Raw genomic sequence first — 71,274 nt, 5'->3', positions numbered from 1 at the left:
GTGGAGCAGTGGTCTAAGGCACTGCATCGCAGTGCTAGAGTCATCACTACAGACCCTGGTTCAATCCTGGGCTGTATCAGAACTGGCCAAGATTGGGAGTCCCATAGGGCAGTGCACAATTGGCATTGTTTCCTCCAACACATTGGTGCAGATGGCTTCCGGGTTAAGCAGGTGGGTGTTAAGAAGCACAGTTTGGTGTGTCATATTTCAGAGGAGGCATGACTCGATCTTCGCCTCCCTAGCACGTTGGGAGAGTTGCACAAAGGAGACAAGATCAAAATTGGGAAGAAAAAGCGGGTAAAAAGATCTTACTCACTGCGGCGAGCGTGATCTGGAACAGCTGGTGCTCTCATCCATGCTTCAGTGTTGCTTGAATAGAAGTAATTTGGTTCATCTGATAGGCTTGTGTCACTGGGCTTCCCTTTGTAGTCTGTAATAGTATGCAAGTCATGCCACATCTGACGAGCGTGGCATGACGCTTGTCAGTTTAGTAGGATTCAATCTTAGTCCTGTATTTACACTTCACCTGTTTGATGGTTCATCTGAGGGCATAGTAGGATTTATTGTGTGTGTGTCGGGTTAGAGTCTGGCTCCTTGAAAGTGGCCTTGCAAGAACACAAACAAATTAAGATGATTCACATTTGATGGACCATTCCTCTGTTCTCTTAGGGACGTGCCATTCTCCATAATCTACTTCCCTGTTTGCCAATCTGAAAAGTCTTGGTGGCCGTGGGGGGCTAATGGGGCTAATGGCCCCACTCCCTTCTATGTGTCCTTTGCATCAGGCTGCTTCGCTGGCAGTACAGTTGCTGTGGGAGTTAATCCTGTGGATGGTAAGGACAGTTGTGTGTTTGTATACAGGTATGAGTGTGTATACAGTTGTATGGTTTTGCCTTGAATCGGCAAGACAGAACAGCTGCCTCCAGTAAGGAGGTCTGTGTCTATTTGTCAAAATCAGCTGGTGATCAAAATCACATTTTTAGGAAGTCCCAAGGTTTTGCTCACCTGAGGTAGAGTGTCTAATGATAAGCTGTAGATCACAATATTTAACAAGAGAGTTTTCATCTATACTTTTTGTAGCTGTCTATTTACCACCACAAACTATTGCTGGCACTAAGACCGCACTCAATGAGCTGTATAAAGTCATACGCAAACAAGAAAATGCTCATCCGGAGGTGGCTCTCCTAGTGGCCGGGGACTTTAATGCAGAGAAACTTAAATCCGTTTTACCTGTTACGTGCAAAAAGAGGTGAAAAAACTCGAGACTACCTTTACTCCAAACACAAAGACACGTACAAAGCTCTCCCTCGCCTTCCATTTGGCAAATCTAACCATAATTCTATCCTCCTGATTCCAAGCAAAAACTAAAGCAGTGCGGATGTTGCCTGCAATTCATGGCTTCTGGTTGGGGTATATACGTACGGTCCCTGTGGGGACAATGTCATTGATGCACTTATTGATGAAGCCGGTGACTGATGTGGTATACTCCTCAATGAAATCAGATAAGTCCCCGAACATATTCCAGTCTTTGCTAGAAAAACAGTCCTCTAGCTTAGCATCTGCGTCATCTGACCACCTCGGTATTGAGCGAGTCACTGGTACTTTCTGCTTTAGTTTTTGCTTGGAAATGTGAATCATCTTAATTTGTTTGTGTTCTTGCAAGGCTTCTATTGTGTCTCTGTGCAGGTTACCTCAGGAGTGTGGCCCCCAGGCCCTTGTAGAGCCCTGCGATGCCCTGGCTCCACAGCAGCTTCCGGGTGAGCTGCATTGCTGTATGGGACCTCAACTCCACTGGGCCCCCAGGGGCCCAACTACAGCCTGGGACATCAGCTTCCTCTGAGCCTCTTCGTGTGTCATAACACACAGAACATCATCATTATCATCAGTGTGACATCATCAACCAGGGACAGAGAAGCAGGAATGCCTCAGGAGGTTGGAAAACAAAAATACATTTGGGGAATCACAGGAAAACAAGGAAGAGTCACAAATGTGGTCAAGCAATAAAATAACAATTTTACATTGATACAATAACAATGCTGGTTGTTACTGGTTCTAACTGATCAGATCCCTGTGATCTGTTTGTGTTTGTTTGGCTGACAAGACATTGGTTAGTCATGAAACAGTGACTGGGAACAGGGGAACATCCAACCTCCTCTCTCCTTCTTCAACCCATCTCTCACCTATCCACACTGCATCCTGTAACTGAATCTTTAGCATCTCCATGGGAGTGGTGATGATGATCTGCACCAAGAGATGGAGAGATGGAGACACAGAGAGATGGAGAGACAAAGATGGAGAGACAAAGACGATGGAGAGACAGAGAGATGGAGAGACAAAGAGATGGAGAGACAAAGAGATAGAGAGATGGCGAGACAAAAAGATGGAGAGACTGTGACTGTGTTTCAGAAGAGTTCTAACACCCAGGCAGACACACAACTAGTGTGCATAATTACTGTTGAACCACAAGATGGTAGTAGAAAGCTGTCTGAGGCTGATACCCCAGCTGAGTTTACCTGACATGTTTTTTATATTGTATTTTTAATTTCACCTTTGTTTAACCAGGTAGGCCAGTTGAGAACAAGTTCTCATTTACAATTGCGACCTGGCCAAGATAAAGCAAAGCAGTGCGACAAAAACAACAACACAGAGTCACACATGGGATAAACAAACGTACAGTCAATAACACAATGGAAAAATCTGTATACAGTGTGTGCAAATGAAGTAAGGAGGTAAGGCAATAAATATGCCAATAGTAGCGAAGTAATTACAATTTAGCAATTACACTGGAGTGCAGATGAAGATGTGCAAGTAGAAATACTGATGTGCAAAATTGCAGAAAAAAAAATATAGATATGCGATGAGGTAGGTAGTTGGTTGGATGGGCTTTTTACAGATGGGCTTTGTACAACTGCAGCGATCAGTAAGCTGCTCCTACAGCTGACTCTTAAAGTTTTTGAGGGAGATAAGTAATTTTGCAATTTGTTCCAGTCATTGACAGCAGAGAACTGTAAGGAAAGGCGGCCACAGAGGGTGTTGACTTTGGGGATGACCAGTGAAATATACCTGCTGGAGCGCGTGCTACGGGTGGGTGTTGCTATGGTGATCAGTGAGCTGAGATAAGGCAGAGCCTTACCTAGCAAAGACTTATAGATGACCTGGAGCCAATGGGTCTGATGACGAATATATAGTGAGGGCCAGCCAACGAGAGCATACAGGTCGCAGTTGTGGTAGTATATGGGGCTTTGGTGACAAAACGGATGGCACTGTGATAGACTGCATCCAATTTGCTGAGTAAAGTGTTGGAGGCTATTTTGTAAATGACATCGCCGAAGTCAAGGATCGGTAGGATGGTCAGTTTTACGAGGGTATGTTTGGCAGCATGAGTGAAGGAGGCTTTGTTGCGAAATAGGAAGCCGATTCTAGATTTAATTTTGGATTGGAGATGCTTAATGTGAGCCAGACACCTAGGTATTTATTGTTGTCCACATATTCTAGTTGTCCACCATTCAGAACCGTTCAGAGTAGTGATGCTAGTCGGGCAGCAATCGATTGAAGAGAATGCTTTTAGTTTTATTAGCATTTAAGAGCAGTTGGTGGTCACAGAAGGAGTGTTGTATGGTGTTGAAGCTCGTTTGGAGGTTTGTTAACACAGTGTCCAAAGAAGGGCCAGATGTATACAGAATGGTGTCGTCTGCGTAGAGGTGGATCAAAGAATCACCAGCAGCAAGAGCAACATCATTGATATATACCGAGAAAAGAGTCGGCCCTAGAATTGAACCCTGTGACACCCCCATAGAGACTGTCAGCGGTCCAGACAACAGTCCCTCCAATTTGACAAACTGAGCTCTATCTGAGAAGTAGTTAGTGAACCAGGCGAGGCAATCATTACAGAAACCAAGGCTGTTGAGTCTGCCGATAAGAATACGGTGATTGACACAGTCAAAAGCCTTGGCCAGGTCGATGAAGACGGCTGCACAGTAGTCTTTTATCGATGGCAGTTATGATATCGTTTTGGACCTTGAGCGTGGCTGAGGTGCACCCGTGACCAGCTCGGAAACCAGATTGCATAGCGGAGAAGGTACGGTGGGATTCTAAATGGTTGTTGATCTGTTTGTTCACTTGGCTTTCAAAGACTAGAAAGGCAGGGCAGGATGGATATAGGTCTGTAACAATTTGGGTCTAGAGTGTATGCCCCTTTTGAAGAGGGGGATGACCACGGCCGCTTTCCAATCTTTAGGAATCTCAGAGAGGTTGAACAGACTAGGAATAGGGGTAACAACAATGGAGGCGGATAATTTTAGGAAGAGAGGGTCCAGATTGTCTAGCCCAGCTGATTTGTAGGGATCCAGATTGTGCAGCTCTTTTAGAACATCAGCTGTCTGGACCAGCACCACAACCCACCAGCATCTCCCTCAGCAGGGTGAGCTTCTGACTGAGAGAGAAAACAAATGTAAAAACAAAATATAATTATTTTAGTTTAATGACTTTGCTAATTTCTCTGGATGGTCTGGTGCTATCTCAAGTGTTTTACATACATTAAACAACATGCATACAACTTAAAACTCCCTGTTTCTACATGCAAAGGACATGACCATAAACATGCATAAAGCAATAAACATACCATTAATGATACACATGAAGAAACATACATAAACACACACACACACACACACACACAGTCTTAGAAACATGTTAATAATTCACTAGCGCTGGTCACTCAATAATTTATCAGCCATGTTCTTGGTCCCCATGGAAATGTTGGGGGACGCTAAAGATAGCCCAGGTATGTCATGCGGATAATGCTGCAGGGGCCTATGGGATCGGTCCTATCATCCATGCTGTATGTTTACAAAATATTTATACCTCTAATGTATTACCACTAGATCCCAGCACATAGTGAAGATATTATTATAATCCTATTTGTGATATGCATATCAAATCCAAACAAGAAGTTAGTTAAAGCTGAAATAGTATACACTACATCTTTCAAGTACATCTATTCAAAGAGATCAGAGTGGGCAAGAGGTTGGTGTACCAGTCCGTTATGACTGGTGTATGATTGTATTTGACAGGCAGGTGTTTGAAAGAGGCCTCTGAGCACTACTCACCCATCCTTGGACAGGTGTTGTCTAAGTCAGTCAATGGCAGCTAGTTTGATGTCCTTCTCTGGAGTGACCAGAGTCAGGTTCACAGCAATACCTAATGGCCAAAGAAATAGAGAGACACAGAGTCAAAAACAAAGAACATGCTCAAACACACACACACACACACACACACACACACACAATTTTGTCCTACCTCTGTACATGCCAAAGTATCACTCTGATCCGATGGTCTTGATAAGGCAATATGACCTGTGTAGTGAACATTAATAAGGATTGCTGTGCAAAGACCTCAGAGAATCAACCAGATTCTACAAGGTAAGCAGATAATACAAGTAAACTACACATTTGTTTTAGAATAAATTCACCCAGCTGGAGGTAAGGCAGGTGGAGCTGCAACAGCAGGTGATTACACTCCAGTCAGCACAGACCCAGACAACAGTCCAGCACAACAACACCCCCTTAACCAGACCTGGAGAGCTGGAGGTGGAGAGAGATATATCTGCACTCTGAGACATCAACAGGAGAAAAAGCAGGAGCAGGAGAAGAACAGAGCACTAGAGGAGAGGATCAGACTACTGGAGGAGAGGGTGAGGGGGATGTCATGTGACAGAGAACAACCCACTAGAGAGGTGGCCACCCCGCAGGGAAGCAGGCAGAACAACCAACCTCAGCTCCCAACAAAAGTCTTGACACCACAGCAGAACAGTCCACCCCAGACCCTGATCACGTCGACATCATAGCGGGACAGACAAATGAAGAACCCCAAGCCTAGGGGATCTTACCCCCTCTGAGCACCCCCAGTGTCAGCCACCCTGATAGCCCTCCTGACAACTCCCCCACACCCACTGAGGTCATACACAAGACATAGATTGTCCTCCTTATGGACTTAAATGGGAAATACTGTATATACAAGAAAACAACTTTTTCCCAAACACAGTGTGTCTAAACCCTGGTGTCCAAACAACCAACGCGCCCTAGACCTTCTGTCTGAGGAGCAACTTGGTTCACCTAGCCACATAATAATACACACAGGCACAAACGACCTGAGAGCACAGCAGGAAAGGGTGGCCACAGCACTCAGGGGAGTGATTGAAAAAGCTTCTTCTACTTTCCCTAATTCACAAGTGGTTATATCCACCCTGCTACCACAAAAATACTTCCACCCTGCTACCATAGATAAAAGCAAGTTTTTCCCGTGACTGTGACTCAAAACCACATTTTTACCTGGCCCACCCTGAACTTGGACTGCCTTTATGACCAGGTCCACCTAGACAAGGCGGCAGTGCCCACCTTCACCCGGACCGTAAAGGACATCGCTCTCAAACGCAGCCCCAACACTTCACACAGGAGCAACAGATCTATAGACACCCCACCCCACCACACCAGCGAGACACTCTCCCAGACCTGCGGAACCCCCTCCCCAAGACCTACACATAGAGGACCCACATCCAGACCACAACACCACCAGCCACATCCACACCCCCACCCCAACCAATCAACACCCCCTCAAGTCAACATGCACACACCCCATTTAGGACCTCTCAGATCAGTCAGCCCACTGTCAGAGAAAAATCACTTCAACAGAGCAGTACTCAATCATGAGGCATCAAAGCCAAAGGTACTGAGTAATATTAAGAAATGCTATCGATGGAAGGAATGTAGTGTGGAAACCTACCAAAAAACAATTAGACAACAACAAATTAAATCCCTTTTAGACAACTTCCTGGACAAAACGTTCCACTGTTATAGTGATGGTGTAAACTTGGCAGTAGAAAATCTTAAGAATATATTTGACCTCTCAGCTTCCCTATCAAATCTAAAAATCTCAAATAGAAAACTGAAGACAATGAACAACAAAGACAAATGGTTTGATGAAGAATGCAAAAACCTAAGAAAGAAATTGAGAAACCTGTCCATCCAAAAACATAGAGACCCAGGAAACCTGAGTCTACGCCTTCCCTATGGTGAATCACTAAAACAATACAGAAATACTCTATGGAAAAAGAAGGAACAGCACATCAGAAATCAGCTCAATGTTATTGAAGAATTCATAGACTCTAACCCCTTCTGGGAAAATTGGAAAACACTAAACAAACAACAACACAAATAATTATCTATCCAAAATGGAGATGTATGGGTAAACCAGAACAAACAGCAAAAATATATGCATGATCAAATACAAATCTTAGAACCCACTGGATTCTCCAATTGCCTTGAATGAAAATAAAAACTCTCCAACCCAAAAAGGCCTGTGGTGTTGATGGTATCCTCAATGAAATGATAAAACATACAGACAACCAATTCCAATTGGTTATACTAAAACTCTTTAACATCAACCTTAGCTCTGGCATCTTCCCCAATATTTGGAACCAAGGACTGATCACCCCAATCCACAAAAGTGGAGACAAATTTGACTGCAATAGCCACTTTGGGAAAATCATCTGCATTATCATTAACAGCAGACACATACATTTCCTCAGTGAAAACAATGTACTGAGCAAATGTCAAATTGGCTTTTTACCAAATCATTGTACGACAGACCACGTATTCACCCTGCACACCCTAATTGACAAACAAACAAAACAAAACATCTCATGCTTTGCTGATTTCAAAAAAGCCTTTTACTCAATTTGGTATGAGAGTCTGCTATACAAACTATAAAATCCATGTACACAAACAACAAGTGTGCGGTTAAAATAGGCAAAAAACACACACATTTCTTCCCACAGGTCCATGGGGTGAGACAGGGATGCAGCCACACCCTCTTAAACATATATATCAATGAATTGGCGAGGGCACTAGAACAGTCTGCTGCACCTGTCCTCACACTACTAGAATCTGAAGTCAAATGTCTACTGTTTGCTGATGATGTGGTGCTTGTCACCAACCAAGGAGGGCCTACAGCAGTACCTAGATCTTCTGCACAGATTCGGCCAGACCTGGGCCCTGACAGTAAATCTCAGTAAGACCAAAATAATGGTGTTCCAAAAAAGGTCCAGTCACCAGGACCACAAATACAAATTCCAGCTAGACACAGCAGTTGCCCTAGAGCACACAAAAAAACTATACATACCTTGGCCTAAACATCAGCGCCACAGGTAACTTCCACAAAGCTGTGAACGATCTGAGAGACAAGGCAAGAAGGGCATTTTATGCCATCAAAAGGAACATAAAAGGACATACCAATTAGCATCTGGCTAAAAATACTTGAATCAGTTATAGAACCCATTGCCCTTTATGGTTGTGAGGTCTGGGGTCCACTCACCAACCAAGAATTCACAAAATGGGACAAACACCAAATTGAGACTCTGCATGCAGAATTCTGCAAAAATATCCCGTGTACAACGTAGAACACCAAATAATGCATGCAGAGCAGAATTAGGCTGATACCCACTAATTATCCAAATCCAGAAAAGAGCCGTTAAATTATACAACCACCTAAAAAGAAGCGATTCCCAAACCTTCCATAACAAATCCATCACCTCCAGAGAGATGAACCTGGAAAAGAGTCCCCTAAGCAAGCTGGTCCTGGGGCTCTGTTCACAAACACAAACAGACCCCACAGAGCCCGCGGAACGCAACACAGTTAGACCCAATCATGAGAAAACAACAAGATAATTATTTGACACATTGGAATGAATTAACCAAAAAACAGAGCAAACTAGAATGCTATTTGACCCTAAACAGAGAGTACACAGTGGCAGAATACCTGACCACTGTGACTGACACAAACTTAAGGAAAGCTTTGACTATGTAGACTCAGTGAGCATAGCCTTGCTATTGAGAAAGGCCACCGTAGGCAGACCTTAACCATTTGCATGTCGTTACAACACCGTATGTATACATAATATGACATTCATAATGTCTTTATTATTTTGGAACTTCTGTGAGTGTAATGTTTACTGTTCATTTTGATTGTTTATTTCACTTTTGTATATTATCTACTTCACTTGCTTTGGCAATTTTAACATATGTTTCCCATGCCAATAAAGCTAATTGAATTGAACTGAATTGAAAGAGAGAAGGGTGAGAAGGTATCAAAAAGGTGACATTGACCAATCAATAACAAAAGAGAAAAACAAGAATGAGAGAGAGGGATAATGGTGGAGGAATTAGTGCAAGATTCAACCTAGAACATCATTTAAAACATTTGATCAAATCCTCTCAAAATCCTGTTTCCATCAATATCCTTATCCGCACCTTCCTGATCTGCTTGTTAGCCATCTATTTTTTTTATTTATTTCACCTTTATTTAACCAGGTAGGCAAGTTGAGAACAAGTTCTTATTTACAACTGTGACCTGGCCAAGATAAAGCAAAGCAGTTCGACACATACAACGACACAGAGTTACACATGGAGTAAAACAAACATACAGTCAATAATACAGTATAAACAAGTCTATATACGATGTGAGCAAATGAGGTGAGATAAGGGAGGTAAAGGCAAAAAGGCCATGGTGGCAAAGTAGATACAATATAGCAAGTAAAACACTGGAATGGTAGATTTGCAATGGGAGAATGTGCAAAGTAGAAATAAAAATAATGGGGGTGCAAAGGAGCAAAATAAATAAATAAATAAAATACAGTAGGGAAAGAGGTAGTTGTTTGGGCTAAATTATAGGTGGGCTATGTACAGGTGCAGTAATCTGTGAGCTTCTCTGACAGTTGGTGCTTAAAGCTAGTGAGGGAGATAAGTGTTTCCAGTTTCAGAGATTTTTGTAGTTCGTTCCAGTCATTGGCAGCAGAGAACTGGAAGGAGAGGCGGCCAAAGAAATAATTGGTTTTGGGGGTGACTAGAGAGATATACCTGCTGGAGCGTGTGCTACAGGTGGGAGATGCAATGGTGACCAGCGAGCTGAGATAAGGGGGGACTTTACCTAGCAGGGTCTTGTAGATGACATGGAGCCAGTGGGTTTGGCAACGAGTATGAAGCGAGGGCCAGCCAACGAGAGCGTACAGGTCGCAATGGTGGGTAGTATATGGGGCTTTGGTGACAAAACGGATTGCACTGTGATAGACTGCATCCAATTTGTTGAGTAGGGTATTGGAGGCTATTTTGTAAATGACATCGCCAAAGTCGAGGATTGGTAGGATGGTCAGTTTTACAAGGGTATGTTTGGCAGCATGAGTGAAGGATGCTTTGTTGCGAAATAGGAAGCCAATTCTAGATTTAACTTTGGATTGGAGATGTTTGATATGGGTCTGGAAGGAGAGTTTACAGTCTAACCAGACACCTAAGTATTTGTAGTTGTCCACGTATTCTAAGTCGGAGCCGTCCAGAGTAGTAATGTTGGACAGGCGGGTAGGTACAGGTAGCAATCGGTTGAAGAGCATGCATTTAGTTTTACTTGTATTTAAGAGCAATTGGAGGCCACGGAAGGAGAGTTGTATGGCATTGAAGCTTGCCTTGAGGGTTGTTAACACAGTATCCAAAGAAGGGCCAGAAGTATACAGAATGGTGTCGTCTGCATAGAGGTGGATCAGAGACTCACCAGCAGCAAGAGCGACCTCATTGATGTATACAGAGAAGAGAGTCGGTCCAAGAATTGAACCCTGTGGCACCCCCACAGAGACTGCCAGAGGTCCGGACAGCAGACCCTCCGATTTGACACACTGAACTCTATCAGAGAAGTAGTTGGTGAACCAGGCGAGGCAATCATTTGAGAAACCAAGGCTGTCGAGTCTGCCGATGAGGATGTGGTAATTGACAGAGTCTAAAGCCTTGGCCAGATCAATGAATACGGCTGCACAGTAATGTTTCTTATCGATGGGGGTTAAGATATCATTTAGGACCTTGAGCGTGGCTGAGGTGCACCCATGACCAGCTCTGAAACCAGATTGCATAGAAGAGAAGGTATGGTGAGATTCGAAATGGTCGGTAATCTGTTTGTTGACTTGGCTTTCGAAGACCTTAGAAAGGCATGGTAGGATAGATATAGGTCTGTAGCAGTTTGGGTCAAGAGTGTCACCCCCTTTGAAGAGGGGGATGACCGCAGCTGCTTTCCAATCTTTGGGAATCTCAGACGACACGAAAGAGAGGTTGAACAGGCTAGTAAGAGGGGTGGCAACAATTTTGGCAGATAATTTTAGAAAGAAAGGGTCCAGATTGTCTAGCCCGGCTGATTTGTAGGGGTCCAGATTTTGCAGCTCATTCAGAACATCAGCTGAGCAGATTTGGGAGAAGGAGAAATGGGGAAGGCTTGGGCGAGTTGTTGTGGGGGGTGCAGTGCTGTTGACCGGGGTAGGAGTAGCCAGGTGGAAAGCATGGCCAGCCGTAGAAAAATGCTTATTGAAATTCTCAATTATGGTGGATTTATCAGTGGTGACAGTGTTTCCTATCTTCAGTGCAGTGGGCAGCTGGGAGGAGGGGTTCTTATTCTCCATGGACTTTACAGTGTCCCAGAACTTTTTTGAGTTAGTGTTGCAGGAAGCAAATTTCTGCTTGAAAAAGCTAGCCTTGGCTTTTCTAACTGCCTGTGTATAATGGTTTCTAGCTTCCCTGAACAGCTGCATATCACGGGGGCTGTTCGATGCTAATGCAGAACGCCATAGGATGTTTTTTTGTTGGTTAAGGGCAGTCAGGTCTGGGGAGAACCAAGGGCTATATCTATTCCTGGTTCTAAATTTCTTGAATGGGGCATGTTTATTTAAGATGGTTAGGAAGGCATTTAAAACAATATCCAGGCATCCTCTACTGACGGGATGAGATCAATATCCTTCCAGGATACCCCGGAAAGGTCGATTAGAAAGGCCTGCTCGCTGAAGTGTTTCAGGGAGCGTTTTACAGTGATGAGTGGAGGTCGTTTGACCGCTGACCCATTACGGATGCAGGCAATGAGGCAGTGATCACTGAGATCTTGGTTGAAAACAGCAGAGGTGTATTTAGAGGGCAAGTTGGTTAGGATGATATCTATGAGGGTGCCCGTGTTTAAGGCTTTGGGGAGGTACCTGGTAGGTTCATTGATAATTTGTGTGAGATTGAGGGCATCAAGTTTAGATTGTAGGATGGCTGGGGTGTTAAGCATGTTCCAATTTAGGTCGCCTAGCAGCACAAGCTCTGAAGATAGATGGGGGGCAATCAGTTCACATATGGTGTCCAGAGCACAGCTGGGGGCAGAGGGTGGTCTATAGCAGGCGGCAACGGTGAGAGACTTGTTTTTAGAGAGGTGGATTTTTAAAAGTAGAAGTTCAAATTGTTTGCGTACAGACCTGGATAGTAGGACAGAACTCTGCATGCTATCTTTGCAGTAGATTGCAACACCTCCCCCTTTGTCAGTTCTATCTTGTCTGAAAATGTTGTAGTTTGGAATTAAAATGTCTGAATTTTTGGTGGTCTTCCTAAGCCAGGATTCAGACACAGCTAGAACATCCGGGTTGGCAGAGTGTGCTAAAGCAGTGAATAGAACAAACTTAGGGAGGAGGCTTCTAATGTTAACATGCATGAAACCAAGGCTATTACGGTTACAGAAGTCGTCAAAAGAGAGCGCCTGGGGAATAGGAGTGGAGCTAGGCACTGCAGGGCCTGATTCACCTCTACATCGCCAGATGAACAGAGTAGTAGTAGAATAAGGGTGCGGCTAAAAGCAATAAGAATTGGTCGTTTAGAACGTCTGGAACAGAGAGTAAAAGGAGGTTTCTGGGGGCGATAAAATAGCATCAAGGTATAATGTACAGACAAAGGTAAGGTAGGATGTGAATACAGTGGAGGTAAACCTAGGTATTGAGTGATGAAGAGAGAGATATTGTCTCTAGAAACATCATTGAAACCAGGAGATGTCATTGCATGTGTGGGTGGTGGAACTAATAGGTTGGATAAGGTATAATGAGCAGGACTAGAGGCTCTACAGTGAAATAAGCCAATAAACACTAACCAGAACAGCAATGGACAAGGCATATTGACATGAAGGAGAGGCATGCTCAGTCGAGTGATCAAAAGGGTCCAGTGAGTGGAGAGGTTGGTTGGGGGTCACGGCGATTTAGACAGCTAAATCGGTAGCAAGCTAGCATAGGAGCAAGCTAGCATAAGATGGAGGTCTGTTATTAGCCAACTCTTGCGTTCCGTCAGTAGATAAGTGGGTTTCCGTGTGGTAGAGGGGATGAATCCAAATCACACAACAACAACAAAAATAAAAACAATAGATATAGTTATAGAGGCCCAAGAAGAAAAATAAATCAATAAATAAAAATAAAATAAAAATTGTCCGATTGTCTATTCAGATAGCAGCCGATAAGATAGCCAATGGCTAGCAGGCCGCAGATGAGCGCCCAGGCAACGTTGCGCCGGAGGAGCCAGCCGGACAGTTCCCTCGGGTAGACAACGTCGGCAGTCTAGCCGTGAAGGCCCGGTGGGGCTCCGCGTAGGCAGCAAAACGGGTCCGGATAGGTGACTGCAGCCCAGGAGTGATTGATGGAACTCTTCAGCTGGCTAGCTCCGGAACAATTGATGTTAGCTCCGGAATCGACGAAAGCCGATAGTCACACGGATAGCAGCTAGCTAGCTGCGAGATCCAGGCATGGACGTCCAGAGCCAGCGGCCGAAATCCAGGGACATGGAGAGAAAAATTGGTCCGATATGTTCCGCTCCGAGCCGCGCTGCGCTGCGCTGCACCGCGCCGTACAAAACTGGCGATAGATTCTCGAGCCAAAGGACAGCCGATGACCACAAAACGTGGTCAGCTGAGTACCAACGATTAGCCAGTAAATAAGCTAACTAGCTTCTGAACTAGCCCCTGAACCAGCTTCAGAGTAGCTTCTGGACCAGCTTCTGGCTAGCTCCCGGCTAGCTTCTGGCTAATTTCTGGCTAGCCTCTCGGAGGATCACAGATCTGAGGTAAATAATACTTTTTTATATAAATATAAATTGGTGAAACGGATTGCAGGAGAGTGTTCTGAAGATGAGTTTTTGGAAAATTAAAAATGTATGTGAAAAAAAAGTTGTAAATATATATATATATACGGGACACGACAGGACGAGGACAAAAATACGTCTGAACTGCTATGCCATCTTGGGAGAAATCTATCTGAGATACAGTTACTCTGGCAGTTTCTCTGTCTGTGTATCTGTAAACGTGATCTGCACCTCCGTGTTTAAGGAAAACAGAGGATTAGTGGAAGATAGATACCTCGGTCAACCAGCCAATGTTCAACCGTCAGTTTCAGTCAGTTAGTCAGTCGGTCAAGTAATTGGCCAGCTATGGAGGAGAACTGGAAAAGAACAGAGTACAAATCCATATCAGAACAGTAATCTGAGACTCAGTTAAAGCTTTGAGAAACATCTGTGCATGGAAAGTACTTGGCTTATCCCTGTGGTATTTACCTCATTGTTATGTTGCCTGGCTACCTGAAATGAAGAGTGTTCATTCATTGAGCCATGCTTTCAGAAGAAGCTGATTGTACAGCCACCCTCCTTCTGGACCAGTCACATCAATCCTTCTCCTCCACCCCTCCCTCAATGCTAATTCTAACCCCCACTCTTTCTATTTCCTCTACTCCTTCCTACTCCTCCCAGACCTCTCCTGATTTGTGTGTGTGCATTGTATTTGAATGGAGCAAGAGAAAGCAGAGAAAGAGAGAGGGAGATGGGACATCCAATACTGTGATTAGAAATATGGGTGTATATCTGTTTGAGGTCTAGTCTGTCAGCTCACAGCACTCCTTCTCTCTTTGCAGGTTTGTAACAACATACCTTTGACCAAATATTTCACTTTGTTGTCCTTATAAAATGATCTTCTGTGCTGTGCTGTGCAAAAACCTTGGTCATAGAATAGTACCTAAGAGAAGCCACAGGAGTGGTCTGTCTACTCAATGTCTGCTTTCATTTATATGTACAGTACGAGCTCATGTATTTTTCACTTCCAGGAATGGATTACATGTGGTAATGGAGAGACTTACCACATCTAGTTTGTTAATACATCATGAATAGATACATCCACGTAACACTATACCCATTCCACCATCTGCCTTGCACATTCAGATTTGAGTGTTATGATTGTCAGGTAAACCTGACTTAACATTGTTCACCCATTAACTACACATCATTGCTCACCCGGTGAACCTTCCACATAAATGTATTGGGGCATCAGGGGATCAAGACATGATGCTTATGTTTTCCTAGCTGCATTTCAGGGCTCATCACATAGATGCTGAGTGCAACTGCTGAGGCTACTTATTTCTACTTGGTGCAGCTGAACCCTGTTGCTACCCATTACACATTTCAGCTGAAGTTTATCATGATATAGCGAAATCTATGATATTGATATTGCAATATATATTGCTATTGACATCACTTTGAGCCCTAAAGTTCATATTTTCAAATTAAGAGTGACAAAAACTGAAAACCTAGGAAAGCCACATACGTGGGTTACAATTCCTCTGTGTTACAATTCCTCTGTGTTACATTTTCGTAGCTCATCTCTTTCTCTCTCTCTCTCTCTCTCTCTCTCTCTCTCTCTCTCTCTCTCTCTCTCTCTCTCACTCAGTCTGTTCAAAGTCTGTTTGAAAGAAAGTGGTACAGTACTTTGGACCATACTCTCATTGGTTGCTTGTGTGGAGGTGTGGTCAGGCTGATCAATACATTGTACGTCTGTGCATATTTTACAGTATGCCTGTAATTCTGCATTCTGTAATACTACTGAATACTAATTTTATGCACATTATCTATCGACGTTAAATTATACATAGTATACTCATCTAATCTCCCGGCCTCAATAGAGTTGCATAGTATGTTGAATTGAATCCTCATTCAAACTGTCATGTTCCATTAACAGCAGGGGCATCCATCCTCTCCCCTTTGGCCTCTCTCCCCATGCTTCTCTTGTGATGTCATAAGGATAGCCTGGCACCAGCTTTGTTCCAGAGCATGTCTCTATTTTCACAATGATTTCATCAGTGACCCTCAATGATTAACAAATATACTGAAATAGACGTGGCAGATAACAATATTATAATTGCAATTTGTGATGAACTGACCTACCATCCTCGTGGACCAGCTGTTCAAGCCTATACGGTACCAGCAGGCCTCCTTACATCCCCTGCCACGCTAATAGCAGGATTCCCTGCTATATCGTTACACTCAACAAATTGGCCTGGTGGATCAGTGGTCAATTAAACCAGCATCTATTGGTTGTAAGTGAGAAGGGGAGGACACAGTGTGTGTTGGGTTGGCGAGAGGGAGGGAGCTTAGTGATGAGCAGAGGCAAATAAATGCACAACCTCTATTGGCTTAGAATTGTTGTTGCACCCTCAAAGTTCACATCACTGCGTCACCTGCAATACTCTCAGCTTCTTCGGTGTATCCTATGTTTTTCTCAGCTTATTCTATGTCTATCCGATGAAAAACATGTACTATGTACGGCTGACCCACTGTCCAAATGTCCCAGTTACTAGTTGTAAAGGGCTGACCCGTTGCCAGTTGAAAGCTGAGAAAATGTCAACCCCAGATCATTTGAGTATACATTTCAGGATTTGAACATTTCTTTCCAACCTTCCCAGTCGTATCATACTGATTACAGAAAGAGATTCAGTCTCTAGTTGCATAATCACTTTATTTTTGAAATACATTGTATACTAAGTTTCAGTACCATGTTCCTGTCTATTTTCACAACATTTGGGCAAAATCATTTTTGAGAATATTACATTTTTTACCAAAAGCAGTAATTAAGTGCAGTATAGTTGTTTGGATTGTGGTCCTTTCAGTTTGGCTAGTAACCACCTTTTTTTAGGTTCAGTATTTCTTGGGGAGTCCTTGAGGTCTGAATCGGTTGGGGTCCCCTCCATTACGTCCCCAGCGGTTAGCCTCCTGGTCAGCTGCTGAGTCCTCATGTCCTCGACCACTGGAACCCTGAACCATCTCCCGGCCATCACTGAGAGAGGAGAAATATTACATAAGTCACACATCAACCACAGTGAACCAATAATGGTAAAATTGTCTTTCTGACCAGACATTTTTTTTTTTTAATTTACAAAATGTGGCATAAAGAACTAAATGGAGAAAGTTTTGATCGGATAATTTGATGAGCAACTGAACCACATTATAAGCGTCTCTCAGATATTTGAGAATCACCCACCTGATGACTGTTGCTGCCCACCTGCCCCCTGGTCCTCTCCTGGCAGCATCATAGTTGCCCCGAGCGTGGAAGTACTTGTCTGAGTTTTTCCAGTTGGCGTCCTTCATGTCGCCGTATGCACGCCACATGTCTCTAGCACCTGCAGGGTCAGGAGGACACGGATGTTGAGTTTGACACTTACAAGGAACTTTACAACATTTCAAACCACTAGCCTCAAGAAACAACAATGACTTTAAAGGAGTCCTCGAATACAGTACATTGTTGCTCTTGAATGATTAGTTACTCTTGAATTATTTGTAACTCTTGAATGATTTGCTACTCTTGATTTGTGTATCTATTTTTGTCAACAATGAAGAAATAATGATTAAAGTGTATAAACGGACCTCGAGCAGCTTCACCAGGGAAGCGGTACCACTGAGCTTGAGCCCCCACAATAAGGGTCAGAACAAGTCCAGCTAGAAGCAGCTTCATACTTGCAGATGTGACAGACTGAAAGAAACATGGAGAGAGAGAACGTAGGCTACTATATGAATTGCTAACATATTTACAGATAATTTATTACATTTAAACTGTGACCGCCTCATATAACAGAGTTATCTTTTACCTTTCAGCTTCTTAGTTAGTTAGTCAGTCAGGCAGTTTGATCTCCCTTGTGTTAGTGTTGGTTTATGGTCCGCAGCTTGTTCTTATATTCCACTCAGACCAAGGAGGAGTTTAGTTTTGCAAAAGCGGGAATTCCCTAACTTCGTCCTCCCAAGTTATTACACTCAGAAGTGTCTGTCCGCTACACAAGATGAGGAGTTTCCAGGTCATTACAAAATTAGATTACCTGCTCTGAAGTCTTGGGCAATAAGGAGGATACTCCTCAATTGTGTAACTCGGCCTACTGCTTTAAAAACTAAGACATCAAAATGGGATGTGTCAACATTAAGAAGACTAATGGGGGCAATGAAGTTTGTTTTTCTGCTTTTAATGTCGTAATTGTCATGATGGATGAGGTTCCAAACGTTTGCCTCTCACCTAATATGAGAGAATGATTCCTTATGGTATGATTCATTATAGACTACAATAGTAGGGTAAAATACAGGTACTTAATAGACATAGACATGAAAAGCACTTTACATGTCCACATCGTACAGATTGCACCTGTATCTTACGGGTTACAGAATCACTGCTCCCCCTCACACCTATGTTGCTGTTCATTGATTATTGATTTCCATTACCATTAGTATCTATCTTTTTATCCTACTACTGGTCACAATTACGCTTGTTTACAAATCAAATCAAATTGTATTTGTCGCATACACATATTTAGCAGATGCTATTGCGGGTGTAGCAAAATGCTTGTGTTCTTAGCTCCAGCAGTGCAGTAATATCTAACAATTTACAGCAATATACACAGATCTAAATGTAAAAGAATGGAATTAAGAAACATATCAATATTACGACAAGCAATGTCGGAGTCCGAAGTATAAATATATATATATATGTGATGGGATAGACATATATGTGAATGGTATAGACATTATGGACGGTATGTGGATCGAATATTTAGTATATCTGTAGAATACGTAGGATAGAATAGTATATATACAGCAATAGTTGAATGGGATGGCATTGACTAGAATACAGTACTATACTGTACATATGAAATGAGTAAATCAGCATGTAAACGTTATTAAAGTGACCAGTGATTCCATGTCTATGTACATAGGTTAGCAGCCTCTAAGGTGTAGGGTTGAGTAACCAGGTGGTAGCTAGTGACGAAGTTCAGGGTAGGGTACTGGGTGGAGGCCGGCAAAGGATGGCTATTTAACAAATCAAATCAAATCAAATTTATTTATATAGCCCTTCGTACATCAGCTGATATCTCAAAGTGCTGTACAGAAACCCAGCCTAAAACCCCAAACAGCAAGCAATGCAGGTGTAGAAGCACGGTGGCTAGGAAAAACTCCCTAGAAAGGCCAAAACCTAGGAAGAAACCTAGAGAGGAACCAGGCTATGTGGGGTGGCCAGTCCTCTTCTGGCTGTGCCGGGTGGAGATTATAACAGAACATGGCCAAGATGTTCAAATGTTCATAAATGACCAGCATGGTCCAATAATAATAAGGCAGAACAGTTGAAACTGGAGCAGCAGCACGGCCAGGTGGACTGGGGACAGCAAGGAGTCATCATGTCAGGTAGTCCTGGGGCATGGTCCTAGTGCTCAGGTCCTCCGAGAGAGAGAAAGAGAGAAAGAAAGAGATAATTCGAATTAACAGTCTGATGGCCTTGAGACAGAAGCTGTTTTTCAGACTCTCGGTCCCAGCTTTGATGCACCTGTACTGACCTCGCCTTCTGGATGATAACAAGGTGAACAGGCTGTGACTTGGGTGGTTGTTGTCTTTGATGATCTTTTTGGCCTTCTTTTGACATCGGGTGCTATAGGTGTTCTGGAGGGCAGGCCTTGTGCCCCCGGTGATGCGTTGGACAGACCGCACCACCCTCTGGAGAGCCCTGCAGTTGCGGGTGGTGCAGATGCCGAACCAGGCAGTGATACAGCCCGACAGGATGCTCTCAATGGTGCATCTGTAAAAGTTTGTGAGGATCTTAGGGGCCTAGCTGGATTTCTTTAGCCTCCTAAAATTGAAGAAGTGCTGTTGAGCAGGGGAACTTGAAGCTTTTCACCTTCTCCACTGCGGCCCCGTCGATGTGGAAGGGGCGTGCTCCCTCTGCTGTCGACATGTGCAGTACCTTCAGAAAGTATTCACATCCATTTACTTTTCCCACATTTTTTTGTGTTACATTGTGCCTGAATGTAAAATGTTTCAATTAAGATGTTATGTCACTGGCCTACACACAATACCCCATAATGTCAACATGGAATTTGGGTTTTTAGAAACTTCTACAAATTAATTCAAAATGAAAATCTGAATTGTCTTGAGTCACTAAGTATTCAATCCCTTTGTTATGGCAAGCCTAAATGTGTTCAGGAGTAAAAATGTGCTTAACAAGTCACATAATAAGTTCCATCGACTTATTCTGTGTGCAACAGTAGTGTTTAACATGATTTTTGAATGACTACTTAATCTCTGTACCATAAACATACAATTATCTGTAAGGTCTCTTAGTCAAGCAGTGAATTTCAAACACAGATTCAATAACAAAGACCAGGGAGCTTTTATGGGGCATACTGCAAGAAACAACACAATGTATATGGATAGTTTAAAGTACATAGCCCTCTTAGCATCTAGTGAGGCCTACCAGTTTCTGGATATTACCCCTGTCTGGCCTCTTGAGAATGGCTAACTAACAATGCCTCTTCTAGTCAGCAACAACACATCAGAAAAAAATATACAGATTTTAATGCTTTACTGTACTGTCCTATTTAGTTTTAGTCCTCAATTGGAAATCATTGTTTTTTGGTGGAAAACACTGTCTCAGGCGCTGCTCCAGAATCTCCCATAAGTGTTCAATTGGGTTGAGATCTGGTCACTTAAACAGCCATGGTATATGGCTCCAGCCAACCAGATCAGTGACCACTGTGGATGGGGGCAGTGTCATCCTACGGGGCATAGCCATGATAGCAAAAATAATGGCCTCCCCAGCATTTTTATACATGACCCTAAGCATGATGGGACATTAATTGCTTAATTAACTCAGGAACCACACCCGTGTGGAAGAACCTGCTTTCAATATACTTTGTATCCATCATTTATTCAAGTGTTTCCTTTATTTTGGCAGTTACATGTACTTAAAACACACTTAAAATAGTACCTTAATGTAAAGTGTTACCAAATATTACAATTTTGAAAGGTAACAAAGAAATGTAAACTAGTTTTAAACTTTTATGGCCATGATGAAGTCATGTTGGTAGCATAATGACATGTCAGTGTGGAGACAGCACAGCAAGGTTGTGTTTTTATATTTGTTTTTATTTCTGTTAGTTTTTACATAACTTTATTTAGTTTAAGTTGTATAAAAAAATATTTATATTTAATTTTTATATTATTTTGTTTCAGTTTTAGTGTTAAGAGCATTAAGCATTTGTGGGAGGCTAGAAGAAATATGGGTTGTAGGGTTTTTGTGTGTTTTTTGGGATGTCATAACTGGGGGGCAGTAATAAGGTGATGGGTCAGGTCATAGGTTAGCCCTTCTCATGACTCCAATTTTACATTGGAGTCATTACACATTTCAGTATACTTTTAGTTTTTCAAAAAGGTCTGTTAATTACTTTATTTCAAGTTTTAATGTCACATGGATAAGTACAGTTTGGGCACTGCATCTCAGTGCTTGAGGCAACACTGCAGTCCCTGGTTTGAATCCAGGCTACATCACATCCGGCTGTGTTTGGGAGTCCAATAGGGCGGTGCACCATAGGCCCAGCGTTATCTGGGTTTGGCTGGGGTAAATAAGAATTGTAAATAAGAATTTGAGCACTAACCCTAACAATGCTTTAATCAAGGGAGAACAAAAACCCACAAGATATGGTAATAAAAATATGATAAATTAAGCATGCTATGTACAGGGTCAGTTCCAGTACCATATTTACAATGTGCAGGGATACTGGATCGATTGAGGTAGATATGTATAAGGGTAAGGTGACTAGGCATCAGTATATATGATGAATAGAGTAGCAGCAGTGTTTCATGAGTGTGTGTAGTCAGTATAAATGTGCATGTCATGTGTATGAGTATTCATTTTTTTCATGATTAATATGTTTCAGTTTCAGTTGAACATTATAAACTTGCAGCACAGTAATGTTTTGTTGGCAGTGAAAGCCAGCTGAGATGCCAGTTCTCCTTTCCTGACTAACAGTTCTGACTGGAAATGAAACTTCGGAATTTCCTCAGCATCACATCCTGTTTTTGACTGTTATTATTGTCCTGTCCAAAACAAACCGTAGCCCCAAATAGACAGTTGACATGAAATAAAGACAATGTGTTTTTCCCTATCGGGGCATGGTTATTAAATGACAGACGTGTATTTGTTTGAAATCTATCATTAGATGGCTTCATTTCAAAGAGACAATCATATTCTGTTGCAAAATGCCATAAATCCACCTCACTCAGAGAAAACAGTACCACTGCAATGTTTCATAGTCAAATGTGACATATCCATATGGCTACATATTTAAGAACAGTACTAATGACACGTGATCATAGATATAGAACCCTAGATAGGATGATGTCATAGACCCCCCCTGTACACAAAGGGCGGGGTTGGGGCGTAACAGATTACATCTAATCCGTTACATGTAAAGGATTACAAAAAACTAACCCATTTCGTTAGCAAAAGTATTGTAATCAGATACTTTTGAGAAACTAGATTACTTTGAAGGTTACTTTTAAATTCAGAAAGGATTTGAGAAAAGAAATGGACACGTGTTCAATGACATTCAATTTAGCATTGAAAAAAGGCACAAGCATAGGTGGTTCCGCACGAGCGAGTCTGACCACAAGTCAGACTTAAATTGGTTTCCATCACATTTTAAACTTTCTTTTACATCAAATTTGAGTTAATATAGCGAAGGTGCCCACTCTGGTATTGACACATGCACTCAAGCCAACAGCTCGTAGATACAGTGCAGGTATAACCTACAACAGGGATGAGCAACTTAAATTGTGGGGGCCACAGCAAAAAAAAAAAAAAAAAATCTTAATTCTGACATGTACATAAGGTTGGATGGAAACCTGAGGACAGTAAATTCTTACTCAAAGGTATCCATAAGCACTTGAATGAAACTCAATACATTGGAAGATACAGTAACACAATGGAAGGCGTTCCGAATGTTGTGTACTGACAGTATATCCAATCCTTTCAGAGCCACCCGGGTGTTGAGGTTTTAGAGCATTGACTCACTGGGGACCAGGACACAATATTATTGCAATGGGATCAGCTGAATTTGCTTAAATATTTTCTTATAAATATCAGTGGCATTCTAATCAATATAGTCACTCAATTCAAGCTTCCACTAGCACTTAACTTCTTGAATGGGCCTTAATCCAGCCATTTTGTGTCAGAGCAGTTTTGATCAGTGTTTGTTTAACTGTCTGAATGCTGACCATTTAGACTAATCTTTAGACACAGATATCAGAATCCAGAGGTTTTTTATTTCACGACAACTGCCATCAAAACAAAAGCAGGCAATACAGTCAATTTGGAGAGGCAAAGAGCTACTGGCTTATAGGAACTGGAGGTTGAAGCTTAGTGCAAACTAAGGATTCAAGGATATACTTTATTGATGCCAGTCCCTGACAGAAAAATAGACTAGTCAGATCTATCAAGCAAGACAGAACTACAGCAAGAAAATGGAGGGTCTATCTATTCGCGCTCCTTCCCCAAAGTGTGTTTATCAAACAGGTACTCGGCCATGCCGTTCTGCGGGGCACCCATGCGGCGGAGGTTGGTCACCCAGTCACCCAACTCCTTTATAGACTTCACCTGCTCGTCCAGGTAGTGTGTCTCAATGAAGTCACACATCTGAGAAAAAGAAAAGGACAACGAGAGCACAAGGAAAAACAGTTAAGCAAAACTTAGTGGAGTGTTGCCTCAAACAGAACAGGGATGAATAATCTAGTGTTCTTCTAGACCCTAGAGGAATTTTTTTTTTTACAACCCAGAGTAGTAAAACCTTAATGTGCCCCACTGGACTTGGAACTGATGAAAGTGTACACAGAAAACACCTGAAGTAGGTCAGGATTTTCATATTTGGGCACTGTTTATGATATCCTGAATTATGTGAAATGTGGGTGGATTAGATTCAGATTTAAACATTTAACATCTTGCAGTTAAAATAACATGGTATTTTGCCTTGTATAGTTCTCGTCTCCAAATACTCACGTGTGGGTCGTTGTGTTCAGAGCAGACCTTGTGCAGGTCCAGCAGGGACTGGTTTACACTCTTCTCCAGCTGCAGGGCACTCTCAAGGGCCTCAACACCGCTACCCCACTCATCCTTCTCTGGTTTCTGGAACAAGCCATACATATGCTGTTAGAGCAGCAGTAGTGCTTCCACACCATCCCCGACCAGCTTATGTCAAACAAACTGGAGTACACATTATTAAGCAGCCAATCAGTCAAGTTTAAAATGTCTGTTTTCTTAACCCTTCATTGCATTACTCTGTAAGCAAAGTCTGTCTTTCTCTATGATCCAATATGGCTGCTGTTTAATGTTCTCATTGCAACCACACATTTTCCCCCTGACAGTTTTGATCACTGGCAGCAGTTTAAATGTCTGTTGGCCCTCCGTAGATGGGCACTACCATATCCCCACACTAAACTCCTGTTGAAAGCACGCATTTCCTAACAGGCAAAACATGGACGTACACACAAGCACTTGCGCACACAATCACCTTGACATCCTGCAGGAAAATTCTCCCTCCCCTCTGGTTCTGAACTTTCATCAGCTTCTCAGCATGCTCACGCTCTTCGTGGGACTGGTTCTTGAAAAACTTGGCAAAGTTGTGTAGGGCCTGGTCATCACGATCAAAGTAATACGCCTGAGACGGAGAGAAAAGTAAAGACCTTTAGTTCAAAGCTACCTGGCTGGTTCCAGTTATCATGAAAAGCTGATCAAGACCTTAACTTTGTCGAATCAAAAGACCATTATCAAAATATTCATCTCGACATTATTGGCTGGCTATCAGTGGAATCAACGTGTGTTTAGTGATCACTGTGCCATCAGTAAGCAGATAAAGTGAGCTCCACAAGTATTGGTACAGTGACATTGTTCTGGATCTGTACTCCAGCACTTGAAATGATACAATGACTGGGGTCCAAGTGCAGACTGTCCGCTTTAACTTAAGGGTATTTTCACCCATCAGGTAAACCATTTAGAAAGTACAGCACTTTTTAAACAATACTTTTGGTCCCCTAAAAATAGTTGGACTGAGACAAATTAACAAGTGTATTAAAATGTACGTATTTGGTCCCATATTCCTAGCGCACAATGACGACGTCAAGCTTGTCTACACAAATTGGTTGGATGCATTTGCTGTTTGTTTCAGATTATTTTGCATCCAATAGAAATGAAGGGTAAATAAAGCATAATTTATGGGTCACTAAAGAGAATGTTAAACACATCACCATGATTACAGATAGTGCTGAATGAATCATGAATAATAAGTGAGAAGGTTAAGGGCATAAACATGCTAGCCTCCCGTTATCAGTGATTACTGTACGAAAGCACTTTAAAATACTTTGATTAAAATATTAGTGAGCCTTACGGTTGTGGAAGGCTTATATTTAGCCTAGATATAAATTCACAAGCCTGAATTCTTGATTACTGCTGACTTCTGAAACAGTGAATTTTACAACAAAGCTTATTCAGAGCGTGTGATATAACTAAATAAAATAATCACTCACAAGGTCGAAAACAGATGATTTAGGCCATGCCGCCCAGCCTTAGTATTAAAATGAGTGCCAGAGGCCAGGGTGTTGAACGCACCCATCTGCACCATCATGGGGTGTAAACTTTTTACACCGCATGACTCCGTGGACCTGTAATCTATTCATCAGTCATTCAATTTGTCATACTAGTGTCCTTGACCACGCTTGCCAAACCCTTCTTCCCTACTACATCTCCATTCCAGTCTCTTGCTCTTACCATGGACAGGTAGACATAGGAAGCGTACAGCTCCAGGTTGATTTGCCGGTTGATGGCAGCCTCACAGTCCTGATGGAAGTTCTGTCTCACAGGAGGCATGTTTCTGAAATTGAAATACATTAACTGTCAAGAGGAAAGGCAGGCATGTTTCGGACACTTTGGTTCAATGAATTCCGGCACTTAAAACAGCATGGAGGGCACTGATGCCAAAGTGAAGATTGAATTATTGAAGAGTCACAGTCTAACTTTACAGAACGTTGGTGCCATCAGGTTATAGTCCATGCAATAGATAAATGGTTTGTTTGGTTATGAGAGGTGTCACTGTAGCCCTTTAGTTGGCTAAGAGCGTGAGTCTCGCAAGTATTTGGACTCTATGAAGTGTGCACCTCTCCACACACGAAGTGTCCGTGTGCAACTATCAAAACAACTAATGCATTTCAACATTGGCAGGTCGTTGTCATTGTAAATCCAGCTGCCACTAAATAGTGAAACAAATATGTTCCTCTATTTAGCTAGATACTTCCCCAGAGAGGAAGTAAGAGGGTCGACGCCGACCAAAATACATACACAGATTGTCTGCTTTAAGGGCGACTGCACTTCCTGATATAGCCTGGTTTTTGATTTGGTTCATTAAGAAATGCTACCGGCTATGACTGAACACAAACGAATTGGTTGTGGTTTGATAGGTGGGAAGAGTCCTAATTATGATTTGGGTTAGTCTTTCGATAAACCTCTGGGGCTACTTCGGAACATTATAAATGACAGTGTAAATGGGGAAAACATTTTCAATGTGCACACCTTTTAGTCCTCATGAAATGCTTTCAATATGTGTATACGTTTCAGTTAGTTTGAGGTTAAGCCATTGAAATGTAGAAACAGTCCCATATATAGTACACCAACTTACCGAAGGTCCCCAACCTAGCCCTGTAAGGATATCCGAAGTAAACCAACATTTAGAAAGGTTGCATGCAACTGCATTCCGAATTGATGATTACATGCATGCCAGGTGTGGCCAGGATTGATACAAAACGAAACTTAAATTATGTTGGGATGCAGTCACAACCACACGTTTCACAAAACTCAGTTTGACTCGACTGGCAAATTATCCCATTTACACTGTAGTCAATTTTGACAGTAAAATAAATGTTCGGCATTATATTGATGTCACATGGGATATTGATGTCACACAGCGGTCAAAGGCATTGCATCTCAGTGCCTCAGGTTTGGCCTTAACTGACTAACCCAATTAAATAGAATCTGTTTTTTTTTTTTTTTACTATTTTGATAAACGAAGTTTATTTGAGCGAATATAAAATGTTTAGGTTTATATTTGTTGATTGGCTAGATGCATCTCGCCTCTGAAGGCATGCATTTCCATTGTTAAATCAACCATCTTGCCAATATTATAGATTGACGCACTTGACCGACCAAGGCCATCAATGTTGCCAATTAATATTTAGCGAGTTCAGACAGACAATGTTTAGTTGATAGCATTTGGCGACTTTCCCCACTTAATTCTACCGCAAACGAGGAGCTCATTGAAACAGGCAGAGAATAACAAAGGGCGCGGTGTGCGTAGAAGATGTCGAAAACGCTACGTCTGGGATAGCAGCGAGTTAAATTGGTGCTGTGACGACGCAACGGCAAATCAAGGAGACGACCACTGAAAAATAGTTCCCAATACTGGACGCCAGAATTTAGCAAAACAAGGACATTAAGTAAAACACCGTGATATCGAAAAACACCGCCATAACAGACAACTTAGCTAACTACTAGTAGCTATTTAAACATTGTAAGATTACTCCGCGTTATTACGTTAACGTTCCAACGTATTTCACATCGTCGCAAGCTTGTTAACGTTTAACGTTAACTAGCTGGCTACAGTAGGTAGCGTAGCTTGAACCCTAACGTAGTTAGCTAGCCACCCTCACTAGTACGGCCTTGGGCGGCAGTGGCTAGCTAACTACGTTAAGTTCCTTCCAACTATTATGCTAACGTTAGTTTAGTAACTTGTTTATTCTTAGCTAGATATGTTATTTGTCTTACCTTGTTTTCTGGTCCGAAGTGGTGGTGTGAGTGATTCGAATTGTTCGTATTAACGATGTTATGGATAGCTTGATCTAATTTGGTTCTTAAAAGGGATGAATTTCATCAAAAAATGAATTGCTTCGAAAGAGTAGAAGGTTGCCGTTCAAGCACTGTTGAAGCAGGTAACCTTTACTCTCGTCTGCAAACTGATAATCGTGAGCGTTGCGCAGTGGTTAAATAGGGAATGACGTCGTCAAAAGCAGTAAGGGGAGGAGATTGGCGCAATGGACAGTCAAAGCACATCATTTTTTCATATAAAATATTACTCTATTCGGTCAAACTTTTGTAAACTATATGGTAAAGCAAGGCACTTGTTTGAAATCCTTTCTTATTCGGTGAGCCATAGCAAACGGATGAAAATGGTATCACATGAGTAGAGCTTAGAGCAGGGTTCCCCAACTGGCGGCCCGCTTCAAGTGATTTTTATTTGAGCAATCTGGGTGACAGGTAGCCTGGCGGTTAAGAGCGCTTGGCCAGTAACTGAAAGATTGCTGGTTCGAATCCCTGAGCCAACTAGGTGAAAATTATATGTTTGCCCTTGAGGAAGGCACTTAAGACTAATTGCTCTTGGTAAGACTGTCTGCTGAATACCTCAAATTTATTTTCAACCATAATAGAGAAATCATATGCAAGCAAGGTTTGAAATAATTATGTTTTAGCCAAATATTATATCTTCTTGGGCTTCTTGCAGTCAATTAGCAGTCTATGTTCCAGCACCACTCAAGAAGAAATCGGGCCGCGGCTGAATCTAGTTGATGATCCCTGGCCTAGAGTTTTTCCAGACCACCAGACAAAACCCCCAAAATACTAGGCTTAGGCTCCCAAGGATGGACCCAGAGTTTTTCCCAGGTCAGGTCACACTTTAAAAACAGCTGGCCTTACACAATTAACAGGATTAATTCAAATAAGGATCTAAACAATACACTAAACAGTCACGTAGACCACATTTTCTTAGCAGAGATGCTGACAATTCATGATATTACGTAACGGGTATTTTGAAGAGGGTATTTGAATTTCCCAGAAGTGACAACAGCAGAACATGTCATAGTCTGATCGACACAAAATATCTCAGAATTCCAAACACAATGGATGCCACACATTAAAATCACATTAAAATAGGTTATGAGAGTCTAACTGTGGCCACATGAATGAGATACCATCAGTGAAATTACTTATTTATGGTGTTGTCCTACTTAATTGATTGGCATTATCATGGTGGAAAAAAAGGGAAAATTCAGATAAGTATACAAAACCATGATAAATTATTCTATTACAGTTGTGTGGCTACAAGTTTCAGGCTAGATTTGATTTTAAATAATGGGAAGAACCATCACCATGTGACTAAATACTGACACTACATGACACTGAACAGCTGTAGCAGATAAACAGTACTATCATCACCACAGTTCTCTCTGTCTGTCTGGTATGCTACACACAGTTAATAACCACTGTGTGTACCAGACAGTCAGCCATCCAGAGCAGAGGACTGCTGGGTCATTGTCATACAGTGTATCATATAATCACACCAGAAAATGCTGCAACATAATGCCATAAACACTGGTTGAAAATCCAACCCATGAATAAGACTGTCTCGTTTCCTTTGCCACTAGGTCTCACGATCTCTCATTTGCACTTTTCAATTAATGTCCTTCATCATACACTTCCTCCCAATGCTAGGATATAGCATATAATGTGCTATACAGTGGAAGTCAAAAGTTTACATACACCTTAGCCAAATACATTTAAACTCAGTTTTTCACAATTCCTGGCGTTTAATCCAGGAAAAAATTCCTGTTTTAGGTCAGTTAGGATCACCACTTTATTTTAAGAATGTGAAATGTCAGAATAATAGTAGAGAAAATGATTAATTTCAGCTTTTATTTCTTTCATTACATTCCCAGTGGGTCAGAAGTTTACATACACTCAATTAGTATTTGGTAGCATTGCCTTTAAATTGTTTAACTTGGGTCAAACGTTTCAGTTAGCCTTCCACAAGCTTCCCACAATAAGTTGGGTGAATTTTGTCCCATTCCTCCTGACAGAGCTGGTGTAACTGAGTCAGGTTTGTAGGCCTCATTCCTCCTGACAGAGCTGGTGTAACTGAGTCAGGTTTGTAGGCCTCATTCCTCCTGACAGAGCTGGTGTAACTGAGTCAGGTTTGTAGGCCTCTTTGCTCGCACATGCTTTTTCAGTTCTGCCCACACATTTTCTATAGGATTGAAGTCAGGGCTTTGTGATGGCCACTCCAATACCTTGACTTTGTTGTCCTTAAGCCATTTTGCCACAACTTTGGAAGGATGCTTGGGGTCATTGTCCATTTGGAAGACTAATTTGCGACCAAGCTTTAACTTTCTGACTGATGTTTTGAGATGTTGCTTCAATGTATTCACATAATTTTCCTCCTCATGAAGCCATCTATTTTGTGAAATGCACCAGTCCCTCCTGCAGCAAATTTTCCACCATAATTTGCAAATAAATTCATTAAAAATCCTACAATGTGATTTTCTGGATTTTTTTTCTCTGTTATAGTCATAGTTGAAGTGTACCTATGATGAAAATTACAGGCCTCTCTCATCTTTTTAAGTGGGAGAACTTGCACAATTGGTGGCTGACCAAATACTTTTTTGCCCCACTGTATTTGGTAGCATTGGATAGAAAACACTCTGAAGTTTTGAAAACCGTTAAAATAATGTCTGTGAGTAAACTTTTGTCTTGCCCGTTCACCCTCTGAATGGCATACATACACAATCCATGTCTCAATTGTCTCAAGACTTTAAAATCCTTTAATATGTCTCCTTCCCTTCATCTACACTGATTGAAGCGGATTTAACCAGTTAAATGTAACAAAATGTAATCTACATAATCCCCAAAAGTAATTGTTTATCATGAGAGGGTCATAAACAATAACTAGTAAAGCTGCATACCCCAAGAAAGGTTCAAATCTCAACTTTCTAAATAATAATAATAATAATAATAAATAATTATAAATTGCTGAGGTGTGGTTGTCACGAATATTACCGAAGGTGACTCCCCTTCTTGTTCGGGTGGCGCTCGGCGGTCGTCGTCGCCGGTCTACTAGCTGCCACCGATCCTTTGTTCTGTGTTTGTTTGGTTTTGTCTAATTGGTTTCACCTGTTCCTTGTTTGGTTGTTAGGGTGGGGTTATTTAAGTTCGTTCAGCCCGCTTCTGTTTGTGCGGGCTTGTTCATCTGTATGTGGTAGAGTTTTTAGTGTTTTCATTTGGGTTTCTCTCTGTCCTTGTATTTTCACGATAGGGTACTTTTTGTTCCTGTGATTATTTTTGGACGTGTTTTTCCCGCATCCTTTGCTCTCTGCGCCTGACTCCACACCTATTCACTCATTGAGCGTTACAGTGGTCACTTGTGAGGACACAAGCTCAAGTAAATAGTACAAATATGATAAAAATATAAACTATTCTATGATGTATTTCCTATTCAACAAAACTGTAAGAGTAAGACTTGACTTATATGCTTTACATAATCAAATAAAATGACTAACTATAAGATGTCACATTCCTATTAACTGTAAAATACATATTTGTATGTTTAGTGTTAGAGAAAATGTGCATATTTTCTAAAGGTCTCTCTTGGTCAAAATGTCTGCCCCATCTAGCTTGGCTTCCTGAACTCGTTAAATCTTGTCCATTTATGACAAACAAGTGTTTTTTGTTTAAACTCTATGAATTATTTTAGATGAATAGCTATAAATCGATCTCTGAATGTGCTACAGTGATTTAACCACTCTCTCATGCTACTCTACAATGTAGGCTCAAAGCCAATTTATGCTTGATCAAATAATGTGGTCGGAGATGTGGAATGGATGGCGTGAAGCAATTGCAGCGACCTGTGGAGGCATGCAGAGGCCAAAATGCGCATTGCCATGCGTCTCTCCAAATGTTATAACAATGCGAAGGGCTCTGTATAGCTCTGCATTGACATTGGTTGACGGAAGGTGAGGACGGGAGGTCCTGTAAACAACTTCCATCAACAACAGCTCTAATCTGCTCAGCAAAGGCAAGAAGTATAAATGCTGTACGGCCACTGCAGACATTGAATTGACCATGTAGAGTCTTTTAAGAATCAGGCATGTGTTTTGTCAGTGGCTGAGGTAGGGTTCAGCCAGGAGTTTTTTATTTGTTTTATTTCACCTTTATTTAACCAGGTAGGCCATTTGCGAACAAGTTCTCATTTACAACTCCGACTTGGCCAAGATAAAGCAAAGCAGTGCAACACAAACAACAACACAGAGTTTCACATGGAATAAACAAACGTACAGTCAATAATACAATTTTAAAAAGTCTATATACAGTGTGTGCAAATGGCGTGAGGAGGTAAGGCAATAAATAGGCCATAGTGGCAAAGTAATTAGAATTAAGCAAATTGACACTGGAGGCTTTGGGGATGACCAGTGAGATATACCTGCTGGAGCGCGTGCTACGGGTGGGTGTTGTTATCGAGACCAGTGAGTTGAGATAAGGCGGAGCATTACCTAGCAAAGACTTATAGATGACCTGGAGCCAGTGGGACTGGCGACGAATATGTAGCGAGGGCCAGCCGATGAGAGCATACAGGTCGCAGTGGTATGTGGGGCTTTGGGGGCAAAACGGATGGCACTGTGATAGACTGCATCCAGTTTGCTGAGTAGAGTGTTGGAGGCTATTTTGTAAATCAATCATCAATAACGTATCATAGATTTCACCTGGATTCACCTGGTCAGTCTATGTCATGGAAAGAGCAGGTGTTGTTTTGTACACTCAGTGTATATTTGCAGGTTATAGGCTCTGCGTGGTCAATCTGCCATCTGAAGTGGCCGTACAGCATTTACTGTGATGCAGCAGCCGCAGACGTCAGGACTTTCATTCTTCTTGCGCTTAGCGGAGCAGAGCTATTGTGAAGGAAGTTGTCAAGGAAGTGAGTTTGTGTTTATACTGGACCTCCCGCCTCCACCTACAGTCAACCAATAATGTCAATGCGGAGCTATACGGAGCCCCCCGCATTGTTACACAATTTGAGAGACGCACGACAATGCGGTATGGATTTTGATTTGGCCTCTGCATGGGGGGTATTAGCAATTGTGGGTAGGTGAACCAACAGCTGAGACGTGCACCACTAACACACACACTCTTTCAATGAGGCCACAATGTCATGTGGTGGCACTCCCAACTGTCACCAGTGGTATTGAAGCACACACTCATGACAATGTGTCAACACACACATATTTTTTGTACACTCAGTGTATATTGATGTCATGAACTGACAGTTAATGAGGGTACTGAAACATAGGTTATAAAATGTAATTGGTTGTAAAGTTCATCCAGACAACCTATCAAACAAGAAATCCAAGATTCCACCAATGGGTAAGCCATGTGGTCCCAAATGCAAGAGACAATGTACTCAGAATATTTCACAGGGTAGGCAAAAGGAAATATGGGAAAAGTATTGGGAGATGAAGTATAAGGAGAAGAGGACATGGATCTTCCACATGGTGTCAGTCGATGCAGCAGGTCGTTTGTGTACAATCTTCCAAACCAGAGCGGTTCTGCACAACAGATGTGCAAAGTGTTTTTTCTGACAACATTTGGCTACCATCCCAAAAATGACAGGCTGTTTGTCAGGATGATGGGCAAGTCAATCACCACCAAACTGATTCCACCAAAGGATCAGAGGGGAAAGAAAGCTTCAGCGAGCAAATTGAACATGAATCCAATCCTGCAACACATTGAGTCCTTCCATCCCCAAATCAGTCACTACAGATGAGAGCATGCCCCACATCGCCTCTACCTACCTAGTGACGTCAATATTCGGTTCATGCATAATGACTACAAGGAGAAGAATAAAAAGGCCAGCTGCGGTTAGGAAACCTATCGCAAGGCGGTAAAGGGAAGGAACATCAGCTTTGTGAAGCTTGGAGAGGAGGAGTGCGAGCTCTGTTTGGTGCAGGGTCATCATCTGAAGATGGAGCACAGGGAGAATGAGGCCATGGAAACCCATGCCTGCCAAGACAACAGCCATGCAGCACCTGAATTCACCATCACCAACCCCGACTGCATGCAATGTAGGAAATATGAGGAACATAAGAAGTCTGCAGGGCAGAGCAGAAGCCATTACCAGGCTGATGCACAGAAAGATTGGCCTGAGGATTGGTCTGTGAGGAGCGTTGATATGCAAAAAGTCACCATGCTCCCTAGCATGCCAGGTGTGAAAACAGCATTGTTCACAAGAAGAATCGTTGCCTATCACGAAACATTCACCACCATTGGAAAGAAGTCTCAAAAGAAGAAGAAAACAATCTCAGTGGTTTGGCATGAAGAAACAGCTGGTCGGAAGGCAGAGGAGATTACTTCATCTTACGTAACAGCACTGGAGAATGAGAGAGATGTCAAGCATGCAGTGTATTGGGTGGATAACTGCACTTCTCAAAACAAAAACTGGTGCCTCCTAACATCACTGGTGAGTGTTGTCAATGCTGACTCAACTTTGATGGAGGACATCACCCTCAAGTTCTTCGAGCCAGGACACATCTTCATGAGTGCAGACAGTTTCCACCATGGCATGGAATAGGAAATGAAAGCTCGAACTGCAGGTGTGGTGTACGACTTCGGGGACTTCCTCCATGTGGTTGTCACTTCCAATGCAGGCAAGGTGGAGGTGGTTGAAATGAAAAAGGAAAACATCCTGGCATGGAAAGCTGGCCATTCCATCGTCAAGCTGAAGAAGGCAGCAGCACCAAAGCTGGCAGAGATGGCTGAGATCCATTTGAGACGTGGATCCAGGAGCCTCTTCTACAAAGTCTCCCATGAAGAAAAAGACTTCACAGAGCTTGACTTTAACATGAAGAGTCACTCTAGAGACACCCTCGACACTACGTACACAGGATAGCGGGATAGAAGAGTCCAAGAAGCTGGACATAATCACCAAGCTATGTCCTCTGATGCCAGGCAGTTCTGGAATGCCTTGGCTGTGGACAGCATTGCTGAGGATAAGGAGTGATATGGAAGAGCACTGAAAAATTCAATGTTACTTAAAAATTCAATCTCCTTGTCTCATCGCGCACCAGCGACTCCTGTGGCGGGCCGGGCGCAGTGCGCAAGCTATGTCCTCTGATGCCAGGCAGTTCTGGAATGCCTTGGCTGTGGACAGCATTGCTGAGGATAAGGAGTGATATGGAAGAGCACTGAAAAATTCAATGTTACTTAAAAATTCAATCTCCTTGTCTCATCGCGCACCAGCGACTCCTGTGGCGGGCCGGGCGCAGTGCGCGCTAGCCAAGGTTGCATGGACGCATGGACGCATGACTTTCTTCCTTCGTCTCTCCCGAGCCCGTACGGGAGTTGTAGCAATGAGACAAGATAGTAGCTACTACAACAATTGGATACCACGAAATTGGGGAGAAAAAGGGGGAAAATTTAAAAATAAAAAAAAAGGGTGATTCCTATTCCAAGGCCTGGTTATTTCATGTTCATGAATGTTTCAAGTTTTATTAGTCGTATGTACAGGATACACATGGTATACACCTTCCAAATAAATTCTTACTTGCAATAATATATACTAAAAGATAAGATTATGAACATAATGTAAATGGCTAAGTAGAATAGAATAAACATTTTAAACAAGTATAATACAGGAAGGCACAATTTATAGTCTAATATTTATATGTGTTTTGAGGACGGGGGTTTGGGGGGCAAGTGTTTAAATTGTGCAGTATATAACAATTTAACAATACTAGTCTGGTAGCTGCAGTTGTGATGTGTGTGTAGCAGGAATATATACAGTGGGAAGAACAAGTATTTGATACGCTGCCGATTTTGCAGGTTTTCCTACTTACAAAGCATGTAGAGGGCTGTAATTTTTATCATAGGTACACTTCAACTGTGAGAGACGGAATCTAGAACAAAAATCCAGAAAATCACATTGAGGTTAAGGTTAGGGTTGGTTTAGGGTAAGGGTTCGGGTTTCAAATCAAATCAAATGGCGCTACAAAGTATTAACTTAAGGGGGCTGAATAATTTTGCACGCCCAATTTTTACGTTTTTGATTTGTTAAAAAAGTTTGAAATATCCAATAAATGTCGTTCCACTTCATGATTGTGTCCCACTTGTTGTTGATTCTTCACAAAAAAATACAGTTTTATATCTTTATGTTTGAAGCCTGAAATGTGGCAAACGGTCGGAAAGTTCAAGGGGGACGAATACTTTCGCAAGGCACTGTAGATGTCCTGTGCTGGGCTGTCCTCACCACCTGCTGGAGGGTCTTGTGGTCATGGATGGAGCAATTCCCGCACCAGGCTGCTCTGATGGTGCAGCGGTAGTATTTGAAGAGGACATTGGGTGGCATGCCGGATTTCTTTAGCTGCCTTAGGAAGTAGAGACGCTGTTGCATCCTCTTGACAAGAGTTTTGGTGTTGTTGGTCCATGTCAAGTCCTCTGTGATGTGGACATTGAGGAGTTTAAAACTACTGACTCCCATTGATGTGGATTGGGGCACTTTCCCTCCTCTGTTTCCTGAAGTCAACAATCAAACCCTTTCTTTTGCTGATGTTGAGGGGGAGGTTGGTGTCCTGGCATCCCAATGCCAGTTCACTTTCCTTCCTATAGGCTAATTCGTTGTTGTTGTTTTCCAGGCCTACAACTGTGGTGTTGTCAGCAAACTTAATAATGGAGTTGGTGTTGTGCGAGAACAGGGAGTACAGCAGAGGGCTGAGACACCTGTGTTAAGGCGTCAGCATGCTTCAATTTGCCTGGCGCCTAGCCGAACCTAACGAGTGTGCCTGCATTCTACCTTAAAAAATACTTTCGCTTGAAAAATTAGAAAAAAGCGACAATAATACTGTTTGTCAATTTTCAGACGCTGTAGCCAGTATACACTTCCTCAAAATAGTCAGAATTAATCTAAGATAATTTAAGAAATCTGTAATTAATTTTCACTTTTTTTTGCAGAGATCTTCGTCACATAATTTTGCATCTGACTAGGATGTTTAGTGCAGTATTTCTCAAGTGAAAAAATGTGCATGAGAAGGAGTCGTCTCCCTTTGAATGACAACAGGCACTTAATTGAAGAATCCTTACTGTTGACCAATTGTTGACGAGTCGGCTACCGACTTCGGCTTTTGGCTACCGACTTCGGCTACCGACTTCGGCTACCGACACCGACTTTGGCTTGCCTCAAGAAAAAATGTTGTGTGCCTGAACAACCGAAAAAACCCTTGCCGAAGTCCAAAAAGAACCAAAATGTCACAAAATGTTGTCATAATATATGCATAAACTGTTTTGGCTGGGAAGCATGCAGACACCTTTCATCAGTGGTGAGGAGCTGCCAATGTTGTATTTTACCTAATGAAACCCATTGTGGGTGGTAGCTGTAACAAAAGTTGTACAAATGTAAAGGCCCAGTGCTGTCAAAAACGTAATTTCCTGTGTTTTATACATTTCCACACTATGAGGTTGGAATAATACTGTGAAATTGTAGAAAATTATGATAATGCCCTTTTAGTGTAAGAGTTGTTTGAAATACGGCTGAAATTTCTGCCTATTTGGTGGGATGGAGTTTTGGCTTGCCTGTTGACAAATTAGTTAATAGACCAATAAGAAAGCATTCCAAACCTCTCTGCCAATAACAGCTAGTTTTCCGTTTTCCCCTCCCCACTCAGACCATTCCCAGACAGTCATAGCAAAATTATTTTCTTGAGAAATTGCTCTTTGCTATTAAGATATGATTATTTTGGACCATTTCAATTGAAAACAATCACAGTAAGGTACTTAATTGTTAGCCAGAAATGATTTGATATTGAGATAACGGCTGCATTGGACCTTTAAGAGATTACATCTTACCTCAGGAAACTCATTGAGGGTGGTAATTGTAAAAGTCTATACCCAGGATACCCATTAAGGCTGGTAACTATAGGAACATGGTAGCATTATTTACATCAGGGGAATTTAGCAGTGTCAGCAGCCTATTTGCAACACATCTCGTTTAATGTACTTCGATTTTCGTGTGTTTCACTTGCATTCAGTAGTCTATGAATCACATGGTCATGAAGGCATAAATGTGTATACTTATATTAAATGGACAACTTATATTAAATGGACAAAAGGAACACCTATGTGAGAATACTATTCATTGACTACAGCTCAGCGTTCAACACCATAGTGCCCTCAAAGCTCATCACTAAGCTAAGGACCCAGGGATTAAACACCTTCCTCTGCAACTGGATCCTGGACTTCCTGACGGACTGCCCCCAGGTGGTAAGGGTAGGTAACAACACATCCGCTTTGCTGATCCTCAAAACAGGGGCCCCTCAGAAGTGCATGCTCAGTCCCCTCCTGTACTCCCTGTTCACTCATGACTGCACGGCCAGGCATGACTCCAACACCATCATTAAGTTTGCTGTTGACACAACAGTGGTAGGCTTGATCACCGACAACATTGAGACAGCCTATAGGGAGGAGGTCATAGACCTGACTGTGTGGTGCAAGGACAACAACCTCTCCCTCAACGTGATCAAGACAAAGGAGATGATTGTGGACTACAGGAAAAGGAGGACCGAGCACGCACCATTCTCATTGACTGGGCTGCGGTGGAGCAGGTTGAGAGCTTCAAGTTCCTTGGCGTCCACATCACCAACAAACTAACATGGCCCAAGCACACCAAGAGTCGTGAAGACGGCACGACAAAACCTATTCCCCCTCAGGAGACTGAAAAGATTTGTCATGGGTCCTCAGATCCTCAAAACATTTTACAGCTGCACCATCGAGAGCATCCTGACGGGTTGCATCAGTGCCTGGTATGGCAACTGCTCGGCCTCCGACCGCAAGGCACTACAGAGGGTAGTGCGTACGGCCAAGTACATCACCGGGGCCAAGCTTCCTGCCATCCAGGACCTCTATACCAGGCGGTGACAGAGGAAGGGCCTAAATATTGTCAAAGACTCCAGTCACCCTAGTCATAGACTGTTCTCTCTGCTACCGCACGGCAAGTGCTACCAGAGCGCCATGTCTAGGTCCAAGAGGCTTCTAAACAGCTTCTACCCCCAAGCCATAAAACTCCTGAACATCTAATCAAATGGCTACCCAGACTATTTGCATTGCCCCCCTCCACGCTGCTGCTACTCTGTTATTATCTATGCATAGTCACTTTAATAACTCTACCTACATGCACATATTACCTCAATTACCTCGACACCGGTATCCCCTGTATTTGTTATTTACTGCTGCTTTTAAATGTTTGTTATTATTATAAATTTTTGTTGTTCGTATTTTCTTAAAACTGCATTGTTGTTAAGGGCTCATAAGTAAGCATTTCACTGTAATACCTGTTGTATTCGGCGCATGTGACAAATACCATTTGAAATGTTTGTATGTAGTTCTGTCCTTGTCTATTAATGTATGTATTAGCCTGTGATGTTTTATGTGGACCTTAGGAATAGTAGCTGCAGACTCATGAGCCCAACATTTGTTATATTACCCATTCAAGACAAGTGCCTAGGGAGACGGGTTGTTTCTGGACAGGGCCAGTAGCAGAAGGGTAAATAGCGCCATCTGCTATTTTACCCATGAATTTAACCTTTTACCACAGTAGCAACTACCGAAAATCATTGTGTAGTAGCAGTGAAATTAGTCGACAATCAATACCAGTCACACACCTTGACTATAATTCCCAAAATAGAATTCAATTCAAAATGCACAATAGCAAGCAAATTACTACTTGCACCTCCACATGGCTGCACTGCAGCAACAAGCCCCAAAATGATTAAAGATACATAACGGTACCCCTTATAGTCCAAGGACCTTACATGTTGTTTAAAGATGTGGCTCTGGAAGCCTCAACAGCCAAATACTCCATCTAAACCTGAATCGATTCTCAATTATGGTAAAATTCTATAAACATAAATCCTACTTTCATATCCCAAAATAATTTCACAAATGCTAAATACACTTGCTGTACAGTTAGGTATGCAGCCAATAGTATTTTTCCAGTGACAACCCTTTTGTAGGGTCCATTTACACACGTTAGGAGATGCAGATGGCCAATTAGCACAGGTTGTAAGTAGACTAACTTCAATCTGTTTTCTGTAAACACTAACATGGAGATACTGTATTTTTGTGTGGGTATTTCAGATATCAGATATATCTATCTGATATGAAAGACAAGGTCCTTTTGCTTCCAAAACACTGCCGCAAGTGATGTGTGGTTATGTTCAAACTGAGCATCCAGGGCTCTTAACAAAATTCCCCAGTACAGAAGACGCAGTCATCCAATGACTTGTGTAATGTAATGGAACAGTCATGATCAAGGGCTATGCAGCACCCAAATGCTTCAGCGACTGACTGTGTCCAGACGAAAATGTTTTAAAAGTTAACTTTCATTAAGCAAAATACCCAATGCAGAAAATACAAGGAACATTTAGCCTGTTCCTTAATTACAAAGTTTATTTCAGATTTTTAACAAGTTTAGTCGAACAGGCCGAATCCCATGTCGTCATCAGATCCCTCTTCAGACTCCTCCTTCTCTTCCTTCTTCTCCTCAGCTGTAAAGAGATCACAGTAATCAATTAACAATACCATCTTCACCAAATACATTGTCTGAAAACAGAGATATTCAAAGCTAGTTATAGTGAAAGTAATATAATAAACAGTTTACCAAAATACATGTTCATAAACAAAATAAACTACCCTTTATGAACTAGTAATGCGCTGATCAGCCATTTATTAATCTGAAACTGACCTGCTGTTTTTAAAACGGTCCCATTCTACCAGCCTTGATGTATAAAAATAATGATCCCCGCCAATTAGAAAATCCATGCATTTAGCAATGAAACTGTTTTAATGCTGTTTGCATTGAGACAGTTCTGGTCATTACTATAACATTTCCAATGTATTTAGTAAAGGCAAATAAGCTTTAGCTTGCCTGACCAAGTGCCCAATAGATATTGAGCTGACCCACACATCAATATGTATAACTTAACACCCCATTAGAAGGCTTTGAGCCCGGTTTGGTATGAAAAATTATAGACATCCAAAAGGTCAACTTGACAAGGATCTCGAACACTCATGTGGGGTCTGATGTATGCTCACCTGCAGTGGGGGCAGCTGCCCCAGCAGCAGCGGCTCCACCTGAGCTGGCCACTGCCACAGCACCACCTGCTGGCATACTGGCCAGTTTACCATAGCCTGTGAGAAAAATTACAGTTAACTGATTTAATTACAACTATATTGCTGTATATACCAATAACTAATAACACTAATACAGTGGCAGATAAGCCTTGCTAGAGTTTCAAAGCAAATGTCTAGCAGATTAAACCACCAGTGTGCTTAGTCCAGAATGGATTAAGATGTGTTCTCTTCAGTGACTTTAGATTATGCATTGACAGTTCTGCAACTCACCTTGGGCAATCACCTCTTCCACATTTTTGCCACCGAGTTCAGTGACGACCTGAAGGGGGAAAAAAAAGGGGTCATAAATTAGTGGTCCATAGAAATTGCAAGCATGTTTTCTGTTTGAGCTCAACTTTCAGAACACACACGTTGTGCGTTTATTTTACTCAACACTGAGATAAGGTCAAACATGTGATATTAAGCATACCTTCTCCATGCGTGTTTTGTCAGCCTCAATGCCAACACTTTCCAGGATCTTCTTGATGTCCGCAGACTGTGGACTGGCATTACCACCAAGGGCAGAGAGCAGGTATGCAGCAACGTAACGCATTCTGCAATACAGGTCATGATGCAGTTATACATCATATAACAACAAAAAACAAGGCATAAAAAAAAATCCAATACAGTTAAGTTACTTTAGACAAATACTAAACATGCGTCTCAAAGGGAACGTCGCAGTATAATCCTATAACCTGCAGAAACAATTATAACAATTGTCCATGTCATACCCACAGATCATCAAGTAGCTAGGCCTATACATGCCTACTTTGCATTTGTTTCAAGAGTGACATTTATACACCTTCTCCAGAATCTAAGTGAGAAAAAAACACTTTGGTTGCGCATCTTAACCAAACACTAGGACTCATTGCCTTACTCAAAACATCTGATAGATTAGTTAACTAGGTAACGTTGGCTAGATAACTGAGGTTAGCAAATTAGCTAGCTAGCTTGCTAGCGCACTGTCCACAAAGTTCCAGTTAGTGAGGTTGTCACTGATAACTTATTTATTCAATCAGAATATGAAGATGTGGCATTGAAAAACTCCCTAGTGAATAATGTTACCAATCACTTAGATAGCTACAGTTTTGGGCCTTGTTTCTTTGAGGAAATAGTGAGAGCGAGTACACATGGTGACATGTCATGGATGTTAGGTAGCAAGCTAACTGGCTAGCATGCTCCTCTCCAATACATTATTTACTGTCCAATTTTAGGTTAGGGGTAAGACAAATATTTGAAAGGAATGCCTACGTTATGGTTCCGTGTTGGACCTATTTTCACTGGGTGTGTATATCCTAAATTGCCTTTAAAAGACACTCACTTGACACGGAAAAGACAGAGATGCGTGTTCACGACGAGATTTGCACAGGCGGAAAGGAAGTTCCAAGGCAGGGGGGAAACGGAAAACGCGTGATGGGCGGGGAAATCGAATGAATTTTGATTGGAGGAGAAAATTCCAACAGGGTGGACTTGATTTGCAAGGCGAAGTGAGGAGATGGTCCGGAGGCCGAGCGGCGTCAACCCAATGAAAATTGTCAGAAAAAAAACATTTAGGGAAACTGGAATCACTACATGGTGATAATGATACGCCGCATGTAAGTGACTGGGCCACTGTTCAGTCCAGCAAAGTGCCATTGACTCTCAGTGGTCAATAACGGGACAGATGGAGCTGGGACTGTGCTGTGACCTTAGAACAGACACCTAATTTGGACTACATTAGTACCAACATAGTGCCATACTCTATGAAACGGCACAGAGCCCTTACTATAGTACCATTCTTGCCTTTGGCAATATGACATAATATGGCATCATCAAAATTTGGTATCAAACAAAAAACGTGGGCCTCCTAAACAAAAAGGATGTTAAAACTACAATTGTTAAAGGAAATACACAATAAAAGTGATGGTAATAGTAAATTGAGAATAACAATAAGCAAATGAAAACATTTTTCATGGTATAATTTATTTTGTGCAGTTTTTGGATCTAAATAATTTTGATCTAAATAATTCTATACATCCACATCAACATAACACAATACAAATGGACAGAATAAACTGAGAGCAGCACATTTTGTAAGTAGACCTAACAGTCTAAAACAAGCAAACATTAAACATGATATCAAATAGTTCTCATAAAAGTTTCAAGTTTGGTCTTGGTACTCAAAACAAGAATATAACAGTCAGAAAAGGAATACAAATGATTTCAGGATTTTTTCTCTGTCACGAAAATCCCTTGTAAAAAATAAAAATATCAAAAGAAAACACTTAGAAAAATATTGTATTGACCCTTCCAAAATATAAGAGGGTAGAAACCTGAGGGGTGTTTCACAAAGCTCTAGGAATTGGCAAGGTAACTGTCCTGAACATTCCGTTGAAACCATTAATGTCAGTCACAAGGACAACATTTCAGTAATCATACTGAGGGGCAAGCCGACATGTAACCAACTTGCTATGGTGTGCCAAATCTGTTAAGCCTTTGTTTATTTTACACATCTGTTTAAAAGTATGAATAGAACATAGAATATTTTCTTTATGAAGTGAAGAAAACTTGTGAATGAAATACAAAATGTTTCATGATTTAGATGAATACCTTTTATTCAATTCAGCAAAAATCTATTTTATCAATATAACTGGAATTATACAGTACATTCACGAGTGACCATAAAATTAAAATACAAACTATACTATTCAGGTGAAAAATAACATATCTGGAATTGAAATCAGTGATGCCAAATTAAGTTAACATCTTAAAGGGATAGTTCACCCAAATGGGACATGTACCTAATTTTATAGGTCAACAAGTAATCATTCAAACCTGTAAGTCAGCAACCAAAAATATGGCTTTGTTAACTCAACCACAGCTTAGCAACAGCATAGCAACGTTATTGGTCTTTATTTTGAACTGTGGGTGTCACATACCAGTAGATAACATGCATTTTTGATGAATGCCATTCAATAAAGGGTTTACCCGCATTGAAAGATAGCAGGTAGCACCCTATTTCAAACAACCATGCTGGTGGTAGTGCAATTGTCTTTTTCTCGTTTATGCTTTTTGGAAACGTCAGTTTGTGTTGGACAACAATGGCATTTGTGTCGTCGCTGCGACAAGTTGGCTGACCTACTGTAAACCCACTGTGAATGAGTTGGCCACACTGTTGATGTGTGAATAGAGCAAAATAACTCAAAGAAATGAGAGGAAAAAAATGGCTATGGGAATGCAGCTTTCTTGGGGAATCTCAAAATCCACTGACCCTGTTCATGAAATACCTCTGTGGTTTCGAAAGGTTCTGACTTATTTGCTCTTTTTAAATATTTAAAATGTCAGGTTTGCCTCAGGTCTCAAAATTGTATACTGTCCCCCCTTACTGTCATAAGGGGAAACGGTTATCTGAATTTTAATAGACAGATTCTGTGCTTAGTAAGCCTTCTCCCTGCCCACTGAAAACCTACACATTTGAAGGCTCTAAATGATTCATGGGATGCAAAAGCTAGAAGTTGCTGAATATTTTATGAGACAGCAAAATCTTTTTTTAAAGCTTGTAAGACAGTAAAAACATCAGCACAAGGTTAAAAATAAATTCAGAGAATGTATTATTTAATTCCTTAACAATTTTAGATTAGAATACTAAACACAGATCTACCAAAACGTTCACACGTGTTATTTTCAGGACGGAAAAAAACTAAAAAAAGAGACCATGGTGAAACATAACGTCTCCATTTAGCCTTCATATACTGGTAAACACAACATTTCTATATAAATTTACACACAATTCCTTCGAGAATATATATATTCTATACCTCTTATATCCCAAATGTATTCTATTACTACCAGTTATTTTCACTCTCAAAAATAGCAGGTGTGAAGTTTGCATTCCTGCAAATGCTTAGTAAACTGGCATTGAAGTGTTAAATCATCTGAGCTTAGTTTTATACCCAAATGAAAATGAGGGTAATTTGAATGACAGTATGACAGTACAAGTTTAAATACATTTGTATTGCCCTGAGGCACATTATAAAGGCTGTACTAAAATAAATAAATACCATCTCTTCAATCAATGAACCTCTGTTGTGGGTCTCATAGGTCCTCAAAAGGCATCCAATATGTCAGCCCAAAATGTAATGCACATGTAAAGCGTGAATGACCAACTACTTGTAGAAATATGATAAATCTAGTGTTTTCCTTGAGTCGTGGTGTCAGAAGTCACAGGGGTAGGGTGTAGAAAAGGTAGAAATATAATATATAGTGGGGCAAAAAAGTATTTTGTCAGCCACCAATTGCGCATGTTCTCCCACTTAAAAAGATGAGAGGCCTGTAATTTTCATCATAAGTACACTTCAACTATGACAGACAAAATGAGAAAAAAAAATATCCAGAAAATCACATTGTAGGATTTTTAATGAATTTATTTGCAAATTATGGTGGAAAATAAGTATTTGGTCACCTACAAACAAGCAAGATTTCTGGCTCTCACAGACCTGTAACAACTTCTTTAAGAGGCTCCTCTGTCCTCCACTCGTTACCTGTATTAATGGCACCTGTTTGAACTTGTTATCAGTATAAATGACACCTGTCCACAACCTCAAACAGTCACACTCCAAACTCCACTATGGCCAAGACCAAAGAGCTGTCAAAGGACACCAGAAACAAAATTGTAGACCTGCACCAGGCTGGGAAGACTGAATCTGCAATAGGTAAGCAGCTTGGTTTGAAGAAATCAACTGTGGGAGCAATTATTAGGAAATGGAAGACATACAAGACCACTGATAATCTCCCTCGATCTGGGGCTCCATGCAAGATCTCACCCCGTGGGGTCAAAATGATCACAAGAACGGTGAGCAAAAATCCCAGAACCACACGGGGGGACCTAGTGAATGACCTGCAGAGAGCTGGGACCAAAGAAACAAAGCCTACCATCAGTAACACACTACGCCGCCAGGGACTCAAATCCTGCAGTGCCAGACGTGTCCCCCTGCTTAAGCCAGTACATGTCCAGGCCCGTCTGAAGTTTGCTAGAGAGCATTTGGATGATCCAGAAGAAGATTGGGAGAAACCAAAATATAACTTTTTGGTAAAAACTCAACTCGTCGTGTTTGGAGGACAAAGAATGCTGAGTTGCATCCAAAGAACACCATACCTACTGTTTATTTTTTATTTTATTTTACTAGGCAAGTCAGTTAAGAACAAATTCTTATTTTCAATGACGGCCTAGGAACAGTGGGTTAACAGGGGCAGAACGACAGATTTGTACCTTGTCAGCTCGGGGGTTTGAACTTGCAACTTTCCAGTTACTAGTCCAACACTCTAACCACTAGGCTACCCTGCCGCCACAGTGAAGCATGGGGGTGGAAACATCATGCTTTGGGGCTGTTTTTCTGCAAAGGGACCAGGACGACTGATCCGTGTAAAGGAAAGAATGAATGGGGCCATGTATCGTGAGATTTTGAGTGAAAACCTCCTTCCATCAGCAAGGGCATTGAAGATGAAACGTGGCTGGGTCTTTCAGCATGACAATGATCCAAAACACACTGCCCGGGCAACGAAGGAGTGGCTTCGTAAGAAGCATTTCAAGGTCCTGGAGTGGCCTAGCCAGTCTCCAGATCTCAACCCCATAGAAAATCTTTGGAGGGAGTTCAAAGTCCGTGTTGCCCAGCAATATCCCCAAAACATCACTGCTCTAGAGGAGATCTGCGTGGAGGAATGGGCCAAAATACCAGCAACAGTGTGTGAAAACCTTGTGAAGACTTACAGAAAACGTTTGAGCTCTGTCATTGCCAACAAAGGGTATATAACAAAGTATTGAGATAAACTTTTGTTATTGACCAAATACTTATTTTCCACCATAATTTGCAAATAAATTCATAAAAAATCCTACAATGTGATTTTCTGGAATTATTTTTCTAATTTTGTCTGTCATAGTTGAAGTGTACCTATGATGAAAATGACAGGCCTCTCTCATCTTTTTAAGTGGGAGAACTTGCACAATTGGTGGCTGACTAAATACTTTTTTGCCCCACTGTATGTGGATCCAAACTAAAAACTTAGTGTGCTAAGTTTTAGAAGAAGGTTAAAATTGTGACTGGGACAGATGGCTGGAAGAGGGTGAAAGATGAGGGAATTGTGTGCCAGTGATGAAAAAACACTATTGGGGATAGCTGTTCTGTTGCCGGCGCTTTGCAGACCTCATCTTCTCAAAGCGGGACTCCATTTCCTCAAGGACTTTAGGAGTGTACCTGACCACCAGCTTCACAGTGCCCTGGGCAGCTTTGAGAAGCTCCACAGCTTTCTCATGGTGCTCCCCCTCCACACTCTGGAAAGAAAGAGATAAAAGGAGGATTAATTTAAATAACAAACAAAATTAGGTGACTGAATATGATAAATGTATATTGATAGTAGCCGTGTCCGAAATCTGGCTTGCCTGCTATTTAATTAAACTGCATACTGTGTACTAATCATAATACATACAGTTGAAGTCCAAAGTTTACATACACCTTAGCCAAATACATTTAAACTCAGGTTTTTCACAATTCCTGACATTTAATCCTAGAAAAAATTCCCTGTCTTAGGTCACTTAGGATCACCACTTTATTTTAAGAATGTGAAATGTCAGAATAATAGCAGATAGAAGGATTTATTTCAGCTTTTATTTCTTTCATCACATCCCCAGGGCTCAGAAGTTAACATATACTCAATTAGTATTTGGTAGTGTTGCCTTTCAATTGTTTAACTTGGGTCAAACGTTTTGGGTAGCCTTCCACAAGCTTCCCACAATAAATTGGGTGAATTTTGCCCCATTCCATCTTGACAGAGCTGGTAACTGAGTCAGGTTTGTAGGCCTCCTTGCTCGCACACACTTTTTCAGTTCTGCCCACACATTTTCTGTAGGATTGAGGTCAGGGCTTTGTGATGGACACTCCAATGCCTTGACTTTGTTGTCCTTAAGCCATTTTGCCACAACTTTGGAAGGATGCTTGGGTACATTGTCCATTTGGAAGACCCATTTGCTTGAACTTTCTGACTGATGTCTTGAGATGTTGCTTCAATATATCCACATAATTTTCCTCCTCATAATGCCATCTATTTTGTGAAGCACACCAGTCACTCCTGCAGCAAAGCACCCCCACAACATGATGCTGCCACCACCGTGCTTCACGGTTGGGATGGGGCTCTTCGGCTTGCAAGCATCCCCCTTTTTCCTCCAAACGTAACAATTGTCATTATGGCCAAACAGTTCTATTTTTGTTTCATCAGACCAGAGGACATTTCTCCAAAAAGTACGATATTTGTCCCCATGTGCAGTTGCAAACCGTAGTCTGGCTTTTTTATGGCAGTTTAGGAGCAGTGGCTTCTTCCTTGCTGAGCGTCCTTTCAGGTTATAGGACTCGTTTTACTGTGGATATAGATAATTTTGTACAGCATCTCCACAAGGTCCTTTGCTGTTGTTCTGGGATTGATTTGCACCAAAGTAAGCTCATCTCTAGGAGGCAGAACGGGTCTCCTTCCTGAGCGGTATGATGGCTGCGTGTTCCCATGGTGTTTATACTTGCATACTAGTGTTTGTACAGATGAACGTGGTACGTTCAGGCATTTGGAAATTGCTCCCAAGGATGAACCAGACTTGTGGAGGTCTACAATTTTTTTTTATGAGGTCTTGGCTGATTTGATTTTCCCATGAGGTTAAGCAAAGAGGCAATGAGTTTAAAGGTAGGCCTTGAAATACATCCACATGTAAACCTCCAATTGACTCAAATGATGTCAATTAGCCTATCAGAAGCTTCTAAAGCCATGACATAATTTTCTGGAACTGTCCAAGCTGTTTAAAGGCACAGTCAACTTACTGTATGTAAACTTCTGACCCACTGGAATTGTGATACAGTGAATTATAAGTTAAATAATCTGTCTGTAAACAATTGTTGGAAAAATGACTTGTGTCATGCACAAAGTAGATGTCTTAACAGACTTGCCAAAACTATAGTTTGTTAACAAAAAAATTGTGGAGTGGTTGAAAAAACGAGTTTTAATGACTCCAACCTAAGTGTATGTAAACTTCTGACTTCAACTGTATTCTGGTCCTGGAACCATTGCTTAAAGGAATAATCCACTCAAAAGTATACATTTTTTTCATTAGTCTACTGTTGATAGAGTCCCAAAATGTGTTGCATGTCAGCAATCAAGTTTTCAAGATATAGAACTTTTCAAAAAGCAAGTTGTTGCCACATCATCATGTTGATGCGTAAAACCACTAAACAAGGGACACTTTTTTGTTGTCTGTTTAACTAAACCAGTGTTTTATCATAATGAGAGCATATGCTCTCGTTATGAGAATTGAGGGGGTGTACAAATAATGTCCTAACCGACTTGCCAACTGTACTATTTATAACGTTGTGTTTAGTAAAAACGAATGCAGTAAGCAAAATATAACAGCATACTAGGCTCATCCTACAATGGGCAATTGTGTCGATTCCCTACATTAATTTATTTTGGTACAGCTTGTCCCCTCAGCTGTTGTCAGACACACGTGGGCCTCGAAATACAATTCTCTTCCTCAAGTGCAGCAAATACTACTAAACAAAAAGCCAAAATGAGTATGACATCCTGGAATTTTTAAAGCATACTCAATTTTCGAAATTGCACATTCTACAAAACTTTATTTTTCGCCTTCCCAAAATGCCTACTATTTAGAACGCAAGTATGGGTATATGGACACAGCCAGAGACTGCATAAACAACACGTACCACCCCATTGACAGAAAGAAGCTGGTCGCCTCTCTTGAGGCCCCCGTGGCGGTCGGCGATTCCACCAGGAATGATGCGTGAGATGTAAATAGGAGAGTTCTGTTCCTTCCCTCCCATTATATTGAAGCCAAGTCCTTCCTCTGTCTTAGGCAGCTCCACCACGCGAGGGTGTGAGTGCCCCTCACTGGCCGCAAACGCTGCAACAGTGGCCTACAAGACAAGAGAGGTTGTTAACCCAGAGTTGCCTACAGAGTTGTTTAATATTGGTTGTTGTTGTTTTGACATACCTTGGCTGTGGCATTTGCCCTGACTTCTGGGCTACTGTTAATGTCCACTGTCTCATACACATGTTCATACACCTACAGAGTTGTTAAGAAAAGGCAGAAAGAAGGTTAGTCGAATGCAAACTGCAAAGCTGAATTACTTCCGTCAAAAGGTCTGACATGTTAAAAATTGAGATCCTGGTAGTTCTTGCTGTCCAGGGTTCCAAGCTATTAATTAATCCTCAAACTGGATAGCTAATTTCGTAATCACAACACTATACACTGACATTGAAGGAATGACAAATCTTATATCTGAAATCAAATAACTAGTCTATAGGCAGCAATCAAACAATTCATGTTTTATAGGCCTGTCTGTATCAGCCTCATCTCACATAAGTACACAAATCCGAGTCTGGAGGTCTAGAGTACTGCTGATTATTTTTTTTCCACTCACCTGGTGCCCCAGGTCTGAATCAGTCACAATTATTGGAGGGGGAGAATGAAAATCAGCAGTACTTCTGGCCTTGAGGTCCAGATTTGGCCACATAATTTGAGTTGAACTTTGAAGGGTGTGATGGGCATTTAATGGCATTGTCACAGCTCACCTCTCGCACAGCATTACAGAACTCGCTCTGCAAGACCCTTTGCAGTGCCTGCAGTTTCTGTGGAGGCACTTCCCCTGTCCTCTGGAGCTTGTCAAGCAATTCAATGGCTCGAGAAATGTCTGTGAGTAGAAAACATGGAGACCACCCACCGTCAGAGATCTTACCAATAATTGACATCGATTTAAAGACTTTGGTTTGGGAAATAATTGCTTGAGGCAGAGGATCTAACACTCCAGCACAAGAGTAATGGAGTCTGTTGGTTTTTGATTTTGTAGATTGATTAAGTAAATCTGTCCATGCACAGGGTATTATGATGCAGGCATAGCTGATCATTACCAAATCTTCATCACAATGCTTGTAAACACATGGTAGAATTCAATGGACAGGGACTTGTATCATCAGGACTGCAAGTAACATAGTCTGGGCTTTCGGGCGCAACATTTTCAAACTAACCTAGCTAGCTACTGAGCTACAGCTAGCTACATTCTGGACGCTGAACTTTTGTTTGGGTGCAACTGCTAACATTACTAGGAAGCTACAAAGTACCCATTTGTCGCACTTGAGTAAAAGTAAAGATACCTTAATAGAAAACAACTCAAGTAAAAGTCACCCAGTAAAATACTACATGAGTAAAAGTATATTTGTTTTGGTATTTGGTTTTAAATATACTTAAGTATCAAAAGTAAACCTATTAATAATTTCAAATTCCTTACATTATGCAAACCACACGGCACCATTTTTTAAATGTATGGATAGCCAGGAGAACAATACAACACTCAGACATTAATTTACAAACAAAGCATTTGTGTTTAGTGAGTGTGCCAGATCAGAGGCAGTAGGGATGACCAGGGTATGTTCTCTTGATAAGTGTGTGAATTGAACCATTTTCCTGTCAAAATGTAACCAGTACTTTTGGGTGTCAGGGAAAATGTATGGAGTAAAAAGTACATTGTTTTCTTTAGATAGGTAGTGAAGTAAAAGTTGGCAAAAATATAAATAGTAAAGTACAGATACCCCCAAAAACGATTTAAGTAGGACCTTAAAGTATTTGTTCATAAGTACTTACCTCCACTGCAAACTACCAGCCTTAGAGGATAGCTATCTAAAATCAGCTAACGTTAGCTGGCTACAACATTAGCAACTCAGCCCATCTGTCTTTCTTAAAACTAAAGCGATCATATTGGAATAATCTATTTTTCTTTCGACTTTTGAAAGATGATTGTACTTTGGGCTAGTTATTTCAAAATTAAATGGCTAACTAAATTAAATTCCAGATTAGCTACCGTTATCTAGCTAGCCATCTGTTTGGCTCGTGTGTATTTTCATAATTTTAACCATTATTATTGATCAAGCGATCTGTGTTGTTTGACGTTTTACCTCTTTCCAGTCGAACAGGTTCCCCCAAAGACGCCATAATAACCCAAATCCGGCACTGTTCGGGAGAAATTATCAGGCTAGCAAAATATCCACTCGGCGATAAACAGATTTGAGCTGTATTGACGGGGATTGTTGTTGCGTCAAGGACACGCAATCGGCGCAATTTAGTTATATCTATTTTAGAAAATGTGGTATCCTAAATGTATAACCTGCAATATTTACAGTTTTTCAATGGTTATCTAAATTATAGATTTTAACGTATAGTTATTAAAATGTCTTATCTGATCATTATTCATAACCCAAAATGAATTGTTTGTAAATGTCTTTGTAAACCTACAATGTTGATTCAATTAGTTTAAGCCATAATTTTGATCTCTGTCAGTGCTTGCATAATGTATGCATTTCTATTGATTAATTTCCACTTCTCACAGCAATAAGGAATTTTCTTTCTGAGAGCTGAAACACTACATAGGCTCATTACTGTGTATTAAACTGTTACCTTATCATAACGGCGAAACTGAGGACATAGACTATTGACCCATTTTTTATGTTTTTGTTGTGATAGGAGACTTGTAAACACATTATGTAGGCCTATACTTTGGAAGGATACCTCAAATGATGTTTAGAAAAGTGATTTTTCTATCATAAAATGCAATTTTCTGAGTACTATAGATACATATGCAATAATTTAAGTGCTATTTGTGTGTGCAAATCGTACGGAATATACCTTGAATGCACTTTTATTGTTATCTCTTATTATCACAATTAGGCATGTTTTGGTATCCTTTGTGAGAGAATGTTGTCCATCCATTTCTAGGCATGGGACACCTACCTGTGTCGATGGGACAGGGTTGAGATGGCCCATCCAAGGAATTCACAAGTCAAGGATGCTGTCTTCAGGATTGAAAACTTTTGAATGTACTCATCATCAAGCTCTCAGAGGTCATCAAGGATCAGCTTGTAGCCTAGGATATACGACGTGGACTTATGGGCCTACTATATGTTCTGATTCTTTGTGTTGTTGGTTGAGTATATATTGAGGCTTTTATAACCAAGCTAATGCTGGTGAAATTAAAATCTATCTGGTCTATTTGTTTGTCTGTCTGTCTGCTATAGGAGGATGGGCTCATTGTAATAGGCCTAGTACTCATTGCTTTGTATTAAACTGTGTTACCTTATCATAACGGCAAAACTGAGGACATAGACTATTGACCCATTTTGGACCCATAATGGTATAAATGGAACATAGTCAAACATGCGGTTTCCATATGTTTTGATACAATTCCATTTATTCCATTCCAGCCATTACAATGAGCCTGTCCTCCTCTAGCTCTTCCCACCAGCCTCCTCTAGTCTGCATGCATGCAGGCAGACAGGCAGGTACGTAGGTAGGTAGGTATACATGTAGGAAGGTAGGTATTTATGTATCTGTCTGGCCGTCCATCTGTCCATGTTTTCATCTAATGTTTATGCAGTGTAACTAGAAATGTAGGGTTCAAACTTTATTGACATTGGTTTTGTTTTTCAGTTGCCTATAGTCATTTTTATTTCTTCAAATATTTCAATTTAATATTGCAAACAACTTCACAACATACAAAATGAATTATATTAATCCAGAAACATATGTCAATGAATAAATTTTATACATATATATATATATATATATATATATATATATTCTTATATTTTGTCCTCTGGTGGGGATAAAAAAATAAACAGCAAAGCTTTGACAACAGCACCTTGACATAGTATGTAATTCCAACATTACCTTGAGAAGTTTAGAACAGTAAACAGATAAAGTACTGAGGAGGAAAACCCTTTTACTGTTGAGTATGTAAACGGAATGTTTTGGTCGGTATCATATCCTTTTTTCTTAGGTGGACAAATTCTCAATTCACAATTGAAGCAGCATGCAAGTTTTTTTTAATGGAACTCGTCCTCACCCTCTCCCTCATCCTCATCGATCTTTTCCTTCTTTCTCACATTCTTGGCAACATAAACAAACCACAATGTCTTGAGGAATGTGATATAGTAATTTAAACTGGGCGCAAATGACTGATCAGATCTTTTTTTAATTGTTTACAAGGTCATGAATATGTTCAATAAATAGACTGTAGTATCACTTTTACTGTATAAACTTCATCTTTTTTTACATGCAGTCCATAAAATTTTCATTTGACGGAATAATTTACCCTGTTATGTATATATACAAATAGATATTTTCTCTTTACTCTCTTTTTTAAACTCTCAATAAAATCTATACATTATATACACTATCTTCCTCTTTTAATGGTCAATGTGCATACACATGATGTGTCTATCCTTATAAACCGCCAGCCAATCTTCTTTTTGCTATCCATGGTGAGCGCTCGCACGTAGGACTGGGTTGTCCTGCATTGGGAGTTATAATGCCTCTTGTCTATTCCACGGCAGCCCTCCTTTGTGTACCCCATAGGGTTACATTTGGTCTCATAAAAGTATTGCTTCAGTTGGCCATTGGGGACAGGGACTTTTTCCAGGACGGTAACGGTCTGCCCAGACATGTCTATGGCTGTCTTTTTGTCCACAGCTGTCACCCACTGGCTAATACTATCACACACACTCAGCTCGCCACGCCGCGACGGGTCAGAATGCCGCCGTACCCTCATGGACATGTTAGCGGCGTCCAGGTAGTTTTTGTATTCCTCCAGGAGAAAAAGCAGCGGTGGCTCTAAAGGCACTTGGTTGCTGATCATCACCCGCGATGCATACAGGTCGACATCCTTGGTCTCCGTGGTGACCACAGAGGAAGGACCCCCTCCTCCCTGGCCCTTGTCAGCCCCAGGCCCCAGCTGAGCTGCTTCTCCATCCACCTCCAAGAGCTCCTCAATCACCTGCTCAAACGTGTCTGTGAGCGAGGGCAGTCCCCCATGCTGGCCCGGCCCACCCCCGCTCTGTGGAGTCCCGTGGCCCCGGCCGGCTGTCACTGCAGCACCCAAGTAGCCTTCCGTTCGGTGGCCCCGCATACCTGGGGCGTCTCTCATGGGAGCAGCTCTCATGCAACTGAAGTATGAAATAACCATAGTAAGGAACAGGATGGTCATCACTCTTCTAACCTGGTGGAACTAGAGAGAGAGAGAGAAAGAGAGAGTGGAGAGAGAGGGATGAGAGGGGAGAGAGGATGAAATGTTAGTGCAACTTATACGTATATAATCATATGTAGCTATATTATGTATTATATAATATATCAACACTTTTCTTCCATTGAGTTATCAGAGTTGTGTGCTTATACAAAATACTGTACATAATACACTCATTATTATAGTATTCCATAATATCTCAAGGTTGGATCACAATCTAATTGTGTTCCTTTCAGCTATTACTAAGCACCATTAGATGATGCACGCCTACCATCTCCCCCCATTACTACCAGAGAATCACATTTCTCCTCCAGCTGCAAAGAAAGCCAGCAGTCTGACACCACCGTGAGTGCCCACTACTATTTGGTATAAGTAATTACCATACATGATTGGATATTTTTTTCTGGATTGGACCTCTTTAAAAATAACAACCTAGACCTAGTTGAATTAATTGTGCATGTAACCGATTGTGCTGTTCTTGTGATTTCCATTTTTTCTGTTTCCTCATTACCCATACAATATTTCCCATACAATATTTCCCATACAATATTTCCCACAAAGGCCCCAGAAGCAACATCAAGGGCTGCTGACACCAGCGTTTTCAACTGAGGCCAAGTTCTTTCAGACTGGGAGTGGAGTGGCTATGCATCATGATTTAAATGCCAGAGCATTAGCTAATTATCTCCTAATGGGCCATCCTACTAGGAAGTGCAACCCAATATATAATTATTTTCTCTTCTTCAACAACGACAAATAACAACCTTTTTTTTTTAAAACAATTACGTTAAACTGATAAGGAAACTACAGTATGTCTTCATCATAATCATCATCATCACCATAATCATCATAATTATTTTTCTCATATTTTGATGTTGTAATCCCTGGATGGCATGTACTGTATCATAAACGCTATGTGGCCTGAATACTTTTTTTCAGTTTAGCTATTGAACAGGCACGTTATATTATGTTTCCAATCCAATGTCATGTATTGTAGCCTAACACGTTTCATGTGTTAGACTGACTTCACACCACATTTGGAATTATTGATTGATTGATTGGTAAAATACATGAATGTTTCTGACTAGGTTCAGATAAGTGACTGTTTATTTTGTGTAATTTTTAAAAGGCAACCAATATTTGTTGTAATATTACCATTAATATGCTAAACTTGATAGGGTCAAATTGGGGGCAGGATTTATTAAGGGACATAGAGATGTTTAAATAAAGGAATGCTGAGAGTGAGCAGTAGCGAAAGCAGAGACTGAGAGAGAGTCAGTAAAGTACTGGTTAGAAAAGTGAAGAGAGGTAATGTGCTTGCATCCTGACACACTCACGTACCCCTTCTATCAGATAATACTCTGTACAGCTGCTCACATAAATTTGGTACACAGACATTACAAGGGAAAGAACGCCAAAAGGGCCCAACAGAGCCAAAATATATGAATATACAAACACACCCGCATCCTCATCCTTTACCCCTAGCTCACAATAGCATCTCTTACCTTTATGCCCTATGAGTCACAGCAATTCAACATATCCACGGACATCCCAGACCCAGAGTCAAACATATGAAAACAACCACAATATAAGAAACCTAGCTCTTGCTCTCCAGAGGGGGGGCATTTAAAAATAGCCATGGCAGGGCTTTGACTGCACTCTGCATGCCGCCCTCCTTGTATCCCGACCTGATGCAGGAATACGCTCCAAGCAGATCCGCTCCCCCACCAGGCAGTGTGGCGGACGGAAGGACCTTAGCAGAAGGGAGGAGCAGACCCCACCCAAAAAGCATTTGTTTCATTCTTAATTGGTGTCTGGGGCCACGGCTGCGATTAGCCAACGCCACGGTGACTGCCATAGAGATATTGCATCTATAAATAGGCGTGCTGGGAGTCTCACAGTCTCGATTGAGAATATCACATCCTTCTCCTTAATGAGCCGCTGAGTCCCCAAGCTCAGTGACGTGTTTCTCCAGAGTGTGAGTGTGTGTTAGAGGGAAGGGAGGGGATGGAGGAGGAGAGGATGGGAGGGCTTGGTTTGTACGTGTTTGCATGGGGATGGGGGCATTTTTCCTCTTACCGACAAAACAACCTTGGAGACTAAATGCAGCCAAGCAAACATAGATGAGCAGGAAATCATTCCAACCTTTTCTCAATATTGTAATTTGAAAATAATCATTCATATGAGGTAATCCTTTATCATCCTATAAATTGTTCCTGTGACCTGTCAAATCCAGTCATTAGGCTGCCCCAATGATCTAGGAAAACAAATACATGGACTGAAATGCCATCACACTGCTTATTGATACATGAACTGATTGGGGGTCCATCTTCATGTAGAAGATGCTGCAGCAGATGTAGTAGTCCTTCTTCCCTGATGGATCACTGGGGCTAAATTGCAGTAACAGGGGGTGGGGAGTCAGTGCAGGCGTCATTTTGCAGCATAACAACCACAGATGACGTCTCTCCCAGGTCTCCATAGGGGACAGGATGGAGGGGAGGTGTTTTGGGGGCAGTGCCACTCATCAGTGTGCAATTGCCTGCCAGTCCTCTGGGCCTCCTCACACCGGGAACAACAAATAATTTTATTTCTAACTCGGCTATTTCCTGTTTCCATCAGGAAAATCAATATGGCTTATGCTCTCAATCAACATCCTGTTAAAATGCAATCTAGCCGATGAATCACTTCATTGCTGTGGGACTGGCTCAGAATAACAGTACTCTCTGAGACCTATCTAATTCAAACCAAAGTAAAAGTGATTCTCACCATGGCTGGTATGTTTTCATTTAATATATTAGATTTGAGAATATCTTCAGCTCTGAATTGGATTTTACAGTCAAGATTTTTTTATCTCCAGGTAATCAGTGCAGTGTTATTTAATAATCATGTACTGAATATGTACAGTATGGGTGTGGAAGAGAACAAGCAAACTTCCACACTCTATCCAGCCATAACATGTATTCCGTAATATCAATATTCCATAAATAAAATCAGTCCTTTACAGTTGCATTTGGTGCATTCAGAACGTTCATAGATAAAAGTTGATGGATTTCCACATAGTGGCAGGGCTTTGCGATGACACATTCAGATGAGCACCTGTTCAATTGTTGTGAGAAAGGCAGGCACAGCTATACGGTTGGGTTTAGAGAAAGCATGGTGCCTTGCAGTGTTTGCTCTTCGTGTCAGGTGGGGATTATAATGAAAAATCTCCCTTTGACAGATGCTGGAGTGGATTCACAAACACAATGGTGTTTCAACCATGTACAAAACTCAGCACATGACAACATATGACTTCATATTTCACTTACACTTAACTTACACAGTCATGAATGTGGGCAAATTGTCTGTGGCAATACATACTAACTTTCTTTTTCAAAGAGTAATTTTCTCACGATTCTTGTCTTAACACACCTCTCTTTTTTTATGTTTTCACTTTGAAAACACATTGTAGAGTAAGTCACTACGAGGGGTACAATACCCCGTCTCCAGATGATCCAAGATCCCTGTACATCAGTTTGTGCTGTAGCTACACCAATCAACATGTTTTCCTATCCAGTCCATTAAAATATGACCTTTGGATGTGCTCCAAATAAACCTACCGAAAAGATAATGCTTCATTTATATGAACTATATATTTTGGAAACATACTAGAGGACTCAGTCACAAAATACAAATGTAACGCCATTATCCTTTTCCCCCCCAGTAATAGCTAACAGATGCAACCAAGAAACAACGTGGAAGCCTGTTTTGAGAGATCTGCTCCCTATCTGACACTTGCAAATAGCATCTTGAAATGGATAAGAATCATAAAATAAATGTAATGACCACTTAAAACAAGACATGTTAAGACTGTTGAATATGTTCCAGTAGATCATGAAGGCCCAAGTGGCATCTTTTCCATTGACAGACAATGTGGGCATTGTCCTCCACCACTTCATCTGGAAAGAACCAGTGAGTGTCATTAATGTGGCAGTTTACAAAAGACAGGTCCAATAGCCTATATATAACAATATCATAATATTCAAAGGTTACCCACTTCATACTTAAGCCACCTCCTGATAAACATAGTACTCTAATAAGTGCAACATTTCCTGCATGTCTATCCATAAGTTGCACTTACTAATTAGTGGTGCAACATGCTAGCTTGTCAAAGTGACTGCCAACCAGGTCACACAGGTAAAATGATAACTGCTTCAAAACCACAGCCTAACAATATTTTATTATGTGTACATTGGCTGTCAAAATTACAAGTTGCCAATTGCTAGCCTGTAATACCAGTGTATGCCATCTTAATTAATTAACAAACATAAGGTTTACATTACATGTGAATTAATTTATTGACACTGTCAGACAGTGTCCCCACATAGGTCAAAAAGCCCAGTACTCTGTGCTCTCTTTGGGATTTTTACAACCATTAAATAGCCCTTATATACCCTTAGGATAATTACATTTAGCAACGTGATGAAAGACATCAAAGACATCAACAGTGCTCAATTTAGCTTATTAGCCTACTGCACATATTCATATTTAAAGAAATCATCAGTATCTTAAAACGATGTTGATTGGAATTTGATTGCAAGTGGTGTATACGAACAATAATAAGATAAAGGGGCAACAGCAGCACATTAGACCTAGACCTAGTCCTACTTTAAAACGGGTGTCAAGATGTGTCCATATATTTGCGCTAGGTGGCGTATTAGACCACGAAATGTTCTTAAGACACATCCTCTCCCCCTCTCTCTCTCTCTCTCTCTCTTTCACACACACACACACACACCACACACACACTTACTTACTTTAAGGCGATAACAAAGTCAAAAAGGAAAACATGAACACTTGTAGACTGAAAAAGCAAAAGGTTACTAAACAAGAAGAAAATCGTGTTAACCGAATGGCATTAATTCATATTTAGTTAGTTTTCCAAGTCTGTGCCAAATTTGGAGCCTACTTTCAGAGCTATTTGATGCAATGTCCCGAGACAAACTAGCCTACACTACAAAACAGCAACAATCTCAGACAGAAAGCAAAAAAAATCTCTACACCAAACGTTAACAAGGTTTACTTGGTAAACAGCAGTATCGCGGCGCCGTTGGGTTGTTCTCGACCTAGAGCGTATAAAATGTCATAATTGTGGATTTTCCGCGTACTCCTTGATAATTGCGCGACTGCTCCATGTAGGGATTCGTTTTAAAATCCGTATATTCATCCTCGCCTTTCCTTGTGAGGTTATCCGGATTAAGAGAGAGCTAGACCAACACTGCAGGATATAGCTGAGCATAGGTCTCAAGTTTCCTATAAAGTCTTAATGACTACATCAAACTTTTGTTTTCATAACTTGCTTACAAACCTGTCTTTTTTTATTTTTAGAAAAGATAGTCAATTTACAGATTGTTAAAAATATATGTTATCTGAATTACGATGCTATATTATTTAACATAACATTTAAATGCATTGCATTTATGGATTATGGGTTTAAAGGAATAATCTACAATAGGCCTACAGCCCATGTTGGTAGGCAATGTAGCCTACTCGCCTATTTCTTACAGTGGCAATAGCCAACATGGCTAGATGTACAACCCTTCGCATTAATTAATCAGCTAAATACATCAGAAAACTAAATGATTACCTCCACTGACCTCTTTCGTGGTCCCTATTAGAAATTCAATCAGCATAATAACGCCGTTTTTTTTATTAATGAACAAGAGGATAGAGTTACACGTATCCTCTCTCAAACTGCGACAAAGTCGGTGGTGCGCCTGCATGATCCCCAACTTGATTACAATACTTTTAAAACATCTCCCCACTTACAAAACGAGCGAGCATCGACACAGCAGAGCGAACATGATCAAAAAAGTTTAGAAAAACATACCTTTTATTGCCCAATCGTAAAGGAGACCATTCAACAGGACAGTGTCATCTGGGATGTTTTGGACAACCCCCTATGTAATTACTTAAGCTATATTTTCCCTGTACTGTACTGTCCGACAGCTTCAGGATATCTCTTCAGCTTTGGAGCAAATAGATTAAATTATTGATGGTGGAAATTGCATGGTTGAGGTAATGGACTCCCATGGCTGCACGGCTCCTTTGGAGATCGCTTAAAACCGAAGGGGTTGCATGCTATACGCCGCACCGTCGCGACGGCACTACGCGATGAGAGACCTCTTGAGCTTGAAATGACGCCTGTATCCCTTGCAATTACAGTAACTTACTACATAATGACGTTGCAGCATGTGACTCTCCGCTGGCTGACTGGTTGCTTGCCACCAAACACGGTTACCAGAGTCCTAAAGCAGGCCTAGCTCTCATCATGCTTTTTATACGCCTTTGGTCGACAGATGGGAGTGGGATAAAGAAGGGATTGGCCATGGATCTTTCTTCCGTGTTTCACTGACATCAGATGTGATATTTTTGTAGCTGTACTGTTCATAAAAAAATAATAACGCATTTGATTCTGTGCCATGTGGCTACATTGCGTGTCATGATAAGTGGTGAATAGATCTGATAAGATGTCCGAGGCTTATAGCCTGTATATATATATATATATATATATATATATATATATATATATATATATATATATATATATATATATATATATATATATACACATATATGTGTGTGTGTGTGTGTGTGTGTGTGTGTGTGTGTGTGTGTGTGTGTGTGTGTGTGTGTGTGTGTGTGTGTGTGTTTGTGTGTGTGTGTGTGTGTGTTGGTCTAAAAAAATCCCAAATAAATCATGAAAATAAGAAAACCAATACCCTACCCAAAAATAGAGATTCTTATTCCATGCATTTTACCAGAAATATGGCATTTCTTTAGAGAGCACTGTTACTTTAGTTGTGAAATTGGACAGAATCACACATTCACTGCTACATAATTATTTCATTAACGTGTTATAACTAAGTGTATATTCTGTATGGGATTGATTAAGTCTACAGAACACTTACGACTACATTGAAATGCTCCTGTATAGACCAGGAGATGTGTTATAAATGCAAAAGGTAAGCCTGCTTAGCTAGACCTCGTTTCCCGAAGCCTTTGAAATGGTTTATCGTCAGATCCCATAGGTAGGCTATGCCATGTATGTTATACCAACAAAACTATGGGTTACAAGTAGATATAACCATCTCAGGGAATGTCCGAAGTTAAGACAAAGAAGCATTTGAATAGGCTAGCTCTCGAAATTGTTGTAACTTAAATTGAAGAAGCCGCAGATTCAATACAAAATAGCCATTTATCAGACGCCTTTATCCAACTTGAAATATAATCATGCGTGCACATTTAACTTATCTGTGGGAATCCCTCGTTGTGCCATTATACCAGTGCACAAATATTCAGCAACATGGACAGCGCCGCGATCAGCTCGAGAAAACAACAACACCATTGTCAGTGTTGTGGTCAGCGCGCCCACGAACTAAACATTCAGCACCACGGACAGCGCCTCTATCAACGCGCCGCATACTGAACATTCAGAACCACGGACAGCACCACGATTTGCGCGAAGTGAATGACTGATCGCTGATTGCGAACTAGAGCTACTGAACAGCGCCGCTTCCAGGCAACCTATATAATGAGAAGATTCCATGCCCTAGTTGTTGGGATCTATGCAGGCGGAAAGCCTACTGGTAGACACTTTTTGCCATGATACCAATTGTCTCCATTCCCTTTTCCCCTAACATAAAATCGTAAACTTCTCATAACACATAACTTAATCATATGAAAGCAAAAGTCGTATCATTAAATGCAAGGCTTCTCAATATTAAAGATATATACTCAAGAAAATGTACACGTTATTCTGAAGATCCCAGCAGTGTTCAATAAGGCTTGAATCAATAAACTTGGAAAAAGAAAAAAATATCTCACTTAAATTAATAAAGCTTTTAACTTTAGCATCCAGTGGGTGTTTAGAGAAGTCAAGTGATGAAGAGAAAAGGTTGTGGGCTCAACCTCAGTCAAATGAAGGAAACAGCTCATTGTCCTTGTGGCTTGGACCTCCTCCAATGAAAGATTTATTGTGATGTGTTTGCTATATGGCCATCGTAATTCTTCTCTGTACAAGTTAATGAGGTGGATGGTTCTTACTTGGCATATAGCAGTATGGGATTGAATGCTCACACCTGTTTTGTGATTCACTCCACCTCCAACACACCTGGGGACATGCCAAGATGAATATAGCCCTCCCCGAAGGATCACAGTAGGCGAGGGCAAACTCTGGATGACAAAGAGTTGCATCAGCAATCGCTGAGCGACATGACTCCAAAAAAAAAGAAGCTTGCACGGGGGCTGTTCCAACAAGGTAATTCATAAATAAATCACTTGGCATCTCATTAGAAGAACAACAACATGGTCTCTCTCATATCTGCAAACACAGCACAATGCAAGGTGGCGTTCTAAGTAGTGGTAAATTCAGGAGACTTGTTACCTAAGAGAGTTTGTTTGAGGAGATTATTTTGCATTTTGTGTAGAACTTCAAAATGAACTTTAGGGTGTCTGAAATAAAGTGCATCGCAACTGAATTTAAAATGCATAGTTGGGTCACGCTTAAGCAAAGTCAGAAAGAGCTAGCCAATACCGAGTACCATGCTGTGCTATGCTATGCAATGCTATCCTATGCTATACTATACGTGTCAGTGCTAATGATCAGCCCTTGCACCTACAGTACACTATGTGTCTGATGAAGGTTACATTGGGTGCCTGATCAGAACTTGCTGCCCCTAAACTAAAACTCAGACACACTCACTCATGCTAACATAATACCCTTATGTTATGTTGAGCAGTGAACCAAACTGGCTTTCAGCATGCCACTTTCAGAATAAAAGATTTCAGACAATCACCAATCCTTTTTCAGAAAATAGACATAATTCTCGAGGTTAAGTGTGGGACATCTCCCACTGGGGTTATCTTTGTCAAAAAGTGTCATTGCTATGCAAAAGGAGTTCTCAAGAGTGATGGGTGCTTTACCATGAATGGTGTGGCAAGCCAACATTTCCTTGTTTCACGTCTTTCATAACATTACAATCCTTGGACAGAAGTGGCATACTCATGCTTTCTATTACCCACTGAACTATTTTCTACTCAGAAAAGGGCAGCATGATGAATTAGATTTTTTTATATAAACATGTAAAGTTAGGCTACTTGAAGGGTACTATGAGGTGGTTTGATCATGCAATTTAGAGCATGGTGATGGAGCCCTGTTCACTCCCATAGGTTATCTTAGGGGATGGTGGCAGTAACCAGAAATCTGAAGCATGGAATATACACTCTCTCCAGCTTTTACACCATTTTCAATGTGAGCGAACATTGAACTTAATTTTGTATTTGGGGTGAACTAAACTTGTAAAAACTAAAACAGACAAACTTTTAAACAGATGGTTCTGAAGTCCGAAAACAAAGAATTTAGAAATATTGAATAACGTTTTGAAGTTAAAGACAACATGATAGTCTTCACTTAGCGAACACAAGAAGCACACACTGTGGCACCCTATACCTGCTCTTCACTGACCAGATGCCTAAAACAACACTGATGACACTACACACAGGCATACATCTTTTCACATCTTCTCTTGCCAAATGTGACATAATTCTGACAAGTCAGCGATGCCAAGATCCACACTGTGACATGAACATTCAATTACGACACCTTCAGAAGATACCTCTTTGAAGTAATCAGACAATAGAATAACAAGGCTCTGTGGCAGCATCAAATTGGGCATCATAAGCATATCTGCTGAGAATTAGCTACTCTATATCAAAATTCACACTTCAGGGTACAATTAACCCTTGCTCTGCTTCCCATGAAACATAATGAATATCCGGCTATAGTGTTATTAAGAACCAATGGTAAGTTTGAACTCTAGTCTGTCTATGTATATACTGCCCAAACCCTGTGGGAACACCTGGATGAGAAAATGCATAAGGCATAACAAGCTCATTTCGGGGGAATATGCAAGAAGTCTCATATATCTTTCTCTCGCTCTCTCTCTCTCACTCACTCACTCACTCACTCACTCACACTCCTCTCTCTCTCTCTCTCTCTCTCTCTCTCTCTCTCTCTCTCTCACACTCACACACACACACACACACACACACAAAACAACAAAAACACACACTTTGTTTCATCAAATTGACTGCAGCACCAACACAAATGAAATGTAAAGACACAGAAATGTTTGCCAGAATGTCTGGAGGATCTAAACTGAGCTCTTATTTGAGCACTACACCTAAGTATTTCAATAGGTAAGGTAAATGAGTCGCTCGCCCCTCCCTGTCCATAACAGAGGCATCCAACTTGATGTCAATATCAAAAGAGTGTGGAAAGCCAACCAGTGGTAGAGCTCAGCACCCCATTCCATATTCAAACACTCATGGCAGGTATCCTGAGTCCAACTCTACCACATAAGACATCTCAAAGTTATGCTGAATACAAATATTAATTAGGCTACTGTACAGACACATATGCATAATATGCATGCACAACAAATGCTTTTACAATTACATCTATTTTTCTAAGCACCTTCAGTACAATGCACACTCTTTAATCAATTACATGTAAGAACGGAATTGAGTTGATTGTAAATATAATTTTCTGAACAGACGCAATTCATCGGACCTCATTGTTCCACACACACAAACACACCCACACACACACCGAATTGTCCTGCAGTGGCGTCATGCCAGCAGCCAGTCAGACTCTTGTCTCGTTGGTTACAATTACTGGACAAGCAGCACAGCAAGGTATTGGTTTTGGAAACACATATTGTGTTGAATCAACTATTGTAATCGTGTATTCCCATGATTTAAACTAACCAAGATGTGTCTCGGCATCGTTGAATAGATAAATAGCTGGATTCAAACGTTTCAACCCGCCATAACTTATTATGATGACATGATAACTAGATGGATGGAGGTGCTGATGATGAAAATGATGACCACACCGCCGCCGATTATAATCCGATTATTATAATATTATTATCATTAGCCAATTAATATTATGATAATCATTAGCCTTTTGTTGGTTTTGTTTTTTACTGTTATGAAAATGTTAAACTATCCCACATCCAATTACGCACGATAAGGATGGAAAACGGATTTTTGTTTTGTAAAAACGTTGTGTTGAGAGTCGGAGTTCCAGCTGGAGTGTTATCAACTGTTAGCCTACTTCAGATCCTACCATGTAAAATAATAAAATACTTCCGAGGCTATAGCTACAGCTATACATATTCATAGCCCTCGCCATTTAAAGTTCATGAAAGGTTGACTCGGAAAACTAAACCCCTTTATAGGAACGCAAACAGAAATATCTCTCATCGCCCCTGTGAGTCATCTATAAAGAACGAAACACGCATATTCTGTCAAATATGATGCCACAATAGCATTTAATGTTATTTGGAATGAAACCTACCATCCTCAGATTTGTTATTGACGCCCACCCCAACTCTGCAGCGCTAAGAGTGCGGAGAGGGGGGCGGGTTGAGGGAGATTCTCAGTAAGATAACACATCCCCATTTATGGACTGATCCGATGACGTACATTGCAGAAAGTTCTAAAAAAAAACTTCATACATACAAAGTGTGTCGTGCCACCCCACAGACCCCCCCTACCCCGCCTCCGCTCTTCCCTCCCTCCGCACGCCTACACATAAACCCACTTCTCCTCTCGCTACGACTTTCCTGAAGAAAATACGTTATTCCTGAGAAAATTATTAAAAGAAAAAGCTGACCAAATTAAGAAATATAACAGATAATCTGAAAATCTAATAAATAACAATATGCACGTTGCTTTGTATGCAGCCAATTTGTCATATAGTCGCTGGTCTACTCATTCATAAACCCACTGCAACAAATAAAACGAAAACGTTTTAGGCGATCGATTCGTTGAGCATAGCCCTAGTAATTATCATCTTATTATATAAAACATTTTATTAATAATATTAACATGATTCCTCTTGTTCTTATTATTACAGCTGTAATATATGTTACAACATACAGCGTCATCTTAGCTAACGGGTCTCCTGCTTTCCTATAGGCAATAGCCTAATAAGTATACTAATTTCGTTAAATTATTAAGTACATTATTTAATTAAATAATGAGTCACGCATGGACTATGTTTTAAAGAGCCTTATTTGGTTCTCTAAAGCAAGCTAGAATTGAACTTAAACATGTAATTTAAAAACACAATGAAGCTGTAATAATTCAGACGTAGCCTATAAATGAGGATAATGCATCAATAATGCATTGAAATGTAACCCCACTGGAAGCCTCTTGATTAAAACAGGGCTGCGAGCGCTTGTGGGCGTCGATATCTCAGGGTTTCTCGCGCAGCTGTTTGCCATTCAATAGCATCGTCCTGAAATCAGAATATTTGAACTGAAGCCGCACAAAGAGAGAGATTGAATACAGACAATATCCTGCAGTTTCTTCGCTGGCACTCAAGACGAATTTCTAAAGTCCGTTGGGTGTTAAATCAGCAAAAACATTGTTCAAATCAATTTGAAGATCATCGCAATCTTGCATGTCTGATATACTACTGTCTTATAAACACACTGCTTTCAGACAATTTCTTATCAAGCCATCTTATCTCGCACCACCTTTAGCCAGCCATAGCCTAACATCTGTCAATAGGCAGTTTGACCACGCCTATCTTTCTTGTAATTTCATATCTCTGATTGCATCTTTGAAATTCATCTGATTTCTATGCGAGGATTTCTCGGTAATGTTTGTGTTATTCATATTTCATTAAATCATTGTGTAATTTGTGGTTTTGCTATTTATTGTAAAGGTGGAAGTTGTCTTCGACAGGTCGAATGCGGGCTACACAGACTTGCGCGCGGACAAAGAGGGGTAGCAGGTGATGCTAGTGCTAGAGTGAAAGCGCAGTATGAATGAAACCGAGGAGCGGCCGTAGTAAAAACACAAGTGATTTGATCGCGATGACGGAGGATGGTAAGATGTTAAGCAGATAAGAGTAAGCTATTTTTTGCCGCTTAGGGTCGAGAGAGGAATAAAATAGTTTGATATGAAAAATACATATAGGCATAGATAGATAGATAGATAGATAGATAGATAGATAGATAGATAGATAGATAGATAGATAGATAGATAGATAGATAGATAGATAGATAGATAGATAGATAGATAGATAGATAGATATGCCCTAATATGAAGCGAGTCAGTGAGAAGGTAGCCTGGGCTGAGGCTAATATTTTATTTAGGACATGCACCATTATTCTGCTTAGTGTCGGGTAGAATGATTCATGAATTGCGCATTCCAAAGTTCCATTTCGACTGGGAGACAGGATCCCGTAGCCTAGATTGTGTTGCAGTAAATGTTAAAAAAATATATTTGAGTGATTTTAAAGGTTTTGTTTACGAGTTTTATTAAGCTTCCCTTCATGCATAGCCTTGGTAAGTCACTCTGAACAAGAGCGTTTGCTAAATGACTACAACATAAACCTAAACGAGTGCTTTGCGTGTTTAATTTAAGGCTCCATCATGTACTCATAGTAATGATAAATACTGTAATCTGTATACAAATATACATCCTTCAAACGAAACTTTGATAAGGTTAAATAGCACCCTGCATAAATCCATAAACGCTGACTGTTATCAATCAAATCAAATCAAAATAGTAATTCAAATTGGAAAATAATTAGCTGGATATAATTTCACGCAAATCAATGCACAATATCATGACGGTGCATTTGATAGGATCCAAGTTCAATTTGAAACCATAAAACAATATAGACGATAATGACAAGGATTGCGGATGAATAACAATTAATCACAATGGTGTGAACTCTTACCTTTTTAAGGGCTGACAACCACTATCAGTGGTTAGATCTCCAAGACCAAGACTTGCATTTCCCAAAGTTAAAGCTGTATACCAAGACTGGAGCTTGAAAAGAACGCACGCCCTATACAGCGGCTCTAAGATTTCAACTTTCACATGCTCTAAGTGGCGAGACCAATCTCAAAGCGCAAGCCCTTCATTGATACGCGCATTTCTCATATTTTCCGTTTTAGATCACAGGGCTCCCTCAGCATACTCTTACCAAAAGTTGAAAAAAATTCCCCAGCTTTGGTAAGGGAACAGCAAAAGAGAGTTGATGTCCAGTTGGTGTTTTAGTCCATGCAACGACTCCGGTGCCTCTGTCCAACGTGCTGAAAGCATAACACAGCGAGGGTAACTAAGGGGGCAAAAAAGATCTATAGTTTTGTTAAGTGCCATTTGATACTGCTTTACTCTACTGCTTCCCAACGCCTCGTCACGTGAACGTTTTTCTCCCCAAGCCCGTCCTGTTAATATTTGATCACATGTTGGCCGGACCTTAAGAAAAGCAGCACCTATACCAAAAGCCTCTAGTCACCACAAAGGCTCAATCAAATAGCATCTCCAAAATAGCTGTACACCTAACAATGCTGATCCTGCTGGGTTTTTGTCTTCAAGTCATGTACAGGGCAGGACGACAGGTACACACATGTTGCTTTTCATTGGCACCACACTTGAAAAAAAATATTCAATACATACCGTAAAACCCTGGTTGGCAATATACACAACCTTAAAGCCCTCAAAGACAATACAGCACACCCGCTCATTGCGCGCACAGATGATACAATATATCCCAATACATAGTTTACCTGCATTTCTTGAGCTTAGAAATGTATTCCAATATTTGTACGCAAGCTTTGCCAACATCATCATTCTTAACATACACATGGGTCTCTGTTGAGAGTTTCTTAAGTAGCCCACAGAGTCCATCCCATCATCCAGCTATATAGCTAGCCTATATTAATTCCCGGATTAAATCGCAAGCATTGCTATTTCTTGGATACCATTCCTGTTTCGATTGTATTTCCATGTTACTTACCATTTTCCTCTACGCTGTCCTGGAGATAGAAGTGTCTTAATATCCACTCACTCCAACAGATGCTGGTAGGTAATGTGTCTTGTTTGAAGTCATCATATGAGAACTTCTGCTGTGCTCAGTAGATCGCCCACCACTTCGGTGACTTATCAATCTAATAACCCTTTGCAATCTCCGCGTGCTTATAGTCTGTAACACCTTGGTGGCTCTACAGTCAGGACAAACAACAACCAGCCGCGATTTTCACAAAAGCCTGTATAGATAGAAAGACAGATATACGCAATACCCTCCCCCGGACAACGCCATTAGAGGTCTTGCGTGATTGAAATAAGCGAAGGCAGTCAAGTTTATGAGGGACCCTAACTGACCACTCAATGAATACAATCTCAATTATTTAAATTAGGCTATGTTTGCACAATAATGTTCAGCCCCCCTAACAGTTGTACAATATAAGACATATGCACGAAGTAGCCTAGGTTATAGCTTTTGCTGCCTGTCTATTGTTACTACTCAGGCAATATTACGCAAAGCCGGCACAACTTTTAACATTTCGATTTTTTTCAATCAGAGGTGGGATGATACCCGATAAGACAAACAATTCACAATCTTTTATCGCCCCTCTCGCTAGTGAGATGATGTTCTTTGAGAACTTGTTGCTGCTAAAAAAAATTAACTAGCGTTGAGGACGAAACAGAGCCAGACTCATATACTTACATTTGCAATATACTGTTATTTGCTTCGTTTTCAAATGCCTAGAAAAATCTGAAGTGAATCCACGTCTTCAAGTAGCCTAAGCTATGCCCTAAACTTCTAGATATGTTTAGGTATTTTGTTGTAGCCTACACCTCAATGGTTTAAATCCTAAATGTTTCAGTTTACAACCATTAATTCCAAGTTCAAACGCGATATCTGTTTTCAGTAAAATTCCATCAGTTGCACCGCGAACACTGAGCCATCTAATTGTTATGCAGTGACGAAGCGCTATGCTTGGGGTATTCGTCACACCTGTGACACTTCTATATGCGCTACAAATGTACTGGTAAGTAACGTGAGTAATAGGAGATATTTGCCCAACTTTGAACCAGGATTCGAACTATCTAGGGAGTTGTAAAATAAGTGAAACAGAATGGTATTAATAATTCGTCGCTCATGGCAAATACTGTAGGAATGGTAGCCTATGGCTACATTAGATCTCTAGCATATGCACACTGCACGCACCACATAGGATACGTGGACCGTTGGACTAATTAGACAACTAGGTTTAACAATGTAACACATAACTCAATCAGAGGGCTGCACCCGGA

At 41.0% G+C, this 71,274-nt stretch overlaps 5 protein-coding genes and 1 long non-coding RNA gene across 10 annotated transcripts in view; all 6 read right to left on the bottom strand.

The window, feature by feature from the left end:
• The window catches only part of LOC110506661, a 9,575-nt gene extending 3,068 nt beyond the window's left edge, over nucleotides 1-6,507 (bottom strand). The window contains exons 1-4 of the long non-coding RNA XR_002471012.2: nucleotides 5,299-6,507; nucleotides 5,109-5,199; nucleotides 4,402-4,432; nucleotides 1,692-2,241 (exon numbers count right to left, since the gene is read on the bottom strand). This is a non-coding gene — a long non-coding RNA (uncharacterized LOC110506661). The remainder of the gene's footprint in view (nucleotides 1-1,691; nucleotides 2,242-4,401; nucleotides 4,433-5,108; nucleotides 5,200-5,298) is intronic.
• A 10,131-nt stretch (nucleotides 6,508-16,638) lies between these two features.
• Nucleotides 16,639-17,954, bottom strand: LOC110506659 (serum amyloid A-5 protein). Its single transcript, XM_021586448.2, has 4 exons — nucleotides 17,774-17,954; nucleotides 17,553-17,658; nucleotides 17,170-17,308; nucleotides 16,639-16,965 (listed from the first exon to the last, which is right to left on the bottom strand). The coding sequence occupies exons 2-4, from the start codon at nucleotides 17,638-17,640 to the stop codon at nucleotides 16,827-16,829; spliced, it is 366 nt and encodes a 121-aa protein (XP_021442123.1). The 5' UTR covers nucleotides 17,641-17,658; nucleotides 17,774-17,954; the 3' UTR covers nucleotides 16,639-16,826.
• A 5,287-nt stretch (nucleotides 17,955-23,241) lies between these two features.
• Nucleotides 23,242-28,079, bottom strand: LOC110506658 (ferritin, heavy subunit). The gene is made up of 5 exons (XM_021586447.2): nucleotides 27,802-28,079; nucleotides 25,756-25,858; nucleotides 24,503-24,649; nucleotides 23,992-24,117; nucleotides 23,242-23,631 (listed from the first exon to the last, which is right to left on the bottom strand). Exons 2-5 carry the CDS (start codon nucleotides 25,852-25,854, stop codon nucleotides 23,473-23,475), a joined length of 531 nt encoding a protein of 176 aa, XP_021442122.1. The 5' UTR covers nucleotides 25,855-25,858; nucleotides 27,802-28,079; the 3' UTR covers nucleotides 23,242-23,472.
• A 12,181-nt stretch (nucleotides 28,080-40,260) lies between these two features.
• Nucleotides 40,261-42,479, bottom strand: LOC110506657 (60S acidic ribosomal protein P2). 2 transcript variants are annotated; one of them, XM_021586446.2, is made up of 5 exons: nucleotides 42,262-42,400; nucleotides 41,441-41,564; nucleotides 41,242-41,290; nucleotides 40,933-41,028; nucleotides 40,261-40,385 (listed from the first exon to the last, which is right to left on the bottom strand). In XM_021586446.2, exons 2-5 carry the CDS (start codon nucleotides 41,561-41,563, stop codon nucleotides 40,309-40,311), a joined length of 345 nt encoding a protein of 114 aa, XP_021442121.1. In that variant the 5' UTR covers nucleotide 41,564; nucleotides 42,262-42,400; the 3' UTR covers nucleotides 40,261-40,308. The 2 variants fall into 2 exon arrangements, with proteins under 2 accessions (XP_021442121.1, XP_021442120.1); XM_021586445.2 differs by having other exon boundaries at nucleotides 40,265-40,385; nucleotides 42,332-42,479.
• A 4,434-nt stretch (nucleotides 42,480-46,913) lies between these two features.
• On the bottom strand, nucleotides 46,914-52,141 carry LOC110506656 (protein lin-7 homolog C). Its single transcript, XM_021586444.2, has 5 exons — nucleotides 51,988-52,141; nucleotides 50,611-50,729; nucleotides 50,030-50,101; nucleotides 49,743-49,952; nucleotides 46,914-47,317 (listed from the first exon to the last, which is right to left on the bottom strand). The coding sequence occupies exons 1-5, from the start codon at nucleotides 52,022-52,024 to the stop codon at nucleotides 47,150-47,152; spliced, it is 606 nt and encodes a 201-aa protein (XP_021442119.1). The 5' UTR covers nucleotides 52,025-52,141; the 3' UTR covers nucleotides 46,914-47,149.
• Nucleotides 52,142-54,041: 1,900 nt separating this feature from the next.
• Nucleotides 54,042-70,272, bottom strand: LOC110506655 (brain-derived neurotrophic factor). Of its 4 annotated transcripts, none has more exons than XM_021586436.2 (2): nucleotides 69,974-70,272; nucleotides 54,042-55,091 (listed from the first exon to the last, which is right to left on the bottom strand). In XM_021586436.2, the coding sequence occupies exons 1-2, from the start codon at nucleotides 69,974-69,976 to the stop codon at nucleotides 54,261-54,263; spliced, it is 834 nt and encodes a 277-aa protein (XP_021442111.1). In that variant the 5' UTR covers nucleotides 69,977-70,272; the 3' UTR covers nucleotides 54,042-54,260. The 4 variants fall into 4 exon arrangements, with proteins under 4 accessions (XP_021442111.1, XP_021442113.1, XP_021442117.1 ...); XM_021586438.2 differs by lacking the exon at nucleotides 69,974-70,272 and adding an exon at nucleotides 68,909-69,394; XM_021586442.2 differs by lacking the exon at nucleotides 69,974-70,272 and adding an exon at nucleotides 60,973-61,565.
• Nucleotides 70,273-71,274: the final 1,002 nt, after the last annotated feature.

The sequence above is a fragment of the Oncorhynchus mykiss genome, chromosome 26 (genome assembly GCF_013265735.2).
Source record: "Oncorhynchus mykiss isolate Arlee chromosome 26, USDA_OmykA_1.1, whole genome shotgun sequence".
In the NCBI taxonomy this organism is placed as follows: Eukaryota; Metazoa; Chordata; class Actinopteri; order Salmoniformes; family Salmonidae; genus Oncorhynchus; species Oncorhynchus mykiss.
This window is presented reverse-complemented; position numbering and strand designations above follow the sequence as displayed.

Coding starts and splice junctions, on each gene's coding strand:
- LOC110506656 (XM_021586444.2), bottom strand. CDS start 52,024: ATGGCGTCTTTGGGGGAACCTGTTCGACTGGAAAGAG. Junction 50,730..51,987: donor ACCTGTTCGACTGGAAAGAG/GTAAAACGTCAA, acceptor TTCTACTCACAG/ACATTTCTCGAGCCATTGAA. Junction 47,318..49,742: donor TTCTTTCTGTCAATGGGGTG/GTACGTGTTGTT, acceptor CTTTCTTTCCAG/AGTGTGGAGGGGGAGCACCA.
- LOC110506658 (XM_021586447.2), bottom strand. CDS start 25,854: ATGCCTCCTGTGAGACAGAACTTCCATCAGGACTGTGAGGCTGCCATC. Junction 24,650..25,755: donor CCTATGTCTACCTGTCCATG/GTAAGAGCAAGA, acceptor TCTCCGTCTCAG/GCGTATTACTTTGATCGTGA. Junction 23,632..23,991: donor CTGAACACAACGACCCACAC/GTGAGTATTTGG, acceptor TCTTTTTCTCAG/ATGTGTGACTTCATTGAGAC.
- LOC110506659 (XM_021586448.2), bottom strand. CDS start 17,640: ATGAAGCTGCTTCTAGCTGGACTTGTTCTGACCCTTATTGTGGGGGCT. Junction 17,309..17,552: donor CCCTGGTGAAGCTGCTCGAG/GTCCGTTTATAC, acceptor CTGACCCTGCAG/GTGCTAGAGACATGTGGCGT. Junction 16,966..17,169: donor TGGGCAGCAACAGTCATCAG/GTGGGTGATTCT, acceptor CTCCTCTCTCAG/TGATGGCCGGGAGATGGTTC.
- LOC110506657 (XM_021586445.2), bottom strand. CDS start 41,563: ATGCGTTACGTTGCTGCATACCTGCTCTCTGCCCTTGGTGGTAATGCC. Junction 41,291..41,440: donor ACAAAACACGCATGGAGAAG/GTATGCTTAATA, acceptor TTCCCCCTTCAG/GTCGTCACTGAACTCGGTGG. Junction 40,386..40,932: donor GGCAGCTGCCCCCACTGCAG/GTGAGCATACAT, acceptor ATCTCTTTACAG/CTGAGGAGAAGAAGGAAGAG.